Source organism: Anas platyrhynchos, chromosome 2 (assembly GCF_047663525.1).
Source record: "Anas platyrhynchos isolate ZD024472 breed Pekin duck chromosome 2, IASCAAS_PekinDuck_T2T, whole genome shotgun sequence".
Classification (NCBI taxonomy): Eukaryota; Metazoa; Chordata; class Aves; order Anseriformes; family Anatidae; genus Anas; species Anas platyrhynchos.
In genome coordinates, this window is record NC_092588.1 from 26,193,179 (window position 1) to 26,254,648 (window position 61,470).

Here is a 61,470-nt window from a genome sequence, read left to right on the forward strand (position 1 = left end):
TTTAAATAGGTCTTTACTACCAAACAGTAGAGAGACTAGGAGATTTCACAGGTTTTATTTGAGAAAAAGAAAAAAAAAAGAAAAAAGAAAACGAAAAAGGGGAACTCTGATGTCAGATAATGGCTCCAATGTTCAAACAGATCAATGTTTTTCATTTCCACAAAAGAGTTAATTTATTAGCTATTATTAGCTTTATTATATTTAATGTGGAAGTTCCAAAAGCGGTGTTCATCATTCTTTTGAATTAGGTATTTATACATGGTATTATATACTGGAAATAGTATTAGAAAAAAATCTTTCTTCTAATTCAAGCACAAAGGCACCCTATAAGGAGATGGGAATGTTTGAACTTTAACCTTGTCTTCATCTAAATTTGCAGCAGGCTGTTATACAGCATCACTCAGAATGTGTGGCTGACATTCTTCACTGGAGCTAAGCCTGTCCCTCTTAGGACTGTTGCTGTGAGCACGAATACACACACCGCTCTGATTCTGCTGCTCTGAACATGTCTCAAAATCATGTTCGGTCTCCTTTTCGTGAGCGCATCAAGCAAAGGACATCTCCCTCTTGTGGAGGAAAATGTAACACCACGGGAAATTTTACATTCTGCTTAAGAGACCACACACACGTTGAACCAGAATGAACCTAGCTCCTAAGACAGCAAAAGGGGGATGAATTTCTTTGTAGCTTTCCTTTTTATGATGGTACGGTAGGGGCAAGAGCAGAAAAAAAAAAAAAAAGGTATCATCATCCTAACAAGGATGCTTTGATTCAAGTTCATACTGCAACATTACATCCAGGTTCTGAACTTTTTCTCTTGCATTACAGTAAAAGCATATCTAAACAGGTCAGGCATTTTGTTCAGCAGCTTATCTTTGAACTTATGGTCATTACCAGAAAATTTGCCTTTCTTCTATTTATAAACAGCTCTTTGCACTTCCACTGTAAAGATGAAGGATTTATTACAACCTTAAACCAGTGAATATTCCTTTCTTCATTCTGGTTTCTGTATGTCGGTAGTGTTTTTAAACAACTTTTTTTTTTTTTTTTTCCCAATTTAAACTCTGCCTTGTGTCCAGCAGGGGTGGCTCACAGTTGTTTTTAGCTCTGTGAAATGAGCATTTTTGAGCACTAATTAATTACATTGCTGAATTAATCTTTGTTCTGTTTATATGCTGAAGTATATTCAGTTGACACACAGCGCATTTTCGGTGACCACCCCTTAAATGCCGAGTCATTTCTACTGTGTTTTTATCCAATTGTAGCATGAAACAGCTAATTTCTATGTATTCTTTCTGTTAGGAGAGGATCAATTCATGATCATTTGCTTTAATGTTAACCTCTCTTGTTTCAAAACCATGGCCACGTAAAACAAATTCCATGCATTTACTTTGACTATAATACTGACCTGTGTAGGTAGCTAATAACCAGATATTTAGTAGCCCACTCAACTTTTGTGTTTTTCAGTGACATCCATTACATGAAGTATGTGCTTCTGAACAAGCACTTCTAGGCTCCCAATATACAAGACAAATACACTATTTGGCATCTTGTTTACTTTTGCACTTTATTTTGTTTATTCCCTCAGTCAACTTTCTTTTTTATTTTTAGAGCTTTTGAGCTGCAGGCCACCATGAGGCCTCCCCTCAGTCTCCTCTGCTCTGGGCTGAACAAACTAAGGGACCTCAGCTGGTCCTCATATGCCTTCCCCTCTAGACCCTTCATCGTCTTTGCAGCCCTTCTTCAGACACTCCATGGTAGTTTTATGTCCTTCTGATACTGTGGCACCGAAACTGCACACAGCGCCCGAGGTGAGGCCGCACAGTGCAGAGCAGAGCAGGACAATCCCTTCCCTCAACCGGCTGCTGGTGCTGGGCCTGAGGCACCCCAGGGCAGGGTCCTGGCTGCCAGGGCACACTTAATTCAAATTCAACTTGCTGTCAAACAGAACCCTAAGATCCCTTTCCACAGGGCTGCCCCCCAGCCTCTCATACCACAGTCTGTATGTACAGCCAAGGTTGCCCCGTCCCAGGTGCAGAATCCAGCATGGGGCATCCCTGGTACACACTGGGGACTGAGGGGAAAAAAAGAACTGGAGTTTCATTGTTTTCCTAATAAGCCAACTTATAAGAGATAAGGTAGGACAAGTTTCACTTGTAATGCTATTTTTATGCTTTAAAACCACACAACTATTGCATTTGCCAAGGATCAAATGTTGATTTATTTAAATACTTCAGCATCTAGGACTTGGCTTTAGATATTTGAAAATAACTTACATATATTATTTGTAAGGAGTGAAAAATCAACAAACACATGAACATTTTTGAGATTCCAATGTCCATACATAATTTCAATAACATTATTCACATTTATAGCTTTGCATCTGACTACTGATATTCTTAATATGTCTCCTGTCCTGAAAGAAAGAAAATGGAGGCTTGTGTGTTATGCCCAGAAAGTTAACAGATTCATGGATTCATGCAAAAACAGATTTTGGAAAGAAAAAAAAAAAAAAAGTTTATCAGCTTAGAATTCTCAATGGAAATGGTCTTAGTTCATAGACTTTATAGACTTAGTTCATAGACTACCTTTGGTACCTGCTATCTGTTACCACCTGAGACATCACCTCATTTGTCTCAAATCATTTGGTAGCTTTGGTCCTGTTATGAATAACTTCAGAGGATGCTGCAGTGCTGTCCTGGTATGACACATAGCTCAGCACTAAGCACAGCTTTGAACTCTGGGGAGACAGATTGTCAGATTTTGTTTGGTACTGACTTCTAGGGTTTGTACTCTCTGTGTGCTCTGATAAAATCTGAGACCTTGATTCCATTATTCACCCGATGCCTTTAAAAAATGAGGTGAGAATGCAGTATTTCTGTAAAACTGTACAGCAGGATCAACATAGTGCTATACTGTAACAGAGGCGCTTGTGTACGTGTAAGTGGGAGTGTTCTGAGCTGGGCAAGCTAAATCACACCCTTTCCCTCTTAATGTTTTGTGACTGTGATACTAAAGTGATTTTAGTGCATGAAACTCATAACTTCGAAAAAGCAAAACATGCAGCTCTGATAGCTTCATGTTTACCTTGGTTTAGTGCATTTTAATCATTTGTACTCTGAATCAAAAGAAAGTCCCACCACAACTGCCATAATGGATGGCATAGAAACGCAAATAGAAGGTTTCACAGGAGACCTGTGAGCAAGCACAGGGCTGGAGATGCGTGGAATTATCATCTGGCAAACAACCTTAACATCATATGGAAGGAATGAAGAGAGGTTTCAGAAGCAACAATTGCCTTCTTCTATATTCCATTCATCTTTCTCAGGGATGACATAAATAAAATACAATAATGCTAGATGCTACAGGGATTTGTATAAGATTTAAAAAAGTACCTTACTTGGGATTAATTGAATAGGAATGATAAAAATTCAAATTATAAACAATATATGTTACATTCAAATATAATTACAGAAGAAGTATGACTTGCCAACAAGCGTAACAAATGGTGTTAAATATCAGCAAAGCAGACTAGAAACGGACCATCAATTTTTTTAGTCTAGGTGGCAAAGTTGATTGTTTCTTTTCTTTCTCATGACAGTTATTTCATCTTCCATTTCGGGCAGCTAATTAGGACTGGTTTCATATTCTGTGTGCCAAACTGAAAAATGTTCAAGAGATCGAATGTAGTTCTCCATTGTCCTTTTATTTCATGACATTTGCTGGTGGGTGCAATTGTCCAGCTGTGCGATGGGCATCTGAATGATGTGGAGATCTGGCAGTGGGTGCAGGAGGCTCTCTGTATGCTGAAGAGCAGAGCTGCAGGTTGCTGTGCCAGCAGGAACTGCTGAGGCCAGTCCTGGGCAACCTGTGTTTGGTGGCCCTGCTTGAGCAGAGGGATGGACCAGGAGACTTCCAGAGGCCAACATCAACAATTCTGTGACTCTGATAGATCAGCCTGCAGGGTTGGGCAGTGGCTCAAGGGATTTTCTAAATATCAGTCGTTTTTAATTTCACCTTATGAATTCCTTAAATAAGTTCTACTGTGCAAAAAATTGATGTGGTTTATGGGGCCACACTTGATACTTCTAGGCAAGCAGTGGACACTATGGGAATGTGTTTTCCCCAAATATACTTTAGCATTGAAAATACTGATTCTGCAAAAGGGTAATGAATGTGGGATACCACCAAAGGAAATTTTCTCACAAAACTTAAATGACTGAAAACTTTCATTTTTTCCATTTGGTACCATATGTACGCTGGGAATTATACATTAGAATAGTCTAATGCTAATTCTACAATGATTCAAAGCATGTCTATCGGTATTAACTATATGTTTTTTATTTTGGCCAAGAATTTAATAATATTATTAGAAGTGCATTATGGTTTCTACTTCCCAACTCAGGTTTCTTGCAAGTATTTGGTTTGATTTTTGTTAAATTTGTCAATTTATTTGTTAGGATTCTGATGGGACTTAATAGTTTTCATTTCACTTTTGCAATTATCTAATACTTAGCACTTATCTACTGATAAATATTTGTTCATAAGGTGCTTTATAGTTTCAAAATGTTACTCAATAACTGTTAACAGATGTTTTTTGTTATAAATTGTAAAACAGAGGATGACGAGTGGTTTATAAAACAAGAACAAATTTGTAGACATCAAACTGATGCATAGGACAATTGTTAGAGCTTTAGTTTAACTGAGGATACAGGGAGGACTTCAGGTTATAAAAAATGCTCCAGATATGACGTGTCAAGGTTCAACTCTCAATGTCAAGGTGCAGCTCTATTTGCTCTTGGCTTCTGTAGGTTCCATGTCTATGTCCAGGTCTGACAGTGCACAGAGAAAGAGCAGTTGAACGCATTTTGTTGTTTTAACTGTAACAGAGAACAAAAAATGTGTAGCTGAGACAAAGTTATAATATCTTAGACATATATGTCAGTTTTGAAGTATTGGAAAGACTACGCAGATATTAGGAAAATCTTAAAAAAATAATGAATTTTATTAAACATATGTAATGAATAGATTAATGCAAAAAAAAAAATTATACATGAAGTCTCTCATATTTGGACCAATATTTCCATCAGATGGTAAGATTGACATCTGAGTTTAAAATGAATATAGATATTAAAGTTTTGCTTTTCAAGATCGACTGAACTTGAGGGGTGGAATCTAGCCTTCAGGCCAATAATCATTATTTCATAATTTAGGAAAATGTATGGACTCTTCTGACTCAGATATTCCACTCCTTGAGGAGGAAGTGAAACAATGGCATCCTGGTATTTCTGCCTTCCAAGATATCAAACTGTATGTGTTTATTCTTCACAATCCTACAGGACTGTTATTGAGCCAACATTTTGAAATGGCTCAACACCACTAATGACCATATTCCATCCACATATTGGACTGGTTTGTGCAATTATGCATAGCTTTGTTTTCAGGGCCATGTGAAGAAGCAAATGATCTCAGACAAGCTGTGCACAGCGTAGCAAAACTTCATAGGGAAAAAAAGAATTTAGGAAAAATTGTTCTTTCTTTTGATCAAGAATTCAGGATTCTGGCACAGTGACTAAGACAAGATGGTATCTCTTACCAGAAAGCCACTGCAGACATCTAGGCCTTTTTTCAAAAGGCAGGTGGACTCCCAAATAATATGCAGGAATGCCTGAGAGGGCAATACCAATGCCAATAAGGGAATTGATTGTGTCGCTGTAGAGAGGAACTATGACCAGGAAAAGGGAACATAAACAGTATATGATAGGGAAGAAGAGGTTCAGCTGTGGAAACAAAAATAAATAAATAAATCAACATTTAATAAAAGAAATAGTAAATATTCTACTGGAAAACATAATGTCAAGCTTTACAGATTAAAATTAGACAAGTCAATAATATAAAATATAAATACTGACTATGTGACTACTATGCGCTGTCTATATCTTTTGAATGGTTCCAGTCACATAAGTACAATTATGCTAGTGCATGCTGCTGAGAGCTTCTTGTTTGGTACAAGCCTGTGTATCTGACCATTTGGGGGGTTTCAGACCTGTTTCCTTCAGCACAGTTCCCTTCCACATTAGTAAGAGACAAATCTTTGAAAGCAGTATTTTAAAATTAATAACAAAGTAATGGGTAATTTTCCCTCTAAATTCAATCACAAATTTTTAGTTGTAAATTTGAAATAGAAGAAACTCAGCTGGGCTTTCAGTCACCGTTTTGATTCTACTAAACCTAATGGCTGATTTACAACCATTTTGCTGGGGTACTTTGCAATTATATCACAAATAAGGGAAATTGCAATAACTTCTTTATGGAATTAATTTTCACTAGAATGTTTTTCTCTGGCTGCAGTAATAAGCCTGCCTCAAGATGGCATTTGAATACTAGCTGAAATCTGGAGAGTTTACTGGTAGAAATATTTATATTTCCTTATAAAAGTTAAAAATGGAGTAGGTGTTTATCATACTTAACTCCTTTGTTTGAACCATGTTTTGCATAATCAGGATATTGCATTTAAACAGAAAAAAAAGTGCTGGTAAAGAGAACATGGGAGGTTAGGAAGACAGAGTAACAAGGAAAAAATATTTAGAAAGGCTTGAAAAGATGTGATGTTCATTTGGATTTTTCATAATTTTGCTGCATTGCTGCAGGGCTGAGATGCAGGTCATGAAACTAGGAGAGTGCAGTGAAACAGGAGCCAGCATGTAGCTTTTTGTGCCTGGGGAAAGCTTTGGGTGCCCATCCCTGCTTCCCTGGGTTCCTGGATTAAACTAGAAACAAACTGTATGTGTGTTTTATTTTTGTGCTGGCTCCCTTTCCTAACTGTTAGCCAGATGCCCTTCTGTAGGCAGTTATTAAGCTAGCATCTCACTGCCTATGACCTATGCAGCAGGAGGACTGAATGCCTATTATTCAAGCTTTTGAACTTCTGCATGAGCAGAATTTGGGCTGTTTATAGGCTTTGGAGGGATTCTTGATGAATTTCTAAGTTTGAGCAGAGTGTGAACTTCCCTGGAGCCCCCATCACATATCGAGTTTCCCTGTGAACAAAACCTAAAGGATCAAGAATGGGCCAAGAACCCCAAATATTTATTTAGTCTATTTATACTGAAAAGTCAGATTACATTTTCATGAAAAGAAAAAAGATAAACTGAAAATATCATTTCAACCTTACAAAGTACCAGAAGAAATGTTCTTGTGCAAACTCAGATAAGTTTTGATCCTTTATTTCTTATCTTCTTTGCTAACACGATTTCTATGGCTGAAATAAATAGCCTATAACATAACTGGTAATGTTATGGTTCTGGTAGTATGGGTAACATAAACATGTGCATTAGCTGGCTGTTGCAGTTTATTTCCTCTCATTTACTTACTTTGATAGGCCGTGGCCTGTGTGGCTGAGTATATCGCAGATATATTAGCCCTGCGATAGACAGACCCACAAAGAGCCAGTAGTTGAAACAGTAGTAGTTAATGAGGAGGAAGACATCTTCCACGAGGAGATATAGCAAAGTCATTAAGCCCTAGAGATAATAAAAAGAAAGACTTCTTAATGGGAAAATAACTACATGTCATCTATACTAAAGAGGTAGTAAAGTTGTAAAAGGACCTGTTTCAAACACATTTAGCTGTTTAGCGTCTTTGTCGGCCACATGGACAGTGGGATTGAGTGCACCCTCAGAAAGATTCCCGATAACACCAAGCTGTGTGGTGCTGGAGAGGATTGTTAAGAAGCCTTCTGTAGGCAACAGCTTACTTTGCTCTTCTGGTTGTCTTCAGTTTGAAAACTAGCTTTTAATTTAGTTTCTCTTTTGGAGGCACTCACAATGCACTCATAGATTGAAACCGTTAGAGTAAATTCTGTGGTATGCAGGTATGCTATATACTCTGCATGGCAAGGATAAAATGAAACCTAAAATAGTAGAAATTCAATGCCCACTTTTACAAACACAAGGAACAGAAGTATACAGTCTTCTTCTGATGCACAGAAAAAAAAAATCCACTGGGAAAAAGGGGAATGGTGGTGTACTAAGGGAGTACACACAACTCATCACACTAGTGCAAATAGAATTTGTCCAAGAAGAGTATCCATAACGAGACAATAACTATTAATAAATTATCTGGTGTCAAACAGGACCTGTATGATGCTGTATGTAACACAGGGTAAGGGGAGATACCAAATAAAATACACGTTCAAATAAAAAGCAATAAAACACTCTTGAATGATTTCACTTTCTCTGCTTGTATGCACAAGCATCCTCCCCATCCCCCCCATTTTAATCTATAATCCCTAATAGATTTAGGGATTATTTATTAAAATCATTTGCACTAATTCTGTGGGCTACACTCCCTCACTTTTTTGTCCTGACATTTATTTGTATTGTGAGAGCTGGAAAATGTAAATACGGGTATAGGCATCCAACAATAGGAATTTAAATTGAAATGCTTTAGCCCAAGTGTTTCTACAGCCCTAGAAAATCAGCCTATAGCAGGGTCTGAGAGATCTTTCTATAATTTTCTTCTCCCGTGGACACTCCGAAGACTCACATAAAGATTTAATTCCTATCTACGTGTTACAAAGTTAGCCAATCTTTTAGTAGTGCTTCTGTTGTTAATTCTGATTACTTGCACAGAGTGCACATAAATGTGAAACAGGCAATTCTCTTTCCACTGAAGAAAACCCACCAGAAAAGAATAACACCTCCCTACCTCTACCCTCAATGAATTTTAGAAATCCTGACCAGTTGAGGAAGAACTCCCCACCCACCTCAAGAGAAGGCAGGGAGGATGTGGAGCAGTTCCCAGGGCTCCATCCCCAGTGCTGCATCCCCAACAAACCACACCAGGCACTGGGCCAGGCTTTCACTTACATTAAAGAGAAGAGCAGGGACTGGTGTGAAACACTTTATGTGAATCAAGCTCAGACTGTCCGGGAGGTGTCCTTCTCTGGCTCCAACGTAAAAAAGCCTAAAAAAAGACAAAACCAAAACCACCACCAAAAACAAACACAAACACACGCACACAAAACCCAGACAGTTAGCTGAGGAATATCTTATTGCTTTTTGACAAAGACAACACTATTTTTTTTACTCTATTGTAAATGCTGCTTTTTTCTCCTCTGCCTTTAGTTTATCAGCTGGTGCTGATCACCAACTGCTGGCATGCGATAACATGCCAGATCATAACAATTCCTACAGCATAAATGAACAATTCACCATGGCAAAAAATGTCACTTTTACAATGTAAATAATTCAGATTAATAGCAAATGATTCAATTTCAATTATTTTAAATATATATTATATTTCATACCTAGATGCTGCAATTATTGAAGAGTTTAACCCACTGTAGCAGGACATGGCCACAGCTATAGGAATTATCCACTTAGCATAACTAAGGGTTTCACTGCCAAACGTCTGCAATGGAAAAAGAAAACAATAGTGAGGCCCATTACATTAAACATATGGACAATCCTGCGAAGCTCTTATGAGAACACAGCAGCCTAAATATAGTGTCACAGCCATTGCTTTTCTCTAACACTGGCAATGGCTTGGAAAATTAGAAATTGGATAAAATGATCAATATAAAAATGAAAATGACAGATAAAAAAGGATTTTGGAAAAATCAAGCTGAGAGCAACTTAATGGATGAAGATGTATTGATTACAATGTAATCTGACAAATCTTGGTTTCATTATTCCATGATTTATAATCGCACTTTTGTATAAAATATTGAGAAGTTTTTTTAAAAAAGCATTTCACTGCATATTTTTGTGTTGAAAATATTGCTGCAGTCCTACAGTACATTAGAATGACAGCAAAAAAAACACAACCAAACAAGCAAACAAACAAACAAAAAAACCCACACCCAAATTCTGCTTGGCTTTAGTAAAAACATCTTTTATAGTGAATATTGTTATGTGCAGGATGTACAAAGTATAAAAGAGTATTTTAAAAGAGCAGATTTACTGGATATGAACCTTATATGCAACTTCTAATATACCAGGACTCCTATACATACACACATACAAATTAAAACAAAGCCAAAATCATCAACGTGGAAATACTTCAATTGTTTTGCTAATAAGTATGCTACCTGAGATTTTTCCACAGGGGAAAAGTATGGAGCTTACTTACATACAGTAACTTTTGTTTTTATCATTTTATTTAACTTACGACAGCCACTGCATCACTTGTGAGGAGAGCTGACATGTCCAGCACTACATAGTATGCTATATTAGTCATCAAGTAGATAATAGTCACAATAGGCATGGAAATTGCAATAGAAAGTGGTAAATTCCTGCAAAAGGAAAATGGCAAAATTATTCCACATTTTTTCAATAAAAAATTGTTCCCAAATTCAAACATTTCTAAATGTATACCTCCATCACTTTTGTGCAATCCAACATTTTTTAATCACGAGGTTACAAAATAAAGTGCAGCCATGTGTAAAACAATTCCATAAGCAGCCTAGTTGGCTGGTTGTGGGTCTGTCACAAGTTTTAGAGAAAAATTGTGCATTTGTAGCTGAAAACTATAAACTTATTTTATATAAAGCAGTGTAAGAGAGCACTTAAGCAATGAGATTAATATACATGCTTAGGTGTTTTATTGATCGTAGTATTTTTTCCTAACTCATAACCTTTGTATGTCCCAAAAGAAGGTGGACTATATCAGTGGGGGGGACATCCCTACAGAGAGGAGCAGATGGCATTTCCAGTGCTACTGTGGACTTTTTTCATTTCTTGGTTAACATTTCATCTTTAGCAAAATTAAACAGTTAAGCTGTATTTCACATGATAAAACAGTCATAAACTTGACACAGTCTTACTCTATTAGTGGCAAAAGCAGCCCTGGAAAATAAAGTAATTGCTTTGTCTGACTGAGAAGTGGGAGGTTTTAGAAGGCTGGGTGGACCCACACTTTTCTCTGCTTTCAGCAGAAATTTATTCTCCTCCTGCTTTAAAAATTCTACCTGAAAGCGTAAGGTGTAAAATACGTACATGTAGGAAAATGATTTATTCATGTGATACAGTTGGTGAGAAATCTCTCTAATAATCCATAAGAGTTCTTGCACTTACTAGTACTTTTGGAAATAAGAGTTTTTGTAGAGAAAATGGTTGGAATAACTTCCATCAGAAACAAATAGAAAGGAGCTTGTCCTACCGTTGCCTGCCTTAGCAGAACACTTTCCTGTGCTCTGAAAGCAGAACATGCATTTACCTCTCAGGATTCTTCATTTCCTCGGTGACATAATTCAGGGTGTCCCACCCCGAGTAGGAAAAGAGGGCAGAGTACAGAGCCAGTGCGATCATTCCCGGGTCTGTTGCTGAGCCTTCGAAGGGAGCTTTCAGGTTTTCTGTTTCTCCTGTACAAAGAGCAGATACAAATTACCTATTACTCGTCAAAGGTTGGGACCTAGAAAGACACTACACTAAACGTCTCACCTGCCCCCCCAAATAAAACCCATTCCATCCTGGTTTCATTACTATACCTCAAAGTTGCATTTTTACTTGACAGATAGGAGAGGCATGCAGACATTCAGACAGCAACAGGGAGACAGCAGAACACGTTTCCCCATGCTTGTTATTAGGACATCACTTGTGAAATTCTACCAGAACTCACAGCTTCCCCTGCCTGGCACCGACCCCAAGGAGGGTGATGTGCTGAAGTGGCATTACGCCCTCTCAGCCAGGGAGAAAAGGTTTGGAAACCCAATTTCAATTCCTGAATCTGTCTCATATTTCCTCCTCTCCTAACCATGCCTTTATTGTCACCAGAGGAATTGTGACCAGTGGAGCGAGAACTTCTTGGGACACCATTCTCAGTAGGATGCTCTCTCCCACAAAGCAGTTCCCTAAAATTAAGACACAGGAAAACCTTTTCTTTCACAGTTGTCCTCTAGTTTAGATCAATCAGATGAGACAACAACCTGCATAAAGCTGCAAAATAGAAGAAATGTTCATGAAACTGCATGAATCTTCACTGCAGTGCTGAAAAGAGGAAGAAAGGCCTGTCTGAATTTGCAGAGGAAAGCGAACTATCTAACATAAATGGAAGTGGGTTTAGGTATTAAGGAAGACAGAAATACACTGAAACCTCTATTAGGGAAGAAAGTAAGGTCTTTCCTATAAAATGAAGCAACTTCACCATGTGGTTAAACTAAGGAATATACTGATACCACAAAAGCAATGCAATTGTTGAAGAACACTAAATAGCAGTTTTTCACATTCATAGAAGTCTTTTTCTCTGGAGAATGCAAGAATCAAGGAAGGCAAACCTACACTATCCAAACATGCTTCAGCAACATGGCGGAAGAAAATGGCAGGAAGGAACAAATAAAGGAAAAATCCAATAGGATCAAGAAAAGCTTTCTAACTATCAAACCTACTCAAAATGAGATACATTCACAGTGTTTAAAAAAAAAAAAAAAAAAAAAAAAAGAGGCATATCTGAAAAAAAGAGGCACGTCAGAAGGAGTATAGCAAGGCTAAAATTTGACAATTGGTTTTTCCATTGAATCATAGCATCACAGACTGAAGCAGCTGTTGAGTTTATAAGAGGGCATTGAAAAGAGGGCATTGACCCGGTCACAACTTCCTCCAGAAGTCTAGATCATTTCTCCTGCCAGTCCTTGCTGTATTTAAGTGCTTGGTTCTGTTCAGGCAAAGTAGAGATGAGACCTTTACCACTATTTCAAGCCCTCAGCGTTTTGCACTCCTTGCAGGATGACTTCCTCTCTGCCTTTTTCCCTCCTGACCCCAGGTAACAACGTAAAGGAACCAACCTCAGGACTGCATTCATTTATTCAGATTTCTTTAGGCTTGAACAAATGTATGACAACTGACATGCACCACTATGGCTAAAGAAACAAACAAAAGCAAAAACAAAAAAAAAAAACAACACCCTCCCTTAAAGTCTGGTGTAGCTTTACAGTATAATAACCAGAGCCAAGGAAAGGAGAAGGCCAGAAAATATAGGAAAACAAACACTCTTGTTAGGTTTTACAAGCTAGTTTCTGCAGAAGAAAAAGACAATTCCTAAACCAAAGAGGGAAAACCATCTCTATTTTAACTGAATAAAGACACAATGGCTATTTAGGGATTTCATAGGAAAGGAAAATGAAAAAGAAACCTTAGTAACTAAGCAACAGAGCTAGAGTTGGAAGAGACTTCACTGCACCAGAGCCCAAACTAATAAAATCAAATCTGTTGTCATATGCAAAGATCAGAAGTAGCACTGGAATAAACGATCATTTTGCTGTTATGTAAATACAGTTCAGCCCAGTTACTGCTCATAAAAGATGGCTCATCCATCCTGTGATGCCTTATGATACCACAGTGATTCACAGGAGAGCAGTGTTACAGCATTGTCCCCTGTTTCTAGGAATGAGCACACCCTCTTACCACAGACCAGGGGCTCGTTCCTGTAGCTGAAGAAAAGAGCAAATTCCTTCTTCCTCTGATATCTGCTATGCTGCGGTGCCCCAGAAGAAGGAGCAACACTAGTCTACTAATTTTCACTAGCATGAGACAGAGACACTGAGGCTAACTTTAATCTGGTTAACACCAAACTGATGTTAATTCAGCTGCTATCTGCTACTCAGCCTTGCAGTGTAGGACTTGGTGTGCGCTGGTTTGCCACAATAAGGACAAAAGAATAATTAAACCACTGGTGCTTACTGAGCCGTAAAATTCCTCTAATCTTCCTATGACAGACAACTTTTTCTGAATAAATAATACTTTGTATACAAGTCTTATAGCGTCTGATCTTCCTGCGTGGATTCTGAAATTCATGTATGGTTCATTTTTAAGAATTCACATAAAGTAAAAATATTCTTACCTTTACCAATCTTGTAAAGGCCAACAGCTATCACCAAGATAAGAGCCATAACTTTTGCATACGTGAAAACATCTTGTACGCGAGTTCCCCACTTCACATTCACACAATTAATAAATGTTAAGGAACCTGTAGAGAAATGTAATATGCATGAGAGGAGCACAGTATGTTTGGCATCACTATTTCAAATGTTCCTTACAGAGAGCACTGTTCTTTCAAGAAATAAAACAGAAACAAATGTCAACATTCCAGGACCACCTAGATTTATGAAGATGAATGAAATACCTGTGATGCTTACTCCATGAAAAGAGATAGAAAGAAACTACCAAATTTTGAATTTTAGGATAATCCCTGTTCCTTTTAAATAATCTTTAAACCTTTAAGTTTTCTTAAAATTAACAGAGTTGCTCACATGTAGATGTGATTTCTTTATATTCATTTTTTGCACTGAAGTTCTCCTTGAATCAGACTGAAATTCTCCTGAAGCTCTCCTTGCTGATTCAAGCTCTAGTTACATACAGAGTAAGGACAGCTTTTGCACCAAGGGGTTTGGATGCTCTTTGCAGGACATTGAGCTCAAAATGAAAATGCCCAAAATGAAAACCACTTAGAAGCCTTTCTTTATAGTGAGGAAATTAACATCCAACTGCAGATGCTCATAGGACTTTTGTCTTCATTGTCACAAGCAGCTCTACATATTTGACTGGGTGTCCTCCAGCCAGCTGTCAAAGTAATGATGCACCTAACTATTTATGGAATCAGGACCTGATTTGTCGTCACTATTCCATATTAACATATCAATGTTGTGCGATAGGAACAAAATTTTATTTTTATTCTGGTGTTAAAAACCCCAAGAGGGGGAATAATTATTCCTACTCTGTGTCAGGTTTGAATATAAGTTAAACATGCCTATAAATAAAGGACTGCTGAAAATATTGCTCTAGTAAATGTGGCATAGACATTGAAATATGTTTTATTCTCTGTAATTAAAAAAAAATCTCTTGTAAAGAATTTAACACATACGTCTCATTTAAAAATAAAGTAATATATACAAATAAGTGCTAGAGGTGGAGCAAGTATTTCTTAAAAAGGATAGAATATGTGTTGACTGAAATTTTTAATACCGAACATTTATGCATCTTTCATGATGCTATAAAGTGCTATTTGAAACACAGCAAAGGATACATTTACTTCATATGTATGTAACACAACATGTATTACGTGCTTCAGTGTCATTAAATTCAAGGCAGCAGTATCTTTCCATAAGATTCCCAGTAAATCATACAATGTACAGATGTAAATGTTCTCCGCACTGTGTTGGTGAGGTGCCAGCTAAATCTACTGCTCCCAAGCCTTATCAAAATTGTTCAAGCTAGTAATAGGCTTGCTATCTGACACTGCATATCGCAGTCAATATAATAAACTGTAATTTTCCCAGCAGTCTGGGCTGCTACCCAAAATGCTGGTTGTAGGCCTGGTCAGCTAATTTTCTGTATGAGAAAGCAGCAGCTGCCAGCCACACCTGGTGCATGAGCTCATGGAAATCAGAGGTACTAGAGTACACTGCAGATGATTCACATGAAGACTACAGCAGGAATAACTTTAAAAAAAAAAAAAAAAAAAAGGCTCGAAGAAACATCAGTATTTGAAGACTGGTTTTCTTAAGTGACTTCAAGAGAGGCATGTAGAGCACTGGGGAAATTAAAAATTAATATTAATTTTGGTCTAATAAATAACTGCTTTTCTGTGCAAGTGGAGACTTTCAGCTGATAAAAGTTTTTTTTGGAAAAGGGTTAGTTGCCTTTTAGAGTGTGGAGTGGCCACGATGGTCTCAACTTATATCATGGAGCCTTCTTCAGAAGTGAACTTCTTCTGTACCATGCTGGTGAGGGTCAGGGCTACAGAGAGAACATCTTTGCAGAACTGTCAGTATACATTATACTAACTTTAAATTACCCATCCCTTTAGAAGTTTTTGTTGCTATACAATTTAAGCCATTTAAAAAAAGGTCATACTATAGCATAGTGAGGAAGGGAAGGGAAGGGAAGGGAAGGGAAGGGAAGGGAAGGGAAGGGAAGGGAAGGGAAGGGAAGGGAAGGGAAGGGAAGGGAAGGGAAGGGAAGGGAAGGGAAGGGAAGGGAAGGGAAGGGAAGGGAAGGGAAGGGAAGGGAAGGGAAGGGAAGGGAAGGGAAGGGAAGGGAAGGGAAGGGAAGGGTAGGGAAGGGAAGGGAAGGGAGGAATGACCTATCTTGACAAATACAAACTTTATGGAAAAGAATTTGAATACTGTCCATCTACTGGAGGATAGACTTGTTAACGCTTATCCCTGAGGAGTATGTGGTCGCTACTCAATTTTTCCTGAGACAAAATGCATATTAGGCAGAATATTTTTTAATTTCATCTTAAATGATTTGCAAGATATAGGGGAGAGAGGACATAGACCATGCATGGGCTGCAAATTAGACCCATGATTCACAGAGATATGTTTAATCGGCAACCACAATTTCCTTCAATTTGTTGGAATTCTCCTCTTCCCTCTAATAATCTCAGCCTCAAATAAAATACAAAACAAAAAGCATATGAGTTCCTCAGAATATGTTCTATGGAGGCAATAATTATTTTCATGAAAAATAAAGGCATAAAAAGTCTGAAAAATATCCCTGTGCACCTACAATTATATTTTTTATTTTCTAGCAATCAGAACTTTACTTACAAATACAAGCAGCTGCAATCAACCTAACTGCATCATATGGTGGCTCGCAATGAGGAAAAATTGGTTGAACAATATAGTTAGCAAATGTGATTGCTATCACTGCCTGAGTTGTTGGTTCGATAATTAGCAAAGAAGACCACAGTCTGATGAAGGCCACAAAGGCACCAAATGCTTCCAGGATGTAGGCATAGCTGGCTCCAGATTTAACAATGGATGTTCCCAATTCAGCATAACACAAAGCTCCAAACAGTGAAAACATTCCGCCAAGAGCCCAGATGATTAGAGAGAGTCCGTAGGAAGCACTGTACATTAAAACCCCTCTGGGAGATACAAATATCCCAGAGCCAATCATGTTCCCAACAATTAAAGAAACTCCATTTAGTAATGTAATTTCTTTTTTCATCTGCATTTTATCACTTGTGTCTGCCATATTGTCCATTTCAGCATTTCCAGTCTTGGATTTGGATTTTTTATTGCAGCATATTCGCCAGGGCGCCGGCATCTTCAACTACCATTACCTGGAAACAAGAGGAGAGGACATCTTTTGTAAAGTATGTGGCATCAGAGACATGAGTAAGATAATTACTGTACAAGGCACAAATGGTACAAAGAACAACTGTTTTGCCTGCTTTCACCTTGTAGTCCAGGAACCACATACTAGTGGATCTTCGTACCTTTCACCCTTGCGTACCTTTTTAATGGATGAATGAGAGGTCACTGTCCTTGGTCACAGACCCTGTAACTTTCCTTTCTTCATTTCACATTCCTGAAATTGAACTCTGAGTTCACCTTTGTCATCTGTATTGACTTGTAAGTCTACATGATGCTACTGAATTAATCTTAGGGAAGAAAGAGACACCCTACCTATGGAAACATTCTCTAATAGAACTGAAGTGTCCCACACAGGTATACCTCTCCCTAAATTATGCTGATATCCCAGGAAGAACTTTGTTTCATTATTCATATATTTATATGTATATATAAATCAAATCATATACATCTGAAAATTGTCTACTGAAGAACACAGGAAAAAGAAAAAAAAAGATACTCAAAAGCTCCAGCTTCAGGTGGCTAATGTTAATGTGAGGATGAGGAAAAGAGCTTTAGCTGTTTGTTCCAAGAGATGAGATTACGGCTGCAGTGAATAATGCATCTTGTTTAGTTATTAACCTCACTTGACTTCTGGGCGAAAGCCACTCACATGCACAGGGATTGAATTTTGAACACCCTGTTCCTGGAACACTTTCATACAAGAGAGCCCAATATAACATGTTTGTGAGAGCTTCCAGCACCACTGCTCGCAGGGCAAGATCCAAATACAGCAGGAGCTGGGGAAAACTACCAAACTGTGTAGCTGCAGAGATAAATCAGCCTCGTGCACACATCACACCCCTCAGGCACTGCAGTGGTGAGGGATGCAATGGGGAAGGGAAATGTAGCAGCCTGGATGGCAGTGATTGTCCCCTGACTACACCCATTCTTGGGTCAGGCTTACTCATACCAATGCTTGCTTAGAACAATGACCTTTTTTTTTGGTGCCTGCCTCAAGAGAAATTAAATTCTCTCTCCTTTTCCCTCCCTCACTACAAAGCACTTCCAAAGAAAACTTCCTCAAAATACTATGAGATAAAGCAAAGCTGTGTGTGTAGTGCAGAACAAAACTCTTTGACATGACACTGGCTGAAAACATTTGATTGCAAATATGTTGTTAAAATGTGGATCAGTAGCCATTAAAAAAAAATAATCCTAAACCTCCTGAAAATTTTGCTTTCCTTTGTAACGTATGTCTGTTTTAGCAGCCCTGAATACTTTATAATGATGCATTCTTTTATACCTTTTTTTTGGGTGCAACTCCTTTGCCCCATCCCTGGAGGTATTCAAGACTAGGTAGGATGAGGCCTTGGGAAACCTGATGTAATGGGTGGCATCCCTGCCTTTGGCTGCCACTGCATTTGAATATTTATCTGGATATATATCTGATACATATTTGAGATCTTTGAGAACCCTTCCAACCCAAACCATTCTGTGACTCTATGAACTCAGTCTTCTAGTTGATCAAATAACTAATGAGGCCTGATGAGGATTAAAGATTAAAAGATGTCAAACTCTCTTTAAAAATTAAATGCTTTCCTCATCCCAAATGTACTTCTTTAACCGCAGAAGCACTGGGGGAACAATGAAGTAAAATTAAATATTAATTTTTGCCATAGGTGTTCAAGCATGACAGCTGAGTCTTCCACCCTGTGCTGACCTTTTCTTCACACACGGGTGGTTCCTTTTACTTTTCACTTTGTCCCTCGAAGAACAAAAAACATCACCTTGGTCTGGGAGAGAAATTTCAGGCATCAAATACACCAGTCATATGTTTCCCTTAAAATTCCTAATGAGCATACCCAGTTTCTTACCACTGACACAAGTTTTCTGATGTTGGGAAAAAAGAAAGAAGGGAAAAGGAGAGAAGAGAGATGGGGGTGGAAAGGAGAGGAGAGCTAATATTTCCAGAAGCTCCTGTCTCTGTTTCTGTTCTCCATGGCTACACAAGATGTTGGCAGGAGCCCTGTCCTGTGACTGCAGCTGTCTGGACAGCCCATCAGGACAGCAACACACTGGAACTTCAGGCAGAGCTTGGTTTAACTCTTAAAGTCCACTATTTGGCAGCATACTTGGTATAAAATCACCTTGTGTTTTTTCTGCCTGATCTGGGCTTTTTATATGCTTTTTTTTTTTTTTTTTTTTTTTTTTTTCTGGCTCATTCACGTCTCTGGGTCTGAGCCAAAATGCACAAGTGTGGGCACAGCTCAAAGGGAGTCAGAATTTGAAATGCAGCTGTTCCTGAGATGATCTGAACGTGGAGCTATGCAAGTAGAGTGATCAAACCAGCGGCTATCTGTTTTCCTTAATTAAGTCTCATTGATAATTGAGATAAAGTTGTTTGCCTGTAAAGTAAGACACAAAATGCAATTGATAGGTTGTCAGTAGTACAGGTGACTTGCATGCATGATATCAAACCTGAACTTTGATGTTTAGTTAAAGATTAAATTATTTTTTTCAGTAACAATGTTCTGCATATTTTTCTTCTCTTGTGCTAGCAAAAGATTATTTCAGATCTCTAAAAATGTGTAACCAGAGCTGTGCAGGGAAATATTTCTTTCATAAATAAGTGACCTTGGATAAAAACATTTTGAAAGAAAAAAATTAGAACAAGAAAAAGTTCAAACTTCTGTACTTTGGGAAATGCCACATTAGCAAAACTTTTAACCAGACACAGAGTTAAGTTCACAAATAGGAGCAGCCTGAGAATCAAAGGATAAGAGATTCATTTTCCATATTGAAGAGGTGTGACTTTACTGTGCTTGAGTTCCCCAATTTATGTCAGCTGAAACTCTGCAAGAAAGTAGCTCCCTAAGGACAAAGCCTTTTGGGGAGCCTTGCTCCCTCCCTGCTCCAAGTCGCAGTATTCCCACTAGATTTGACAGTGCACTAGTCTCATTCAGTAGGGTCATGATATTGAAGTTTTTCCTTCTTTCTTTCCTTCTTTAGGACTATGTCTTCCTTAAATAAACAAGGTTTTACTTAGGACTTATACTAGTTCCCAGCAAGATATTAAGAAAATTAGGAACTGTTTTTCTGTACAAATGTTCCTGTAGAATAGCAGGAGAATTACGACACTTCTGTCACAAGTGCAAAGATTTTACTGCTGTTACAATCCAGAGAATGGCAAAAACATTTGAAAGGGTGCCATGGTCTATTGCCATGGTCTAATCCTTTCCCATATTTATAGCTTCTGTTATTTTATTCCTATCAACCCTGACCCACAGTCTTGTCTTCTGCTCTGCCATACTATCATTAATGTCACTTCACCTTCATGTGTCATGTACTCTTCAGCCTGTTGTCTCCCCCTCTTGGGACCATCATTACTGCTTCTGCCTTGAACTGCTGAGCAGAAAAGCTTACATTAAGACTCACGGGTCAAATATGATTCTGTTCACTGTCACTTAGACATCTCTATAGGTGATATTTCAAGGCACATAATCCAAGCTAAAGCCACTACCTAATGTCTGGGAGGGCTTTCATGATGGGGACACCTATCACAGCTGTACCAAGTTGACTTCTTCCATGGGGTGGCCATATTCAGTTGCAAAAACCTTCATTATAATAGCCAACAAATCCTTACAGTAAATTATTTAGCAGACAGGAAATCAGAATGGCTTCCTAAAAGTGTCATTCTGAGATTTAATGTATGCAGTCATTCTGGCATTCCTCTTTAATGTGGCTGAAAGTGCAAAGACTATCTTCATTGCAATAAGAAAACTTTATGACATCGAAAATATATGTACAGGTATTTCAGTCACTCTTGTGTTTGACATCTGAAATGCAGGACATAAAAGCTTCATGAAATGAGGGGAAGTCCATACTTTATGAGTCCCTATGGACTGTGGAAATCAGAGGCTCAGACAGGTATGAACATGCTGATGTGCCTCAGAGGCTTCAGCAGGCAAGTGAAACAGCTGCAAATACTTGCTTGTGCCTTGTGCTGGCAAATCATCTCCACCACAGAACTCCAAAACCCTGTTTGCATACAGGTCCTGTTCTTTCTTAGGGGCAAATTGAAGAAAATTTTCCCCCTGGAGAGGAAGTAAAAAGCCTTGAGCACAGATAGGCATGATGGCCCTGAATTGTTTGCAGTCTCATGTAAAGGAGCGCAACAACTATCTGTACAAAAAGCAGCAGAAAGAAAATTGTAGACTGTCAGCTGGGAAGTTAAGAAAAATGATACCATAAAGAGATAATTGTCAACAGACTTTTTTTTTTTTTTTTTTTTTTCACCTCAAGTCACCACCAGAATTAATGTAAAAGTGAAGAAGGAAGGGACAGTTTACTAAAGCTTACTAATAGTTGAGAACCAAAGCTGAACTAAAGCCAATTCTTTCATAAATTAGCTCAGGACTGGTTTGGCAGGATAGGATTTTCTCAAACACTTCCCCATCCTTCAGGGATCTACAGCCTAATGAGTGACTGCCTCCTTCTTGAGGAGGTAATTAACCTTTCCAAATGATTGAGCAAGGCTTCGTCAGGTGTTATGGAAGTGTGACATCTAAAGGACCGCTCACAGAGACTTCCCGAGGGACTGAGCTGCATTAGGCTGCTTTGAAATTTGAAATTAGGCTGCTTTTAGTTCAAGAAATACTAGTAGATAGCTTGGAGGATCTTTTTGATGGCCAACATAGTTCCCCTTAACAGATTCCCTTACAAAAAGAGGGCATTTAGAACGTCATATCCTATCAACAATGCTGGAAACATGCTAGGTATCAAATTTACTACTTAATGCTATTTCAAATAACTTCACAGTCTTTAAAGTACTTGATTATCTACTGCCATGTAATTTCTCAATAATGAAAGTCTGCTATGCTATCAATAAACATAGAAAATTCAAACCAGGCAATAAAACTGAAAAAAAAAATAGTTTCCCAGTTTTCAGTTAGATAAAGAATGATGTTAAAGATATCTAAAAACAAAATCCAGAATATTTTAAATATGCCTGCATTATAAGCCAATATTTGTGTAGAAAGACATTAAAAAAATTGTGAGACGTCTCAGTATCTTCTTCAAGTACATTCTGGCTATTTTTTTCCTGTGTGTAGTAGAACGATCAAAAATGAGGAAAACAAAACAAAATAACATCAAAAATACAGAATATATTAAAAAAACAACCAATCAAATGAAAAACAACAACCAACATATACCTTTATATTAATAGCTACCATGGAAAGAAATAAGATGAGCCTGAAGTTTTTATCATGACCAAAAATGTGTGGATCAAACTTCAAAACACTGTTCCTAGGCATGAACTTCAGCAAATCTTAAAGGGAGTATTCATGATAAATAATACTGTCGAACATTTTCCAGTGTGAGAGAAGATGAAGCAAACAAAACAACATTATGCATTAAGAAGGAACATCATGAAATAAAACAGCAATTGAAAAAAAAAATCACTTTGATCTCCTCTGAAGAAAACATCCCACTCAGTAGGAAGTGATCAGCTTTCCTTTTGTTTTTTAAATTTTATGTTTATAAAAATATTGATGAATTAATGTTTCATATGCTCCAGCCACATTTGCATGCTCAGAGGCTGATTTTCCCAGATGAGGAACCTGCTCCACCCCCAGTACTCCATTCCCACCCCAAAGCAAAGCACAGCGGATATTTGAGAGAGAAGCTACTCTAGTCCAAATCTTAGAGAGAGATGAAAAGAGAAAGTGGCAGCTTACACGTTTGCTTCCTTCATCAGAGAGGCTACTGTAATTGAGTAGGGACTGCCTACCGCTGCTCTACATAAGCACACATCTGTTTCACCAGGACAGTGTAGTTATTTCTAGTATGAATAGCCTCTTCTCTCACTCTCAGTTTATCCCTGAGCTGCTATTTTTATTATGGCATTGCGTGAATGCTAAAATCAATGAGAGCTTTCAAGAAAGAAGATCCCAGACTCTCCTGGAATGTGGTTTCTCCAAACAACCTCAACTGAGGTCATTAGCAGGCAGAAGACAGCTCGCAGATCAGCTGCTCTCTATTCCTTAGAAAGTCGTGACAGAAATAAGACAACAGGGAAGGTGAAAAACCAACCAACCAACCCAAATAAAAACAAAACCCCTTCACCCACATGCCACTGAAGACAAGAACAAGTTTCCCAGACATTAACAGTAAGTGAATGCAGTCTAATTCCCTCCTGTTAATTTAGAAAGGTACAATGAGACCTGTTTCTAACACTGTGCACAAAGAATACATTTATTCTTGTTGGATGAGTTGGCAAAATAGAAGTATATTCAGAGGAGTAATCGTAGTTAATTGAAAAACCTACGTATTATTTCATTTCAAACAACTTAATGTTTACCTGTGCACTTTTTGTTATATTTTCTTCTATTCTATTCAGTATTAAATTATTTAACAACTCCGTTACTTTTCTTAACCACAAAGTTACGTATCTGTGGACTTTCTGTAATATTTCTGTAATAATTTCTGACAAGATGCATGATACATAAAACATGCTGATCTGGTATAAAGATCTTATTTAAATTAAATAAGCTTTAAAAAAGGATAAAAAATAAGCAAAGACAGAAACAACTTACCCAATGTATTCACCTTTGTCTTCTGAAACAATATATTGCCCTCCCTTTGAAGTACTTTCGGAAGAAAGGAGCCAGTATGATATGCAGCACAGTATCTACCAAAATAAGTAAAACCTCAGAAAATAAAGTCTTCTGGGCAGATCATATAGTTAATGAATGCAAGAACACTAACCTGGGATTTTTGTTTTCCATGAACAACAAGACCAATAGTAAGGCATGGATTTGTATTCTTGTGTCAAAGGGCATTTGGAAGGAGCTGATCCGGCAGATCAAGAGTCTTCAGTCACTGGACTGAGTTGAAGCACCAGATAACAAGACTTAATCAGAATGGGCTACTAATCCAGAGAGGAAAGAGAACTAATTGAATTCAAACACAGATATCCCTCCAGTCAGCCCCGGTAATCCCACTGGAAAACGAGCAGGAGAGCTGCATCGTGTTGCATGTTCCATTCTGTAACCCACAGTGACACAAAGGAAAAATACTAACAACCCAAACCTTTCTATCCTAGGTCAGTGCTCCTCCTATTTCTTCCTTTTAAAGTAACATCTTGTAAAAACATGCTTTCAGGGATGTTTTTTTTCAGAGACCTGAGAGAGGTCTGCAGTTAATGTTTACATGGAAATGGCTGCTTTCTTTTTTTTTTTTTTAAACACTATTAAACACAGGTACACGGTAAGTATTTTGAATAAACAGCCTCCAAGTGATTTTATTTGAAGTTATTTATCCCTGAAAGCTCTCTCAGCCTGCATGGAAAGATTGCACAACTTCAGCTGCCTGCAAGCCTCTGGTTATGTACATTACAATATATCAAAACACATTTTGGCAATGGAACTGTTTTGCAGGCATGTTATTCTCTGCTGGGAGAGCTGAGAGACCGAGTGCCACATTCTTTAACCAGAGCCTCTGTCATCTTAAACTGTTTTTTGCTCCCATCTGGGCAGTATTAACAGACTATAGCCTAAAAAGTAGGGCTGCAATCCTGTTTTCAAGAATGTATAGTTACTTTCACTCTGAAATTTGAACTTGTCATGCTTCTCAGTTTGGGCACTGGACTGTTTTTTTTTTTTTTGTGCTACCTTGAGGACCTCTGTCATCAGGCATCAGCCCACTCTTAGAGCTGGCAAGCACCTTTACTATGTTCATATACCCACCCCTTGAGCCAGCTTCAGTCCACTGCTTTAGTTCAGTAGAGGCTGCATGTTGGAACATGAAACAAAATGTTTTCTTCATTAATGCTTCCCGTATTATTATTGGCCTTATTTGACATTTCCCACAAATTTAGAGCAACAGCGCACAGCTTAGCATTGCACAATCACTAAGCATGCAGCCTGCATGAAAAACATTTCTTTCTTGAACATTTCCTCTGTGAACATAAATTCTAGGTCCTTTGCTAAGGAGGATTACCCTTATCTCGCATTTTAAGTAAGCGATAGATAACATAAGGAAGTCTCATTCACTTCTTTGTAACATTTTTCTTATTCATTTTTACAGCCAGGCAGACTATGACTAGTCCTTCAGCAATGAGGGTTCCCCTGTGCCAATGTACTGCACGTAGCAATTCTTTTCTGTGTTGTAGCTACGCACATACACAGTTGCTTGTGGAGCAGCAAAGGGAAGTATACTTGCCTGAAAAGGCTGTAACATCCTCTGGTTTCTTGCTTACACTTCTATTTCTGCTCAGGAAGGCTCTACACTGCAAACAAGAACACTCCAGCTATTTCTAGAGCCCTCTTCATTCATACCACTGCCCTGATGCAGTTAACAGCACAGCCAAGCCACTGCCAACTCCTCTTCTTCCTCCTACTTCCTACTTCTGTCCCCTTCCTTCTATTCCCACCAAACATCTTGGTGTTTTGATCCCCACAGTCCTTGTCTACAACAGATGCACTTACAGTTAACTCCAATTGGAAAGATGCAGCTGAATGTCCTCTGCCATTATCTGCCATTAACAAAGCAACATCTGGCCAATATTTGTATTGACCTGGTAAACAGATCTTTATATAAAGTTCACACAGGACAAAGCATAGTGTGCAGAGCACTGTCAAATGCATTAACTCAAGGGGTGGGAGCAGAACATGAGGATCAGCAAACTCTGTGGCTGGTCAGAATCGTATCAGAGAATCACAGAATGGGTCAGTTTGGAAGGGTCTTTAAAGATATCCAATTCCCACACCCCCCGCCATACAGGGATGCCACCCACTAGATCAGGTTGCTCAAGGCCCCATCTGGTCTGGCCTTGAACACTTCCGGGGATGGGGCATCCACAGCTTCTCTGGGCAACCTGTTCCAGTGCCTCACCACCCTCACAGTAAAGAATTTCCTTCTATTGTCTGGTCTAAATCTCCTCTCTTTTAGTTTAAGACCATTCCCTTTTGCCCGATCATTATCTACCTGAGTAATGAGTCCCTCTCCCATCTTTTTTATAAGACTCCTTAAAGTATGGAAAAGTCACAATGAGGTCTCCTCAGAGCCTTCTCTACTTCAGGCTGAACAGCCCCAGCTCTCTCACCCTTTCTTTGTACGAGAGGTGCTCCAGCCCCTTGATCATCTTCATAGCCCTCTTCTGGATCCATTCTAACAGATCCTTCTTGTGCTGCGGGCCCCAGACCTGGACGCAGCACTCCAAGTGGGGCCTCACAAGGGCAGAGCAGAGGGGCACAATCACCTCCCTTGACCTTCTGGCCACCCCTCTGTTGACGCAGTCCCAGATGCAGTTGGCCTTCTGGGCTACAAGCGTGCACTGCTGGCTCACGTCAAGCTTTTGGTCCACCAGAACCCCAAGTCCTTCTCTGCACGGCTGCTCTCAATGAGATCTTCTCCCAGACTGTTCTCATGTCCGGGATTGCTACAACCCAGGTGCAGCACTTGTTGCGCTCCTGGACTTGTTGAACCTCTTTAGGTTCACATGGGCCCACTTCTCAAGTTTGTTCAGGTCCTTTTGGCATCCCTTCCTTCTGTTGTATCAACTGTCCCACTCAGTTTGGTGTCATCTGCAAACTTGCTGAGAGTACACTCAGTCCCAAGGTCTCTGTCATCGATGAATATATTGAAAAGCACCTGTCCCAAGGCAGACCCCTGAGGGACACTGCTCATCACTGGCCTCCACCTGGACATAGAACCATTGACCACTGCTCTCTGGGTGTGGCCACCGAGCCAATTCCTTATCCACCGGATGGTCCTTCCTACAAATCTGTATCTCTCCAACTGAGAGATTAGGACGTCATGTGGACCATGTCAAAGGCCTTACAGTCTGTTAATGATTCAGCAACATATGCAGGACTGAGCTCTGGTTGGGCTTGCTCCTCATTGTATGGGTGCAACAGCTTATATAAAGCTTATATAAGCTTATATAAACTATTTATAAAGTGTTTTTTTTTTTTTTTTTTTTTTTTTTATTAGTCATGAAGACCAGATGGATTCTGGGTACCGTGAATGAAGACAAGTATAATGAAGATGATAAAAAGTAACCAAAGAGGACATTAGGAAAAGGTTTTAATTGAGAAGGTGGTTGGGCACTGGAACAGGCTCCCTAGGGCAGTGGTCACAGCCTGGAGTCTGCCGAAGTCCAAGAAGCACTTGGATAACACTCTCAGACACATGGTCTGATTTTTGTGTGGTCCTGTGTGGAGCCAGGAGTTGGACTTGATGACATTTTTGGGTCTCTTCAATTTCACGATAGTCCATGATTCTAAGAACACAAATAATTCATTAGAATTTAAACTGAAGATGATTGCAGACACTTGAAGCAGTTTCAATAGTAATGGGCTAGGTGCTAAAATGGTACATGAAATATATAACGGTAAGTAGTACAAAATAATTTGTCTTTTGTTTCCTTCTTTTCCAATGTACATATAAAAAGGCTGTCTAAGAACTAGTACTACTCAGAGGAAAGCTCTTACTGTCAGTAAGAATAGCATTCTGAAACAGCAGCAGCATTCCTCCTTGGGAGTGAGAAAGCTGAAAAATCTCTTAGGAATTACTAGTGAAGAGGTAAGGAGTGCACAGAATACTGTTGTTCAATGGCAGAGCGTGTGTGTAAGTAAATCAATCAGCTAGCTTTTCAAACAGCAGTCTTCCTGAGTGCTTGCAACCGTTTTACGCACAGACCTGGGTCCCACTGAGCATGACTGTAGCAAACACACCAGACTTGGACTTCCTGAAGAAGCTGTGCGTGAACTGCATGACTGTGCCTGGCTCTTGGGCAAACCCTGTACATGCTGCTGCAGTCAAAATCAGTGCTGTGTTCCAGCTGCACAGAAACTCTGTTCCTCTTTCATACTACAGGAATTAAACAACAGAATTGGCAGAGGCAGACTTTGACTTACTAACTTTCATGTCTAATTGTCACTTCCATACACCCTTTAAACACCCTGCGTGGCTCGGGCACACAGACTTCACCTCCCTTTCCCCATGCCTATCCCAAAGCTTTCTCCCTATCCTTCTGTATCCCTCTAGTCCAGAGCGCGGCTGCCCCCTCCCCTACCTCACTCTCAATGAAATCTGCACATGCCTAATGTGTTGGAGAAGGCAGGTTGATGGATCCTACTTCCTCAGGGAGGAGGGCTCATGGTCCAAGGAAAGAGGAGGGAGATAGAAAACGGCTCAATAAGTGGCCTCAGGGCTTCTTTGGAGTGCTGAGCTTTGGCCAGAACAACACTCACAAACCTATAGATGCACATACATTTAGGATTGGGGGTAGAAAATTACTTTTTCTGCAGCTGTGCCACCTCCAGGTGATTGCACACGAAGGGGGCAGCCCACAGTGATTACAGGAGCATGACAGTCCCATTCCTCAACCTGATGCTGTAGGCCAGACCTATTGTTGTTATTATTAACTGACTCCAACCCTATTCCCTATTGACAGGCAAGGGGCAGAAGCAGGAAGAGACCTCAGAAAGCAGCAGGATGCTCGTTTCACTCAGCTAGGTGTCCTAGCTGTCGGTCCTCATCTTCCATGTTTAACATTTCCTCTGCACTATGAAGAGATTGGAGGGAAAGCAGCTAATGCAGGTGGTTGGCAGTACCTGGAATGGCTTTAGGATCTGTCCCATCCATCCAGGGCTCCATCCATACATCAGCAATGTTGAATCAGCAGCTTACCAGGTGCTGACAGAAAAGCTGCAGCAGGCATACAGGAAAGCTGCAGAGCATGTCAGAGGTAAGTGCATAGGCGCAGCAGTAGTACCAAGAAGAAGTAGGAGCAAAAATCACAAATTCGGAACAGAGCCTGCCAGCTTGCACACAGACAGTTGCTACCTTTTTTAAAAAAATATTATTTTAAAATAAGTCCTGCTGACATTATCATGTATTGTGCACAGCATGGAGAGCTCTGAAGCACAACATTTCTCATATGCTCAAGTTTTGCAGGGGCAAAGCACTGTGGCATTGATCCGAGCCAGAGGTTGCAATCATTTGCAAGAGGCATTCATACTGTTTTTGTTTGTTTGTTTGTTTTTGGGGAGAAATGGGAAGGAGGTACAGACCCTGACCCCTCCATGTGTGTAGATGTATGAGACATCAGGTGATAGATACATGGCAGGACAATAAGCGCCCTGGCTTATTTTTTGGCATAGCAGGACTGCCTTTATCTTCTTACACACAATTTAAAATAAAGTTTGCAATTCATGCAGACCCTACTACAAGCACAATGTACCAGCTTGTAAAAAGGTACTGACATAAAAGCTTCTGTTTTTCTAGTTACTAAAACTGCAATTCAGGAAAGCTCTTAATACACATCAGATTTTAGATTTTTCTATGCAGCAGGATTTTGCTACCTTCCATGAATCAAATCTTTCTTTGGGCACTAGTAATAATGAGAAAATATGGCTGAGAGCGTGATGTGCAATGAAATGAGCAGGTCTGGCACCAAATTCCAAATGGCAAGGCTGGTAGCATTCCTCAGAGCCTGTTCTTGCTAGACATCATCGGGTCAGCTCTACAAAAAAGCACACCCATTCACTGCACTATTGACCTGTTCTCAGCTATCTAGCTAGAATTTTACAGTCTTCAGAAGGAAGCATGATAAAACAAACTCACAGCTTATGCCAAAAACTTACTTAAAAAATTGCAAAACTTCATTTCCATCCAATAATTTATACATCATACTCTTGTGATTAACTTCACAAGTAAGTTAACTTCAGTAAGTTAAGATAAATATTGGAAAATAAAGTAAGCTAATGGCAACCAACAATGCTGAAAACACTGAGGCTTGAATCATACTGAAACGGAGCAGACCTCAAACCTTCATTGGTTTACAAACAGCCATCATTTAGGACTTCTTATTTATCTGCCCCTTTTTATGAGGTAGTATGGGTAGATTTCAGCTTTCTTGCACCAGAAGCTTGGATTTTCCCAGATTTTATAGTAGTGACAGTATTTGAAATTATTTATTAGTGCCTGTAAAAATCATTTGCCTGTGCTGTGTTCTGGCAAATTAAAATCATTTTATTTTACAGGATTTAAAGCCATCAAGGTAATGAATTTTTAATAAATAAATAATAAAACCAACACATACCTTTTGCTCTCAGGTTGCCTAACTTGTGTCTCTACATGTTAGCACCATCCCTGAGACATAAAAGGTCAACAGAGATGTCCAGAGAAGATTAATGCAGCTCAGGGTACAGCATTTACCCCTCAACAGTTGAGCACTTTGCTTCTGCTGCCACACTGGAGAGGCTCACGTACATTATTTCCAGCCTGCCAGCGCAGTGCATGTTTGTGGTATTTGTACAGAACCAAACTACTGCTCATCACATAAATATGAAAAACAAAATTGAATTAGAAGTTTGATCCAGCAGCATGAACAAGAAATATGTACACAAAACCATGACTGTAAGTGAGGCTTTAACTGAGGGTTCCCTTGTACAAGGTGGATCTGGATCTTAAAATACTCTAATTTCAAGAGGAACTTAAGTGGGTGTAACCAAATAAGATAAGGTTAGAGCTCCACCCTTTCTAATGTATCAGTTCTTAGGACAATGACGATCAGCACAAGGTGTTCCTTGCCCTGGGGCTCCTCTTTGGATTCACATCCTTCTTTTGCAGTGGTCTGAATTACCCTGGCAACAAAATAGGGCAAACAAAACAATAATAGAAACCCTGTAAAAATACAAATGTAAACTTCTACCCACCTACCACTCCTCACAGGTACCTTGGGAGGAATACTCAGTATAGCTCGAAGAAGATTTATTTACAAACACAGTATACAAGCCTGAAAATAGAGCACCTAGTTTTTTCCCCCATCTACAGGAAAAATCAGACAGAGGGAAGACAACCAATACCAAGTTAAGTTGTCTCAGTCCTGTGAGATGATAGGAAAAGCTATGTATAAACAGAAAATATGATACGTATAAGCATTAAATATGTAAAACAGGGATCATTTAATGATTTTACTTTGTCACATATAAACACGATACTTGTATGAATTCAGTCAACAAGTGTCAAGTGTTTGGCTTTCTGGCTGCACTCCAACTGATTCAATTGGCAACTCACCAAATGCAGCCTAGATGAGAAGTCTAGTGTCTTTTCCGAGACTCTACAAAGATGTAGTAAAGATAAAGCAGTACAGATATAAAACTTCTAAATAGAAACAATGGTTGTGTATTAAGAAATATTCACAGGGCTTCAAAAAAAAAAAACAACAAAAAAACAGACTTAAAGATGCAGTCTTAGAGAATTAGATACAATGTCTGGATAAGGTTGAAGTCCTAGCTGTTTGTTGTCTTTCAACTTTTGTATTATAATTCTGGAAAATTCCTCTCCGTGGCTATCTGAGGTATCGAGTAGTTGTCGGACTTTTGATGTCCTTGTCGGTTTGGTGCTTATAAGTTCATAGTCTTCTTTCATGAGTAAAAATCTTGATAGAAGAGCATCCAGTGACTGATTCAAACATGCTTCGGTCATCTGATCAATAATTTCTTCTCTTTTACTTTGGATCCATTGATGAGCTACATTCTGTTGCATTGTTTCCAGAACAAAATCTGAGATCAAGAAGAATTAAAAAAAAAAAAAAAAGAAAGATTAATATTTTCACACTTCTTGTTAATAAATAGTGCCATAAAACAAAGAACAAGCTGAAAGAGAGCTGGTAAAAAGCTTTTTTTTTTTTTGATTAGATATTCACTTAATTATTATCTTACATTCCACATTTAAAATGTTGTGAGTTGCCAAATTTGCTGGATAGAACATAATTTTTATTCCAAATCACAGAATAATTTAAGTTGGAAGGAACCCTCACCTGGTCTAATGTTCTACTCAAAGCTACCCAAAAGTAAGTCAGGTGTCTCAGGGCCTCCTCTGGGTGAATTTTGAGCATCTCCAAAAATGGAACTTCTATAGACATAGACAAACTATTCTAGTGTTTGACCCAATTTGGTAATAAAAAGAGAGAGGTGCTAACTCAGCTTCAATAAAAATCCCTCTGGGAAGTGTACTGAAAAAGCCTGTGTAGCTTCCAGCATATATTCCTCAAGTTGAGGATTTATACAGTGAAAACGTACAGATCCTCATTCTCAGGAGTCCCCCACCACAGCAGATCCAAGATTCTGTGCAGAAGGCTGTAGAAAGCTTTGTCCCTTCCCTTGTCATTTTTCAATTGTTTCTGGTTTACTCTCAGAAAGTAATTTTTAAGTGAATGCATCCAGATAACCCACTCACAGTCTCAGTCAATGTGTTTTCCAGTCTCAAGTGCCCACAGTAATCCTAACTACTCTTAGTGTTATATGGATGAGAACCCCTACGCTGAGAAATGCCTGCCCCACATCTGTCTGTAAATTCAGACAACCTCTCATACCCCTAATCCTTTCCTCTAGTTTCACAGGAGAAAAGGCTTAATGAAACAAAGCACATGCCACTTCTTATAAGAAGTTATAAGCTCCATTTGAAGCAAATTTAAAGGAAATAGTTTAGGTCATGACAGACTGCTAGAAGTATGAGGCACTTAAAACTGACTTACAGAATTGTAAAGATTTGGATGAATTTAGACGGCTTCAAAAAAAGCACTTCAAATTTCAATGTGGAACTTTATTAGCAATTGTAAGTTTCAGCAGGGGGATGATGTGGCAGATCTTTATAAAATTCCAAATTATTGTGTGGCTCGTAAAAAGTTCTCTGAATAACTTATCAGGTACCAGTTTCTTTTTGTTATCACTCTTTTGGAAGCACACTTTTTGCAGTTACTTGATGCACACGAAAACTATCCAGTGTATCTCAACTAACACAAAAGATTGTTAAAGGTGAGATGCTGCTTCTATTTGCCCCAGTGTTACTAGGCAGGCCTAAAAAGTGGCCGTGTCAGGTCATGAGAAAAAAAAAGCTAGAGTTTAATTTTTTTCTTCTTTATTCTGCTGGATTGTAGCACTGCTACAGTAGTAGGGGAAAGGAGAAACAACATTAATAAAGAGAATGCTCCCAGGGCAGCAGGAATTAAGTTTGCTTAAAATGAAAGGAAAAAAACTAGGAACTACAGCTACATCTTCTATGCCACAATTTACATTATTTTTACTTATTCTGTAATAGAAGGCTACAAGGAGAGAATCACTTACATTCTTAATTTGCAGCATGCTTTGTTTGCATTTTACAGATGAACACCAGTTCCAGTTTCCAATTCATACATGCATATATTCAATATTGCTATAGGACTTAGAGTTAAACCAGTGTTTGCTGTACCTGAAGGAATTGGTGATGTCCGCAGCACAGATGATGAGGAATTTGAAGGAACTGAAATACTCTTGTCAGATGAGGGAAGGTAACTGTATGGGTGCACAAAAAGCTTGGCACTTTGAGTTACGGAGAGATTTTCATCCACGCTCTGACAGCTGAGAGAGTGTAGACTACCAGAATCTCCATCTTAGGAAAGAAGAAAAAAAGCTGTAATACTACTACATTAGTTATGCTTGCAAAATACAATATTTAGAGCAATTCTATAGCACAAATTGTAAACAACCTAACATCATTTCAAATACAGCACACTATTCCTTCAACTCAGCTTCTCAGCACATTCATCTCCCTTGTCTTTTACCAGGGCTTGTGTTTTTGGGGGTCTTGTTTTATTTTCAAAGAACACAGAGAATAACTCCAGTAGATGTGAACCGTCAAAGCTCTGACGCACAGAAATTTGATGTGGGGACTATAAGAACAGAGTAATTCCTGAAGTGTTTGCAAAGAAGTGTGAGTCAGCATGAAAGCTGACTAATTTATTTTTATGAAGTTTGGTGGTGTAACAAAAGTGGAAAGATTAGAAATGATTCAGGTGGAGGGAAAGAACATGAAGACCAATGAAGACATTCAGTGGAATGTGAATGGAAGGTTTTGGTAGTCTGATGGAACAGCATATGGTATCAAGTAAGCTTTGTGTAAAATTTTTGAGAAAAGGGAAAGAAGGATTTTTATCAGGTGGAGAACATAGTTTCTACTTTTGGATTTTAATTGAAGAAAAAAATATAATGATAGATACAAAAGCAGCAGTTGGAGAGAAGAGACGACGAACAGCTGATCAGAAACAAATTACAGGGCATATACCCCATTCTGCACATAGTTTTCATTACAGATTTCCACAGTCTCACTTGACAAAGAGCTTTGGCGATGTGAACTAAGAAAAAGATACTGATATAAGAATTCATGAAATCATTTAATAAGATGTCGCTCAACGCACTATTTGGGATTTAAGGGTACATAACAAATGTGGGACTCTGAAGGTGTATGCTTAGATGGGAATGTTGACCTGTCGCTGTAAAGAGTGGGAATAGGAAAATGTGAAAAATACATTAATTATTTAAACAGAACTAAAACTCATGATTCTAGGTGGACTAGAATTCATAGTAGCTAGTATTTTATTTCATGAAAGATAAAGAAAGTAAGCAGGGCAGAACTATGTACTGAGATGTGATATATCTGCTGCCTGAATGAGAAATTATAAGGAGAGAACTGATATGAGAAAAAAACTTTAGAAAAGGATTTTAAAAAGTTCTACAGGGCTAGATTGTTCTAGATCTCTAGGCAAACACGGATCTCTAATAACAGAATAACAGTAGAGACAAAACTACTGGAATTGTACCAGAATGAGAGAATGACCCTGACCAGCAACCATAGCTTTAAAAAAAAAAAAAAAAAAAACATGCTAATGAAGTTTGCCAATGTTATTTATAAAGAACAGGTTAACCTAGGTTATTCAGAAAGAACCTACTTGACACAGAAGTAAAAGAGGTGGAAATTCAGTAGCACAAAATATGAGATCTAGCTTCAAGCAGTGCCTGGTGATTTGCAATTGACGTGAGGGAAAAAAAAGGTAATTATTCTGTAACAGAGGACAATGTGAGAAAAGAAATTCTAACATATATTAAGCAAAGTTTCTATTTCAGACAGAAAACAGTTGTTACACCTCTTTTATAATATTAAGTACAGAGGTCAGGTAGCTGTCTTAGTTCAGTAATTTAAGTTAGAAGATGCACAGAAAGTACTAGCAGGATACAATGATAATGAAGTGTTTTATTTTACAAAAAGACTTCAGAAGTGTTTATCCTGTTTATCTAGTAAAACAAAGTGTAGTAAGAGATTACTCTCTACATTGGAAGTAAAATGGGAAAAGAGGGAAAGAACTATTTAAACCTAAAGCAGTACTCAAGAACAAATGTGTATAAGCTGACTAGAAAAAAGGCTATTGGGCAAAGTAATAACATACACTTTTACTGGCAAATTGATTGGTTTATAAATGTTGTTCTATGAGATGAATGCCTGCAATTATAAAAGAATGAACTTGATGGCCCAGGAGGTACTTTCTAGACACCGTACCAAACTTATGTACAGGTAGGTCTTCAAATTCTAAGAGTGACTAGGAAGCTGTAGATGGAAAAATAATTTCCTTTTCAGAACATACCAGTGCAGAAGCAAGTCATAAAATGAGATGCTGCTCCTGTCAGTATCTGTTTATATGGATGCATGGTTTGAAGGCATTATACAATTTTAGAATACAGAAAATGTCCCAGAAAATGTCCCACTTGGAAGGGACCTTCAAAGATCATCAAATCAAAGTGCCAGACCACTTCAAGGCTAATCAAAAGTTAAAGCACACGAATAAAAGCATTGTCCAAACATCTCTTGAACACTGACAAGCATGGGGCATCATCCACCTCTCTAGAAAGCCTGTTCCAGTTTTTGACCACCCTCAAGGTAAAGAAATTTTTCTTAATTTGAACCACTCCAAACCTGGCAAAGCTTTGTGCCTTTCCCACTCATCCTGTCATTGGCTCACAGAGGGAAGAGACCAGCAGCCCCCTTCCCTCCCCACTTCCCTTCCTCAGGAAGTTGCAGAGAGCAATAAGATCGCATCTTGGACACCTTTTCTCCAGACTAAACAACCCAAGTGTCCTCAGCCTCTCCGCACAGGACTTGCCTTCAAGCCCTTTTACCAGCTCTTGTTGCCCTTCTCTGGATGTTCAAGTACCTTAACATCCTTTTAATATATGTGGGCTCATTCATCAACTGCAATATAAAACCTCATTCCTGAAAGGAGAAAATACCATGTTCCCAAACACACTCAGTAGAATCCTAGAACAACAGATGAATTCCTTGAATGAAATAAAGAGACCTGCTTAGATTTGCAGTTAACATGCTCGCCTGAACATGAGCCAGCAATGTGCCCAGGTGGCCAACAAGGCCAACAGCACCCTGGCTTGTATCAGAAATAGTGTAGCCAGCAGGACCAGGGAGGTGATTGCCCCCTTGTACTCAGCTCTGGTGAGGCCGCACCTCGAGTTCTGTGTTCAGCTTTGTGCCCCTCATTACAAGAGGGACATTGGGGCCCTGGAACGTGTCTAGAGAAGGGCTACAAAGCTGGTGAAGGGCCTGGAACACAAGTCCAGTGAGGAGCAGCTAAGGGAACTGGACATGTTTAGCATGGAGAAAAGCAGGCTCAGGGAAGACCTTATTGCTCTCTGCAACTACGTGAGGGTTGGCCTCTTCTCACAGGTAACTAGTGATAGGACTAGATGGAACGGCCCCAAGTTGCTCTATCAAAACACATTGGGTTTGAACAGCCATTGTCACAATTCCATTGATTCTAATTGCTCTTAGAATATAGGGATTTTGTAGCTACAGACATCACAGTATCTCTACACACATACAGCAACATCTAAGCAGTAACTCTATAAAGGACCACCAACTGATCAGTCAGTTTAATTGTAGCACCACAGTCAATCTCCACAGGAAGATTTGGCAACTTAGAACAAAACCCAGCAGCAACGAGGGCTGACATTTACCGTAATGGTCAAGTATTGAAATGGGCTGCCCAGGAAAGCGGTGGAGTCCCCATTGCTGAAGGTATTTAAGAGACATAAAGACATGGCACTAAGGGACATGGGTCTTGGTAGAATATCTCCAGTTTTGCAGTGTCCCAGCACACTTTTTGATGCTCTATAGCAGTACAGTTAATCGTCTTGTCTGCTTTCATACCAATGGTCCCCACAAAGCCAAAGGATGCCCTATTCTTTTGGAATCTAAGTTTACTTTCTTTCAAAACCTAAATGCAGTTTTAATTTCATAATGTATTGCTATTCAATCTGAGTTCAAGAGCTTTTTTCTGGTTTCTGATGTCAGCAAAACCTCAAAACTGAATTTTGCCTAGGAATTTTGCCAACTTTTAGTTGGCAGAGGTGATAAATACAAAAGATACATGTATGTGCAGACACTTTTGCAAGCGAATCTCTTTAATAAAGCCTTTTTACTGATTGAATGAGAAATGATCTAGAGGTTGGGCTGTATTAGAAACTTTCAGTTTACTCAGCTTTAAGAGCAGCTCACAATATTTAGCCTTTTTATATTTAGAAGTACTTTGCAAATGATTAACTAAACTGCCAAGATGAAGAGACAAGCAAAAGGTATTGCTGTGATCATGGCCCTGAAAACAAAAACTAGTGCTGTGAGGATTTGTCAAGTGACAGGAACATAAAATCAGAGCTAAAATACATTAGCTTTTCAGCCAGAGTACTAAGTTGACAGCAATAAAATACATCTCTTTTCTGATATAAACAGATATCCAATAATTTACTATGCAAATTCAGTGTCACAAATGGAGCATAAAGCTGTGATGGCAAATTAAGTTTATATGAAGTCATGAGCATCTACCTGATGAGAGGATATTATACTTGGGAATAGACTTGAGTCTTGATATATCTGGAGAGATACTTCGAAGGGGAAGTGCATCACAGTGTATGGAGGCAGAACCTGTTTCCTGAAACAATTCCAGTTATACAATGAAAATTAACACGTTTAATAAATAAATGTACATTAAATAAATAAAAAGATGCAATGATTTACCAAGTACCTCCTCATCACTCTTTTCCCTATTCTCTAAATACTCAATAGACAGCACAATTAGAATACACTACAACAAAAGAAATACATGTAATCCTAATACTTCTGTTTTTCCAGAGCAGACAGCAATTTTGTGTATGAGTTTAACTATTAATAAGAATCAAAACAAACAGCACTAAGAACCAAAATTTACAAACAAATCCATATGACCCTATATAAGCAAGCTACACAGAGGTGTAAGGAAGCAGAAGACAACCACTCGCAGACGCTGTGCTGGATTCATCATGGAGCAGATAGATGCCTTTTCCACACTTAGAGGATATACCAGATGTACCATTCTTTTTTCTGCTTATTGAGCCTTTCCTATCTTCACTTATATGGCTGTGTACATGACGCATCCCAGCTCAGTGAACACATTTTCCACCTTTCCTGACTGGACAAGAAAGTAAACTGCAAAACCATTCCCCTCCCCCCACCCTTACTAAGATATCCGCCTTCGAAGCTCTCAGGATTTTTAATGATTTTGACATACCAGGGAAGGTCCAAATTCAACATGCAAAATATTTACCTCTTGGGGATTCAGAGGTATATTTAGAGATGTTTTCTCCACATCTGTTTTCTTTCCACTCTTGTGAATACATTGCGATTCATACCGTGACTGAAAGAGATGTTTTTACTTGTATTAAGTTTCTGGTCTGTTTAAGCTTGATACAGGACTAGTTGAATAATAAAGGACATTATATTTCGTTTAGCAGAGAAAAGCAGAAGTTGCCAATTTATTTTACCAACTCATGACTGTAACAAAAGCTACTTACCTTTGATCTCTTTAAGAGAATTACTGCTTCCAGCATAGCGATTTCATCAAACGTTCTCAGGACTGGTTCAAGGTCTATTAAACACTCTAAACAAAGAAACAATGATTTGCTGAATGATTTAATATGGAAGTTAAGTCTTCATATTGCTAAAACTGCTTCCTTATATTTGTAAAACTTATTTCTTTATTAATACATACCAAACTACACATGATACTAAACAGAAGTTTCTTGCTTTCACCTGTTACAACAGTTTTGTATCACTAAAACCAATCCTGATTTGGCCACCTCAGCAGCCTGGATTTGGGACTGTCCCAGAGTCCAAGTCTTGCATTCCTGGAATGGACAGAGTGATGGATTTGCTGTTTAGAGCTTAGTGATACGGTTTAGTGGAGGACTTGTTAGTGTTAGGTCAGAGGTTGGACTAGGTGATCTTGCAGGTCTCTTCCAACCTTTATGGTTCTGTGATTTCAAGACAGACCCAACAAGCTTGATCTGCTAAATGGGACCAAAACGTGCAAGACCTCAGAACGAGTTGTTCTACTCCCATCTGAGTAGTGGTGCAAAGAATTATGAGGAAAATAAAAACAAATCAAACAACAAAACCCCACAGCAATATTCAGAAAAGATGCTGTGATGGAAGACCAGAGGAAATGGTGATAGTCAAAGCACTGACCTACCACATCCAGTGAATCCAAGTGACAGCGTCTGCATGCTCACTAAAGGCAGTAAATCACAGAAGCTAACATCATCTGTCTGCATAGGGAGCCACATGACAATTCAATAAGCAAGTGACAATACGTGCAATGCTCCCTTGTCTTTCAGTGCTGAAAGATTTGTGAAACTAAGTATTTCAAATTTGAGGATGACTATTATACAAACATCTCTGAGACTGGGCAAGTATAACAAAATGTCAGTGAAGGGGGACAGCATGTAACACCTACTGCATTTCTATAAACTCCACTGATTCAGCAAAACCCACTTGCAGTACTAGAAATCCATTACACTGCATTCTTATTAATTAATGTATTTTTATTTTTTATTACAGTTTTACCATACTCTTCCCACATTAAGTGTTTTTCACTGGCAGCTTCAAGACATTAATTCAGTAGTGGGATTCTTATTCTCTTGTGTCAGCTGAGTCTAGAGGCTTGGCATGCCATTTTCCGCACTGAGGTACCAGGATTGTTAATTTTTATTGATTTTAATTAAAGTGCAGGTTTCAAGATTGCAGAATCAACGGAATTACAGACCTGTGCAGAAACATGACGATAAATCCTTGTCCCTTCTTTATATGGGTAACAGGTTAACCAAGCTTTTCTATTTAAAGTTTATTTTAAAAAGTAGGGCTTGGGTGTTTCTTTTTCCCCTGTTTTATGGTAATTGCAAAATTTCCCAATCAGTGAGCTTTACTTCTCTTAATTTTGCAACAGTTTTGTAACTTCCTCTTTCTTTTTATGATAGTAAAGTAGAGGAAAAGCAATGCATGTTCCCTTCAAAGACCATCTTACTACAGGCACTGCACTAATAACAGAGCCGAAGACAGCTCACGCTGTAGTCATATCCTAGGTAATTATCCCTTCTGTGTGACCACAGACTTCGGCTGCTATTTTATTTTGGGTATGTGACAGAGGAAAGCAAGAATATCTACGTAAATGCTATGATTTGTTCTTTCTGATTTTAGAAAACATTATAAATTGGTTTATTCACTTGAAAAAAATCCACAATTTAAAATTATACAAACCAGATACACAACAAAATACACTAAACTTTCGTAACATTCTTAATGCAAAAACAAAAATTGTTTTAAAGAGGACATTAATTCATTTTGGAGCACAAACTTTGAAAATAAAGATACTCAATCTGTTTGGCTGTGTCTTTTTTTTTTTTTCTTCAGCCAAGCTGATCCATAAAAGTGAAGTTATGGACATTCCTTGTTGAGCTGTCTGACCAGCAATTTTCTAATACTTTCCAATTCAAAGGAATTATGCCAACTAAGGTTTTAAAAATAACAAACTTCTGTTCATCAAATCTTCAAGTGAAACATTAAGATTGCTGTCCTGCTTGTAAAATAAAATAAAAATTTAGAAAAAAAAAATATTGGTATTTCAGATGGGAGTCATTGCATTTTCAACCTAAGCAGTGAGAAACTCAAAATAAAGGATTGCTTAATCCAGAGCTCTTTGTGCTGTTTTACACTTGAATACTTTTAGTAACTCTCATATTGTATTTCTTTTGTCTCTCCACAGTGATCCAGCATTCCCTGCATAATTAGGATTGCATTTTTAAAAGAAGTAGGGAGGCACTTCTTAAAGCATACTCAAATTAAACAAACATAGCTGGGCAGCTGCTTGAACCACTGCTAGCTTTACTACAATGATATATGTGACTACACAACCTGGTAATGACTTTCAGCCAGTTCTCATGGATTACCTTTATGTAACAGCCAAACAAGAGCCAAAAGTCACCAAAAAATTAGGCAGCTTTTCACATAAGGGGAGTAAATCTGGACCCAACATACACCAATCATGCCAGTTAAGCATAACAAACCTTGGGTTGCTATATCAAAACTAAACTTATTCAGTTCATATACCATGCCACTCTAATCTCTGCAAGCTTGCCCTTCAATCTTAGGTTCTAAATTCCGAAATTTGCTGTAGAAAGGCTGCAAGTATCTATATTTAATCTCATAGACAAAAAGCTAAGCAGAGGAAGTATGAAAAGAGAACATTACATGTGTGGCATCAACCTGCTCCTTCTGAATCTGGGAGGCGGAAGAATCAAAGATAAAGTCCCAGTGACAAAGATTTATACATGCAAACACAAGGTGAAGGCACTACAGCTCATCTGATGAGCAATGATTTGCTGGTATGTTTGCAGGCTGGCTCACAAATCCCATAGTATTCACACTACATATTTTACCTTTTTTCCCCCCTTCCTGTGAATAAAAAATTAAAATGAAGTCTTCCCTTCAAAATAAACTGAAAAAAAAAAAGAAGCAGTAATAAACCATGCTACCTTTTCCTATAGGAAAATTAGAGACAGCAAATGCAGGAGACTCTAACTAACAACTCAATTTTACTGCACATGTAGCTCCATTCACAAATTTGTTTATAGGCATAATGGAAGCAGACAAGTATCTTATCCCATGCAACTTGACTGTGCAGATGCATCTTTTGTCATCTTTACCATTTCCCTCTCGAGACTATAACCTTACTCTGTTAGTACCACGTGAGACAGAAATCTGCCAATTTAAAACTATTTCCTCATTACTCAAGACAAACTTACTTAAGAATGATGGTCTTTCATCCGGGTTTTGTGCCCATCCACTTACTATCAATCTTATGACGAAAGCTCGATGAGGAATGTCCATTGATAAGCTTTCTTCACTTAAGTCTAGTCGCTGTCCTTGTGACACACTATACATTATCTGCAAGGGGTTTATAACTTCTGTCAAAATAGACATCGTGCATTCATTAGAAATATATGCAATATAAATAGCTTACTATAGGAGGGACAGTTTAGATTTCAGCCATAGTATTTACAGTTCACCAAAATAAGGCTATGTTTTTTTATTTAAGAAAGGTATTTTGAATTTATTAAATCAACACAAATTGGAAGAATAACACAAGGATGTTCTTCAACATTCTTACAACCTGGATTATTACGAAGTAACCCCTAAAATGTATAAGCTCCCAGGTACCCAGGTGTCAGGCTTAGCCTTTACACAAGTCCAGAAAAATAAATTACAGGAAAAGATGGCCTTACCTTCAAACGGCTGTTTCCTTGACATCACTTCCCACATAATAATTGCATAACTGTTTAAAGTGTAAAAAGTATGGAAGATATCAGTTTAGATTGCTGACACTGATAAAACAATGTACTCAGCTTAGCATTTTATTAGAAACATTTCACTAAAATGATCCTGCATGGCACAAACTGGTCTGCCTGCTGATAAATACAATTATGTCCCAGACCTATGCAAACTAGCAGGAATTCTAATCAATGACTTCAGCTGGAACTAGTCAATAATTTAAGTACAGAAAAGCTACAGGGCAAAGCTACATGCCAGCCTCAGCCATTCTGTGGAGACTACTTTGAACGATAGCCAGACTGAATGCACATCTGCTCATTCAAACCAGCGACAATCTTTTTCATTCACATCAATTGGAATGGAGGTGGCCCAGTGCATACAAATCTGCTCCATTTTTAGTAGACTAGTCACTCCCTTCAGTCGTCAGGACGTATTAATATAAAGGTAATTCTAAAGAAGTTTTTAACTTAAATTAGATTATTTAAGTGCAACAGTGACATAATTTATATAACAAAATCAATGCAGGTAAAACAAGTGAAAAAAATAAAAATAATGTAAAGAAAACAAATCTGGCTTTTCTGTATAAAATAATCTTTAATGATAAATAAAATTAGTAATTCTAAGCCTAAAGTGAAGAAGCAGTATTTTTGCTCAAGAGTGTCATTTCCAATGTCAAACATACTTATAAAGCTACCTTCTCAACCAAAGTTTCTCATCATGTTTAAAAATTTTAAACGTTTATTTTAAAAAAATGTAGATCTGAAATTGTAAAGCTTAATATTTAAAAAATTTAATCCAATTTCCATAGAAGCAGTTTTACAAAAATCATAAGAAAAAAATGATACAATGCAAAGAATTATGTTTGAGAAAACATTCTTTTTAACTGCTGAAATAACTTTACACAAAGACAGTATCTTCCTAGATCACCAAGAAGTACCAAATTTTGGATGCGGGCTATATTTAACTTCCTTGATACATTATAAAATTTAACAACTGCCACCTAGGCAAAAATGAAAAAAAATTAAGAATGAAATAACTGAAGCTTAAAGTCAGTTGTTTAAACTAAGCTTTCCTAACTACTTATTCCATTCACAGTGCTTTGTTCTCAACATCAATAATAATTTCAATAACTCTCAATAAGAACAGTCCTCCTTGTCAGAAAGGCTGCTTTTGATGCAGTCCTGAGAAATTCATGCAGGCTGATTTATTTGGCATGGCAAATTATTACTTGTAAAGGTTCACAGAATCACAATATCACAGAATTTCTAGGTTGGAAGAGACCTCAAGATCATCGAGTCCAACCTCTGACCTAACACTAGCAGTCCCCACTAAACCATATCCCTAAGCTCTACATCTAAACGTCTTTTAAAGACTTCCAGGGATGGTGACTCAACCACTTCCCTGGGCAGCCTGTTCCAATGTCTAACAACCCTTTCGGTACAGAAGTTCTTCCTAACATCCAACCTAAAACTCCCCTGGCGCAACTTTAGCTCATTCCCCCTCATCCTGTCACCAGGCATGTGGGAGAACAGACCAACCCCCACCTCTCTACAGCCTCCTTTAAGGTATCTGTAGAGAGCAATTAAGGTCGCCCCTGAGCCCCCTTTTCTCCAGGCTGAACAAGCCCAGCTCCCTCAGCCGCTCCTCATAGGACTTGTTCTCCAGGCCCCTCACCAGCTTCGTCACCCTTCTCTGGACCTGCTCAAGCACCTCAATGTCCTGCTTGGATGCTTTTTCTTTGAACAATTTTCTTTTTCTTTAGAAAGATCACAAATTTGCTTTAATATCTCACCAACATTATTTTATCCGCTGTAGTCTATTAACCAGACACCCAGCCTTCCATTCAATTTGGAATCTCTCTATAATGAAAGATTATTCTCTCTGTTCTGTAACACCACAGCATACCAATTCTTGCTGATATTCCCTTTACTGTATTCATGTTCTCCTTTCTTATTTCTGCTTCACAGCACTTCCTTCTGACCCTGGGCACATTCTGACCCGGGTGATAATCCTGTTGGTCATTTCCTTCACGGGCTCTTTACCTTCACATTCTCCTGCCTTGAACTTCCATCTGTTTTCACTATGCTTTCTTACTTTCTCTCTCCTCAAATAATCTCCCTTTCCTTCTTAACAGTTTTCTAAGATCTCCTTACCTTTTATCTCTTATTTTTTTCCCACTCATTTGTTATTCTTCTGCATGCAACTTTTTTTTCCTAACATTTATCTTCCTCATCTACACTCACTCATTAATACACAATCCATACTTTCAAATCCTCTAAAATCAGAAGCTAGATTAGATAAACTTCACACTGCTACTTCTTTCTCCATAATACATTGGTATTCCTTTTCAATGTCTAGGGTGATGAAAGCAGGATGTCAAAGGACTTTGTGTGCTCCTCAAGAGTAAAGGGATAATTTAAAGAAATAATGGTCTCTCTGGATGTCAGTAAGTCCCTCCGAGGCTGATTTATCTTCCACCAAAACACAACCCTGTCACAGATAGCTGAAACTAAAGATGGTAAAGCGCAACACAGATGGACTTTGTCACAGTGGTATGTCTCTTCATACTTCCTAAATCTCCATCTATGTATGATAATTCCTTCCACAATTGCTCAAATAACCTTTGAGCTCTCTGAACGTCTTCAAATTAGCAGATCATAACTCTTAATATCCTAAAAGCCATTTCTGTTTTTAAACAGGTAGCCACCACTCTGCTACTTTCAGCTATGACTCAGAACTGACTGAACCAAATCCACCAGAACATTCATAAAGTAAGCTACTCCTTAAGTAGATCTCTATTTGGAGATAGTGAGAGACAGGAGATCTCTACACTTCCTTCAACCCCATTACCCTGTTTTTTCTAACCCCTTTAAAAAAACAAACAAACAAACAACATTTTTCTTCTTTCCTCACAGTACATTTTGCCAATATGTTAATTGATACACACAAAGTACAAAGGCATGTTAATCAAGGTAATGGAGTGAACATCTTTTTCCTCCCTACATTGCCTGCACGTATATACTCTCATTCAAAGGAAGCAGTCTCCTCTGTCTCTTTACACAGTTTAAGCTCTCTTTCTAGTTTAAACTCTGGAGTATTACACTTCTCACAGCGTTTCCTAGAGAAATGGGTGATCAACAATTCCACCTACCAATTGATTCTTTTTTTCCTGATTTATTTTGCTTAGACTTTCAACATCACTGAAAATAATAAAATTGCTGAGAACATGTTAAAACTTAATTTAAGCAACTCAGATTTGATTCAGATTGCAAAGTCCCCTTGAGGACAACATGGGTTACCTGTAGATATCGTGTTTCACACTTGCCCGGGTTTTCTGACTGGGATTGTAATCTTCAGGTGGCATGTAGATGATGGTCCCTCCTTCTGGCAAGGACGTTTCGCTGCGTGATTGCGACATGGATATGACACGCCATTTTGACATGCCAAAATCTGCAATCTGGAAAGGACAGAGCAGCTGTTCTAAGAACTGGATTTATCTGTTAACCCTTGTTACAAATTCCTCAAATACACCTGAAAGAACAGCTTGTTTAAAATCCTTAACCTGACACATAAAAAGTATGTGGTTGTCTTAACAACAGGAAACACCCGCTCCAGTGCAGAAAACATTCCCAGTTCATGACTCACACTATTCCTACAGCACTGCCCTGTCCTGTTGTTCTTTTAAGGATGGATTCACGTCTCTGTGGCTGGGAAAATCCATGGCGGAAGCCTGTCCTATATGAAAATCACTTTCTTTCACGGAAAATAAGCAAACCAAGACACTATTTCCAGCTCACTGGCTGTCTAGATTGCACAAAGTTAATAAAGATCGTAATAGCTCTATGTAACTTAGCCTGCACATATTCTGGGACAGTTGCTTGTACAAAAACAATTTCAGGACAGCCCACCTCATCCCCAGAACTATGAAGCATTAATCTCAGATTAACAAATTTGGTATTCTGAAATTCAGTGCTGCAAAAAGTCACCAAATATTCTGTTTATTGTGACCTCTGGGGCCATCCCAAAATAGTCTCCTTGTCCTTTCCTACAGAGTTTACAGTACAACTACATCAAGAATTAACTGACTTAGTTAACACTCCCAGACATACACCAGGCAGGAGCAGGATGTCAGACCAGGTTACAGGCAGGGAGATGCACAGCCAGGAGAATAAGACTGCTGGTGGACCTGCAGTGTTCAGCATACAAGGGAGAAAGATATGTATGTAGGCAGCAATGAGCTCTGGACTTGCCCAGCATTTGTATCAGAACAAAATAATTTTCAGAGATGCCTGTGTGAGCAATTAACGTAATAGAAATAAGCTTTCTGGAGAGTATAAGCAATGCCCTTGTTTTCTTTACAACTCATGCACTGAACTTGCTGTTACAGGTCAGGTTATCTTGTTCATTCAGTTGATCTGATACAGTTGGAAGCACTCTATGAATGGTGTTGCTTTTATACACATACAATACTTTTCCTATTTAGAACATGTGACTTCCTTTTTTGCAATTCTTGCCAGCTGTCCTAAATTAGAGAACTGTGCTTCAGCCCAAAAAACCTTCCTTCCAATTACTCTAGCAAAGCAACTGTTTATATGTGGTCAGGCAGTGAACCAGACCGCACCAGTGCTGCTAGATTATAAAAAAAAAAAAAAAAAAAAAAAAGCGTGGATTACTTGGGCCAGTTCCCAGTCAGGTTTATCAGGAAGCTCTAGAGATGGTGACACTGGCACAGCTGAGTGGGAGGAGGTATGAGCTGCTGAGGGCGTGAGTGAAGAGAATGCTGCGTAAGCTGCCTTGCTGCCAAGGAAAATGTCTTTGCAAGGGAGAAAGAAGAAAATCAACACTGCATCTTTGATCTTTGCTCAAATGATCGATGGATTCATTTCATGTTAACTGAAGCAGCAGCCAATCAAGATTAAATTAAGTGTAATGTATCTCTTATTTCTCGTGTACATGAATAGTACATTCTACCAGTGTAAAAAACAGAGGATCTGAAGGGAAAACAAAGCTTAAATTTTTGTTATTTTCATTAACAGAAGATCTCTTGCAATTATAGAATCACCTAACCGTTTTGTCAGAAGTACTTTTAGTCTCTTTCACATCATGGCAATAATATTTTGAAAGACAGAATGCAAGTTTTAAACTTCTTACTTCTTCACGTATATTTGCTTGTTCTAGCAGCATCAAAAGACCCATCTCAGCATGTTCAGATTTTGAAGTTGTTTTACATGTTCTTATACTACACTAACAGAATAAACGTGCATTTTAAATGATAAGCATCAAATGGTGTTAACATTAGAGTTCATTTTTTCTGACCTTGAGAACTAACTTGCCTGAGCATCTCAAAACTTTCTATTTTCTCCTCAGAAAGGGCCAGACATAGCTACTCGTGGGAGGCCGTCATCAGAAAGCGTCACTGCTATTGAGTAACACTGCTATAGCGGAAACAGCGCATATTCTGGAGTTCTAGTCTGTGTTTAGACGGATCAGAAATCCACACTTGAACAAAACAGAGCTTTCCAAAGAATTTGTAAGTTCTTTCTGCAAAGATAAAAATCAAACATCTGGCATACAGCTATGTCCCTTCTGCATGGCGACAGCCCCACTCTTCTCCCTCAAAGTAATTAAATTCTCAAAGCAATTAAACACTTCGGCTCATTCTGGATGCTGAAAAACGTAAGAATTAAATAACTCTACCTTGACATGAAACTCATCATCCAGCAAAATATTCTGGGTTTTCAAGTCATGGTGCAGCAATGGAGGATTCATGTTGTGCAAATAGTTTACTCCCAAAGCAATTTCATAAAGAATGCGGTATCTCAGGCACCAGGGAACATCAGGATACATATCTTTCTGCCAAAATAAAACCACAAAACCAGAATATAATCCTCTGTTCTGATCTGACAAGATAACACAAAGGCTTTCATAATAATAAGAAAGTGAGTTGGACAAGCAGTAATCTTTTAAAACATATATTACATTAACTGCACATTGATACTGGCTAGCTGTTAAAACAAATACATAAATATTAATCATGCATGTTATGATGTTACACTTCCAATCCCCTAACATTCATACAGTTCATGACTGCTATACATAATTTGTATATAGGACATTTACCGCATTACTCATAATTACTCATATGGAAATATGAGTTACAGATGAACTGTACGAAACCTGTAAACCATGGCCTATGAGTACTGCACAAAGAAAGACACAGATCATACCTGCTACTAACATTCAGGAAAAAAAAAGTGGTGAAACTAACCACAAAACACTACATTTAGAAATATAACTACAGCAAAAAAGCGGGGAAACTCAAATCTTAAAAGTTACCTAAACACTATTGTATTTGGGTAAAATACAGAGCTGAGCTCTTTAAGGCATAGGCAGGTACTGATTAAGGGTACAGAAGGGACTGCAGTGCTATTGATACACAGCTGCAGTAGCTTTACATTAGCTTGGACCAGCCTAATTGCAGCAGCTGAGTTCATTTCAGCGCAGGAGAAATTACTCCTGAGAATAAGACCTGGTAGAAATATCTGTATCTGTTTAGATTAGCAATATTTGACTTCTATAAACATTAGTTTTTCTTTTTCTTTTTTTTTTTAAATAAAGATTTAAATTCAGGAAACAAAGTAATCTTTTTGTGATATTTACACTGTCAACAGCTCTGAAAGCCAGATTAAAGTAAGCACAAGTATTTCAGCTTCTAACTACAGAACAACTGAGATTTTAAACATGATTGTACACAATAATTCATCATTTAGCCTGTTATAGATTACAGCATTACAGGAAAAAGTGCAATATAAATAAAGACTACTGAGTTTGGTCGCCCTTTGGGGGTACAGAAAGTCCATCTGAGCAACATAAACTACCAGTGACTGTCCTTTAATTTGAAGTATTACTAATAATAAACTTTACTATACTACTTCCCTTAAGTATGGAAATCACAGTCTATTTAAAACAATCAGGGACAATTTAATGACTTTGAGTACACTTACCCCATGTAAAAGCTCATTTAGTGATCCATTAGTCATGTACTCCGTTACTATCCCAAGAAATTCAGGCTCATTGCAAATTCCCAAAATTGGCAGAATGTAACTAAACCTGGCTTTGTGCAGTATCTCTGCTTCTTTTAGAAGGTGGTTTCTATCACTTAAATAAAAAGAAAATAAAAGAAACAATGAAAGAAGGTTACCATACCATTATTAGGAAACTCCAAGCAAATGTAAGCTTCCCTATATTCTGTTTAAAAAAAATAAATAATTTTATCTATATGCAGCACCACCACCTTTCAGTATTGTTTCTCCACTGTGCTTTGATAACAAGATGCTTGCTATAAGACAACTCAGAACCTGCAAATACCAAACAACTTCCCTACTTTTGCTCTTCTATGCAAGTATCTCTATTTCCACAACACATTTCACCCATGTTTCCAGTAAATAAGGATACAGTCAGAACTCCAGCTGGCACCATCCTGAGAAACCAGAACAGGAACAACCAACTACACCTGGCCTGTTTTACTGTCCGTCTTCAGACAGTGAGTGTCCACTATGGCCCACTATTTACCTCCTACAGAGTAGAGATCTTAATACTTATCTCGTGAGTTTCCAGTATTTTAACTTAGAGGACGCTGGTGTGCACTAAAACAATGCTGGTTAAACGGATACACCTTCACCTTCTGAAGGAAAAGGAAGGACCAGCTATGTTATGTTTTTGTGTAAATTGTTCCTTCAAATTTGGCTCCTGCTTTGAATTACCCTCTGGGAAAAAAAAAAACACTGATTGCACGGGGGGCAGAGAGAGACCAACACCTGAATTTGGTGGTGTGAATGCCCTTTGTTATTGCCAAATCTCCTCATAGGCTTGAATTTGATGCATCTTTACAACTTCAGACATTGTAGCATATGGTATGAGGGTCAAGTTATATTAAAAAATAAGTGTGCTTCTATCCCTGCAAATGGAAAAGATCTTTTTTGCATATAGTATGATTTGAAATATAAAATATCTCAAATGGTATATTATAACTCAAAGAATGTATCTCAAACATCCCACAGTGAGGATACTCAGACCACGAAGGAGCCTAAGAAAAAAATAATAAAAGATTTAGACTTTACACCAATGGGGACTGGTACAGGTACAAGTACACGTGCAGGATAACCAAACACGGGACTTTTACAGCACATCTAAGACTGAGCTGTTGCATGAGCCAGCCTGATTCAGCAGCTGTATGGCTGTGCTGGGCCAAGGCAGCATTCAAGCCAAGTCCATGCACAGCACCCTATCAACCTGGTGATATGGCTCCCAGGTGAGAGCTGCCTTGTGCCCATCCAGCTCAGAGCACAGACCGACGGGTCCAGAGGGATGTGGACTGCTCAGTGTAGATGTAGCCCTCGCAAAGAAAAGGCCTTCAGAGTATATGGGGAAAAATGGAAGCCTAGAGAACTAAAGCCTGCTGCTTTTATGACAGCGAAAGTTAGAATTTAGTGGTATGTTAAATCAAGTCTGCTTGTTGGTCCTGTTTTTTGTGATGGAAAAAAGCTTCTGTTTTGGGAAACTCTAGGTAGTGATCAAAGTAAGAAGTCAGTCTTCAGGAAAAGCATGGGACAAAACACATGGCTCCCTCCCTCTCTCTAGTAAAAAATAGGTTTGAGAAAAATTAGGGGTTTTCCCAGACCATGAGGCATCCCATCTGCATGGGATTCTGCTGTAACCGGGAAAGGAGTTGCAACACACAGAGGTTTATTCCTGCGCCTCTATGTCACTTCACCTTTGCCTGCTCCATACCAGAGGGGCATTGAGCAATGCCTAAACCAGCAGGAGCCCACAGCGGCTCCCAGGCTGCCTTGCTGTTGGGCAGGTCGCACGCCAAATTCTGCGATACGCAGCACAGGCTTCCTGGTTGGAAGGATTAACTGCACCGTCAACTCTCTGGCCTTCCGTCCTCACGGCAGCTTTTTCAGGATGGTATGTTACACTGCCTACAGTACAACCCACAACTTACTGCAGACACAGCGCAGGTTTACTGCAGCTTTTGGTTATTCTTACAGTACTTCTGAGCTTTGCATGGTATATGGTTGTTAACCTGAGTGGTTTTGATTACCCTGGTTGCCTTTTTTTGTCAAGTTTTCACAGGTTAGATGTCACACTGATCTAGATCCCAGCAAGGCTAAAAGTAATATTTACTGTTTTCTCCCAAGTGAGTTCAGAGAACAAACACTGCATTTCTGATTTGTGGGGATTTAAGACTACATTTACATTAATGAAAATGAAACCAGTAAACTTAACAACAGCACAATGCTCCTGCTTAAAAACAACTGAGACTTCACTTCATTCTGACAAGATTTCAGAGATAAAGCCTGTGCATTACACACACCTGGGGAATAAGTTGTTCTAAGCCATCTAACCTCGTGTTTCATATTTTAGCATATTGAGTCACAGGACTAGAAGTCTTCTGGGCTAGCTTGTAACCTTTCCAAAAACCAAACCCCAAAAATTTGTGAACTGAGGAACAGCCGACACGTTTTTACACCCACGTCCCATAGGTTTAAGTGTGCAAGCTCACAAGCACACACGTACACCCGTGTGTCTCAGCCGCCTGTCTGCCTGACACCGGATCAAAAAAACCTGAGGCAGCAAAGATGAAAGACACCTACAGAAAAAACAGGAGGCTACACCCTAAGGAGAGGCAAACTAGCATCGATACGGTTCAAAAATGGCATTACAGAGAGTGAAGGAGGCAGGAACAGCTGGAAAGCTGCTCCCTGCTGCTGGGGTGACAGCTCGGCCATAAACGCGCTGCCACCTGACCCCCGGGAAAAGGGAACGCGATCGCTACCAGCTGACGAACCAGTGAAAACCAGCAGTATGTAGGGGTCTACAAACCTGATATTTAACATATTTAACAGACCTGGGGCGAAACCACCACCACCCCCTTCAGCACCCCAAGGGGAGGAAGCAGCGGGGCCGCCCCACGTCCCCCCACCGCGCGGGCTGGGGCGGCCCCGCCGCTCCCCCCATGTCCCCCCGGACCCTCCCCAACCCCCCCCCCAACCCCCAAACCCCCCTGGCCGCCCCGCTACCTGTCCAGCAGCGGCCCCTGCAGGCACTTGAGGGCCACCGGGACCCTCCAGTCGGCGTGCCGGGCGGCCGACACGGTGCCGTAGGCGCCGCGGCTGAGGAAGCGCAGGTCGGGCAGCTTGCTGGAGGGGACGGCGGGCAGGGAGCAGCTGATGGCGCCCGCCCGGCCACCGCCGCCCTCCCCGCCGTTCATCCTCGGCCGGTTCCAGGGCCGGGGCCGGCTCCGTGCTGCTCGTGGGGTGCCGGGGGCGGCCACGCCGTGTCTCGGCCAGGAGCTTGCGGAGCCCACAGCGCCCCAGCACGGCCGCCCCGGCTCGGCTCGTCTCGCCGCCCTTCCCCGCCTCCCCCCACACCCCGGCCCGCCTCCCCGCCGAGGAGCGGCTTCCCCCAGGAGAGCGGTCAGGCCCCCTCCGCGGGGATTTATCGCGACAGCGGCGATACAAGGAGAGGCACAGCCGAAATCTCCAGAAAGCCATCGCCGGCCGTGCCCGCGCGGTTTGAGGTAACCTGACGTGAGGGTTAGCGGGAAGGTGCTGCACGGCTCGGGCACCGAGTCACGTTTTTCGTTAAAAGTGATTTATTTCGGAATTAGTAGTCTGTGGCTTTCCCCATAGGAGAAAGCCACCCTTCTAACAGGGTGAGCGGAGCCGATGCCTCGCCTTAACGTGGATGGACCTCGGGCTGTGTGCGGCTCTCACCTGCCCTCTTCTCGCCCCGTAGTGGGTAGGGAGCAGAGAAAGAGGGAAAGAAGCCAAGTTTTCAGGCTGTGATACTGGGTGATATGTCACAGTGTGCGGATGGAGGCATGGCAATTATTTCTCAGTTCTCTATTTAGGCCTAGAGCCCATAGAGTTGTAGAATCACGGAACAGCTTGGGTTAGAAGGGACCTTAAAGATCCCCTATTTCCAGCCCCCTGCCATGGGCAGGGACACCTCCCTCCTGGCCAGGTTGTCCAAAGCCCCATCCAGCTTGGCCTTGAGCACCTCCAAGGATGGGGCATCCACAGCTTCTCTGGGCAGCCTGTGCCAAAAAGCAAATAAAGCAAGTCCTGAAGTGTCCTGTTTTCAGCTTTCATTTGGTCTGTATCTTTCAGGCACACTAGGTGATTATGCAGAAGTATAATTTCAATGCAATGTTTGCAATACGTAAATTTTAGACATTGATATAAATATATGCCTTTCTGTATTTACCATGTCAGTAGTTCTAGTTGTCATCCTATGTTGGCTTTGTTATATAAAAGAGATTTTGCTTCCTAAAGAAAATGACATGCAATGAACATACACAGTGAGCATGTGCTACAGAGCCCCTTTGTAACTCCATACGTAAGCTATTTCCCATTAAGAGATTATGATTATCACTACGCTAAAAATTTAAAGATACCATATGAAAACAGGACGCCTAACGGGAGTAAGTAGCCAGTTGCTGCTTTCTACAGGTCCTTGGGAATTTTGTCAGAGCTTGAAGACAAACTTGCCGGTAAGGGTGGAAGGGGAAGAAGAGTCGTGTGATTCACGTTCTGTGGTGAGCTGCCTGTTTTGTGGACACTCTAAAACAGAAGTTTGAAGAAGATAAAGTGGTGACTCGGAGTTCCCAAAACGAGAGGCTGGCTACCAAGGGAAAAATCAGAGTATTCAGTATCAGAATATCGCTGCTTCTGGAAACCCCCTTCTTTTTCCTTTAGTAAATTTAGATTCATTTTGTCAGATAACTTAAATGACATCATAACTGGCTTAAATTTTCATCGTTCAAGTGAAGTGGCATAAATTGCAGCTAAAATACAAAGTAATTCCAAAATAAATCTTTAAATCATCCTTTGAAATTCTGCTGAAACTGTTAATGGCTGCAAAACTCAAATACATCGTGTATCAATTGAAGTTTTGTCTGTGGTGTCCTGATTTTTAGATTAACAAGTGCAATTGTCTTTGAATCTGTGTTGTAATGGCTTACAGAATAACTGTGTAACAATACCTGTTGACTTTGTTTCCAACCATAAATCGGTTCATGGCCTTGTGCCTGAAAGACTTTCATTATGCTCAGTCACAATACATGCAGTTGATTTTCCTTTTAATCACTCAGTTTTAACCACTGTTGAGAAATACCTTTATAATTGTTTGTCTCAATCAATACAAGACCTAACTTGTTTCAGCAGTTTATTACATGTAAAAAATTCTAAACCTTTTTTGTTTCCTTTGCTACTGATTTTTAACTTAATCACTTTGGTTTCTCTAAATGTAATCAAGAGTCCCTTTTTGCAGTAAATGTCAAGTGACCACCAGGAAAAATCTTTAGCAGATTTAAGGATAATCAGTTACTGCACGATGGACTTCAGTTAGCTTCTACTCGCTGAATATGCTGAAGATTGAGAAAATAAACATTTTCAAGTAAAACTCCACATATCTGCTTATGCAACCATAGCAGCACCTCAGACTTTGCTTGTGCAGGACATACAACGCCTGTCAGTGACGCGCAAATATGCGATGGACTTACCCAGCATGTGGTCTTAGAGAAGAAAAGTGCGATGGGACTGGACTTCTGGAGGTAATGTGTGTTGAAGCTGCTTGTGACAGTCCAATTTGTGTATTCCCATCAAATGTTGTTAGTGGGATGCAGTGCTTACCTAGAAGAAACTTAAGCACATCTGTCTCTAAGCTCTGGTATTTTCTACTCTGGTACACTGGAACCATGTGAGGTATTTAAATCTGTAGGAAGTTCTAGAGCAGCAAGCAAGTAAACATTCTGGGTAAATTAACTTGATTATTTCTATCTGAACAACCTCAGGGTAAAGAAGGTCAGGATTTAGGTCTTGAGCATGGGACTGGGGAGGAAAAGTAGGTTGGTGCTTTACTCCAGTTCCTGGGGCTGGCTGTCAGAACAGCTTTGCTTGTTATTGCAGAGGCCCTTAGCAAACACAAGCCCATTAAGCTGTGATTTGAAAATGTGCAGTTGGCAATAGAGAAGATGCATAAATAATAAAACAACTGCTAATAAAAACAACTGCTAGTATATATGATAATAACCTTTTAATACATTATTTATGCAATAATGCAATAACCTTTTTTTTTTTTTTTTTTTAGCCTAATTAAGTCTACACTGTTTCTGTCAGTGCTGCTGCCACATTTGAATGAGGAGGTGACGTAATCCGTAATTCACCATCTGTCTCATTGTGTCAGGTGATAAATGACCTGGTGCAGCAAGCTCTGCCTTTCCCATTGCTTGTTATCTAATGGACATAATAATGAAAAGGTGCTCAGTGATACTAAAAGAGAAGTCTCAAAATCCTTCACTGTGCCTATAGACAGGATACCTCTTCATGTGGGCTTCTCAGGGTAGATCAGCTTTTGGATAAAACTGACGCTTTTGTTAAATACTGTTTCTAAATGATAGAGTATTTAGGCCATGGAGCAAAGAAGCAGCTGCCTCTTGGTTTCTTCCTTGAGCTTTTAACTTGCTGAATATTTGTGAGAATTCCCACTGATCATTTGCATTCTGAAGAAGTCTGTGGTCTGCCTTGCTTCTTCACATGGGAATTTCCACACAGATAGTGAGATAAGTGAAGATCCAGAACAAACAGGGTATTTTATTGTATTTTTCCTTATACCTTGATTAGTGTTGTAATAAAAAAAAAATTCGTTGTCATGATTTAAGAAGTATCGAACTTCTCATTTTTGTTGTTGTTGTTTTTGTTTTTTAATTACTACTTTTTTTTGGTGGTGGTATTTACAGGTACTTTGCAAGTAGGATAATGGCAGGATTTAAGTGGCAGGGTCTTTGCAAGTAGGATTTTATGGCAGGATTTAAAATGGCAGGCCCAGTAAAATGGACTTGTTATCTGGCCCACAAAGTCTGGGGAGATGTGTATAGCAAGCTGCTGTATTTTTAGCAAGGTAGTAAAAAAAGTAAGTGGTAAATGATTAAAATCATGTAGCAGAAATGACTATGTCTTATGAAGATAATTAAACACTTACTCGGGTCACTAATGCAATTTTCTGTGAACATGTTAACATTTAATATCCATTATCATGATGTATTGCATATGACTCACCTGAGGACAGGAAAATGCTAATCTTAAGTACACTAATCTGTATCACTTAGATAAAACTATTTAGATGAGCATATGAAGTAACAGAGAAGCGTGGCAGTAGTCAGAACATGGACTTCTGTACTTTGCCATTATATTGCTCGTTAAACTTTTGGCTATTGGACTTAAGCATGACAGACCTCATTACCTATTAAATAGTCAGAAACACTTGAGAAACAGATGCTATTTTTCTCTTATCTACTCACAGGTTCTGAATTTTATATGTATATTTAGGGTTGAATAAAGGATTATGTTTCAGAAAATGCGTTTTCATTCAGTAATATCGGAATCTTTGTCCTTGCTTTTTGTGGTGTTTACAGCCTTTAAATAAAAAGAGAATGCTTATTTAACAGGCTTTTAAATGAAAAGAGAATGTATATTTGTTTTATAATAGGTTTGTTTAAGGAGTATTTTCTCTTCAAAATATTTCGGTATGTTTTGTACTACCCACATACAAGGAATAAAGGAGTTTGGTATTGACTTCTTCAGCTGTGCTTGTTCTTATCAATGAGATAAAATGTTTCCAGTCCTGATATCTTCCAAAACAAAATGTTGTGTGTTCAGTTTCTGGCTGGGATCGCTTTGCCTGCTGTCACCCTGGCAATATAGTGGTACACATGCACAGATCTGTTTTTAATGAGTGTGACAACAGGGGAGCACCGTGGAAGCCCATACCTTTTGCAATCGCCTCTGTGGTTTCAGACCAGCCTTCACTCCTCCTTGCTAGCACGTGCCAGGCATAAGCTGGGCTGTGCCTGAATGGCAGAACATCTGAATTCTTTTGGAAGCTATTGCATATTGTTTTAGGTGATTGTTTACACAATTTTACATGAAGAGATCTGCATGAAAGTACATGTACCCAGCTATTGCAACATGTCGATACTACCTAGCTGACTGAGCAAAGGGGCAGAGCTGCTCTGAGCTTTTCTTAGCAGTTTGGAGGGAGGGAGCCCTTGGGAGAACAATAGTTCTGAGTCACCCATTATTTCCATGCTGTGTTCCAGCTGTGGTGGTGCCCATATGGTGATGACAAGTCCCAGGTATAATGTCAGGATAAACTCAGGAGACTTGAAGACAAATGGTATTTCTTTTCGGCACTAATAGTTTGAAAAAGCCACCCCACTCTTGAATCATTTTGTTGTTTTGTTTGTTTATTTTGCTATTATCACCTAGACTTCCTTTTTCTCCTGTTGCTTGTGGGATCTGTCCAATTTTATGATGCCAGCCCTCTTCCTAGACAGTAACACTGTGGTAATTCCTTCTCTGAAGCCTTTTCAACATGTGCTGTGTTGGATTCTCCGAGGCCAAATGGAGCCCAGGTCTCCTCATAACTGCACCCATGCTAATAAATGGAACGTGCCCTGGACCATTTCTTAACGCCAAGGCCAGCTCGTGTGGGATGACTTTCACACATCCAAAAGAGAACCTGCACCAAAAATGTCTATTAAGAACAGTTCCTGTCTCTAACACCTGAAGCATTGGTATTGCTTAGGAGAATGGTATTTCTAGTGAGCCACAAGGGATTATTGTAATAGATCAATCTTCTGACAGCAGTCTGAGTGCCTGGGAGCATTCCTTGACAACTCTGAATTTACTAACACAAGTAATCTATGCTAATCTGGTCTCCTACATTCAGGATCATGCTATGATTGTTACTTAGGTGGTGTATATCCTCAAATGCTTCAACTTCTGCCCCTCTGCCTCTGGGTTTTAACCTTTATTATGATTTTCAGTCTCAAATGCCAGTGTTCTTGATGTTTCACACAGAAGGTGGCTAAAAATTAATAATGATATAAGCCAATAGCAAACTGGAAAAATTACTTTCAGCAATTCCTTGGAACAAAATTTGTGTCTTTTTTCCTCCTTTTCTCTCATTTAAAATCCAAACTATTACACAAGTGCTGGAAACTTCATGCAAAACACTGTAGAGTGCCAAAAATCTCCCAGGTCGGTAATTACAGTTTCCAGAAGTACATAATCTGCTGGAGCTTTGTCTTGCCACTTGGGAAGCTACAGTTCTCTCCAAATAGCTGTCAAGCTGTCAGTCATGACAGAGTCATCAAGGATAACATTCATTACTACAAGACTGGAGAAGACCAAAAAATCAAGTGGGTGCGTAGAACAAGCTGGTGAAGTAGGGGCTGAAAATATTAAACATTTGCATTTGCTTTGTTTACATTCTGTGTTGGCCCTTCAATAAGGGTAAAAAATTATGTTTATTTGAAAATGCACCTATGCACCTTGAAATCAAATTAAGATGCAGCTTATTGGTAGCTAAAATTAGAATTGAGCATGTTTAGTGCTGTACAAGACCGAATTCTTAATGGAAGCATCCACCCCCATTCCCAGCTCCAGGTTTGAAACCCTTCAGGCTTTGAGCATGTTCAAATCTTGTCCAAATTCTATGATTCTGAACCATTTCCAATATGCCCTTTATCACTTATTGTCCTTTTTCATATTTCCAATATGTACTTTTTCACTTAATGAAATGTTATTTTACTTATATAAAGCTAATGGTTATGCTAACAATCTTCTCTTCTTCTCCTTTTTTCTTTTCCTTTTTCTCTTTTCTCTTTTTCTCCTTGCCTTTCCTTGTCTTGAGACATAAAATCTCTGATGTTTGTTGACTACAACATTCCTCAGCATTCCCCGATAATCCAAGCCTTAGTCATCTTGTTAGTAGGTGCAGATCATTCTCGTTCATTTAAGAGCAGGTGATTCCTGATGACTATTTTACTGAAGGTCTATGGCTTTTAGAAATGATACCTATGTGCCATTATGCTGAGGAATTTATAGTAAGGAAAAGTGAATCAACTGTATTAATCATTTCCTTGGTTTTCAGGCATAAACACATGGCCCTCTTTTCCTGTTTGTATACTTAATTAGCATGTATCATCTGAGAATATGTAAAGCATAATTTCAGCACAAATATAACAGTATGGGAGAGGTTAAATCCAAGGAAAAGATCTTAACAACAAAAATGAAGAGGGAATATATTCATGAACAGCATATATATAAAGCAGATATTAACTTGGGACCCCATTTTTCAGCCCGCATACACAGAGTACCAAACTCCAGTCCTACAAGTCCAAATTGCCTGGAATCATACAAGTTCAAATTGCCTGAAAGCTTATGTATGAGCATGAGTCCTTGCCAAGTCCCCTGGCCAGGGCATGTGGGGATTTTGTGCAGGGGTCTTCCACCAGCTTACTGACACTTGGCCATCATGTGGAATGCCCACAGGGATCTAATAGACCTGGAATTACAAGAGCTGACCATCATACAGGTACATACTGCAGACAGGCTGGGATGGTAGTTTGGTTGGGACAGAAGGACATTTTTTTGTTTGTTTTGGGCATGCATTTGAAATGATTTTCAAATAAAGGTCTTTCTCTGGAGTACAATTGAGAAAACTAGACGTGTCAACATAATACACTCTTAGTTGGTAGTGGTCAAATGTGGTGTTGTCATCTCGGATGAAATATATGAAAAGAAGGCACCCCAACAATGGCTCCTAATAGTTAACACCCTCACAGCTTTAAGTCATCCAGAAGATTTCTGCTGAATCAGCTGAATTCAGACATGCATAAGTGAAAGATATTTCACTGTACTCAACGAGACATCAGTGTGAACAAGCTCAGACCTTCCATGGTGTAGCACAATAAAAGCAGAAGTCATTTTGCTGCTTTTAAAATATAATTTATGGTTAAAAACCAAACAACAACAACAATACAAAACAAACAAACAAAAAACAACAAAAACTTTTAATGGAGTTTCCATTAAAATGAAGATTTACCACACTATAATTGCTTACTCTATGGTTTGTTCAGTTCTTATGGCTGTTGAATGGAAATCATGGAACAAATTTTCTTAAGTTTATAGATTGTTCTGAATTTTCCTTGTGGATAACAAGACCCAATTCAGAATGTCCAAATATACTTTTATATTGGAAAGAAACTTTTCAGGGAGCTAGGTTTGCTCCAGAGCTTCTTCCAGCAGTCATTCTGGATGCTCTTTGAATTGTCTCAGGTGTATTTACAAACTTCTGAACTGACGATGGAAATTCCTTCAGCAACAGACTGTCATGTTGTTAAAAGACCCGTGCACTTCATTTCTTTTCCAATGTAAGGAAATTGGACTAGAAAACACAACACCCCCCTTTCTCCCCCCCAATTTAGACTGCTTTGTAAATTGCTTGAATTTTCAGGTAATGCTCATCTCGATAGAACTTCACACGTTTTCTACTGCAGCCTTTCTAGTCTTTCTAGTGTGCTTATTGCATGCTTCACATGCCACCTTGTGGTCTTTAATGGGAAAGAAATTTTGTCAGGTTCAGTAAACTGCAGGTATGTTCCTATGTAAATATTTTCAATAAATAAAACCTCAAGTGTAGGGCCATGTCTCTGCAAATTTCTGAGAAAATAAATTTATAAAAGTTTTATAAAGAATGAGTTTTAAGAGCATCAACCCAAAATTAGTTTATAACATGACCTTCAAAATGACAGAATTTATGCTGTGGAAATTGTGGTTTACATACAGACAAAACAAAGATAGAATGCCTGAGGAAATATGTAGGATAGGAATCCTTTTCATCAGCAGCATAAAAGCATCAATAAAATATTGTAGATGCTGGCCAAGAAAACAACTGAGATTTACACAGTGGTATTGACATTCTGGGAAGTATTCTGAGGAAGCTGG

General features: G+C 39.1%; 2 protein-coding genes and 2 long non-coding RNA genes across 6 annotated transcripts; 2 read left to right on the forward strand and 2 right to left on the reverse strand.

The window, feature by feature from the left end:
- Positions 1-2,197: 2,197 nt before the first annotated feature.
- On the reverse strand, positions 2,198-24,148 carry LOC101800982 (Y+L amino acid transporter 2). 3 transcript variants are annotated; one of them, XM_038175011.2, is made up of 11 exons: positions 23,849-24,148; positions 23,677-23,771; positions 16,550-17,067; positions 13,840-13,965; positions 11,221-11,365; positions 10,174-10,297; positions 9,311-9,414; positions 8,871-8,967; positions 7,374-7,523; positions 5,597-5,780; positions 2,198-4,880 (listed from the first exon to the last, which is right to left on the reverse strand). In XM_038175011.2, the coding sequence occupies exons 3-11, from the start codon at positions 17,049-17,051 to the stop codon at positions 4,789-4,791; spliced, it is 1,524 nt and encodes a 507-aa protein (XP_038030939.2). In that variant the 5' UTR covers positions 17,052-17,067; positions 23,677-23,771; positions 23,849-24,148; the 3' UTR covers positions 2,198-4,788. The 3 variants fall into 3 exon arrangements, with proteins under 3 accessions (XP_038030939.2, XP_038030940.2, XP_038030941.2); XM_038175012.2 differs by lacking the exon at positions 23,677-23,771; XM_038175013.2 differs by lacking the exons at positions 23,677-23,771; positions 23,849-24,148 and adding an exon at positions 22,819-22,945.
- A 6,889-nt stretch (positions 24,149-31,037) lies between these two features.
- On the reverse strand, positions 31,038-52,886 carry RIPK2 (receptor interacting serine/threonine kinase 2). The gene is made up of 11 exons (XM_027452444.3): positions 52,696-52,886; positions 49,615-49,768; positions 48,308-48,463; positions 45,910-46,067; positions 42,565-42,614; positions 42,085-42,246; positions 38,800-38,885; positions 38,553-38,642; positions 37,796-37,901; positions 33,344-33,523; positions 31,038-31,656 (listed from the first exon to the last, which is right to left on the reverse strand). Exons 1-11 carry the CDS (start codon positions 52,884-52,886, stop codon positions 31,331-31,333), a joined length of 1,659 nt encoding a protein of 552 aa, XP_027308245.1. The 3' UTR covers positions 31,038-31,330.
- Positions 47,082-48,734, forward strand: LOC119715935 (uncharacterized). Its single transcript, XR_005263469.2, has 2 exons — positions 47,082-47,536; positions 47,978-48,734. It is a non-coding gene; the product is annotated as an uncharacterized lncRNA (long non-coding RNA).
- A 140-nt stretch (positions 52,887-53,026) lies between the features above and the next one.
- LOC113842885 (uncharacterized) lies at positions 53,027-57,260 on the forward strand. Its single transcript, XR_003495758.3, has 3 exons — positions 53,027-53,195; positions 54,130-55,232; positions 55,769-57,260. It is a non-coding gene; the product is annotated as an uncharacterized lncRNA (long non-coding RNA).
- Positions 57,261-61,470: the final 4,210 nt, after the last annotated feature.

What these genes read in the sequence shown, in the direction of transcription:
- RIPK2 (XM_027452444.3), bottom strand. Translation starts at nt 52,886, where the DNA reads ATGAACGGCGGGGAGGGCGGCGGTGGCCGGGCGGGCGCCATCAGCTGC. An exon ending in TAAATGAGCTTTTACATGGG is followed by an intron (nt 48,464 to 49,614) that starts GTAAGTGTACTC and finishes TTATTTTGGCAG; the next exon opens with AAAGATATGTATCCTGATGT. An exon ending in ATGATGAGTTTCATGTCAAG is followed by an intron (nt 46,068 to 48,307) that starts GTAGAGTTATTT and finishes TGTCCTTTCCAG; the next exon opens with ATTGCAGATTTTGGCATGTC.
- LOC101800982 (XM_038175012.2), bottom strand. Translation starts at nt 17,051, where the DNA reads ATGCCGGCGCCCTGGCGAATATGCTGCAATAAAAAATCCAAATCCAAG. An exon ending in GATTGCAGCTGCTTGTATTT is followed by an intron (nt 13,966 to 16,549) that starts GTAAGTAAAGTT and finishes ATTTCTCTACAG; the next exon opens with GTTCCTTAACATTTATTAAT. An exon ending in CCTTTACAAGATTGGTAAAG is followed by an intron (nt 11,366 to 13,839) that starts GTAAGAATATTT and finishes CTCTTTGTACAG; the next exon opens with GAGAAACAGAAAACCTGAAA.